General features: G+C 41.0%; 1 protein-coding gene across 4 annotated transcripts; it reads right to left on the bottom strand.

Moving 5' to 3' along the window:
* Nucleotides 1–39,453: 39,453 nt before the first annotated feature.
* Nucleotides 39,454–68,620, bottom strand: ANXA5 (annexin A5). 4 transcript variants are annotated; one of them, XM_070609203.1, is made up of 16 exons: nt 68,197–68,371; nt 68,004–68,047; nt 62,286–62,372; nt 61,732–61,825; nt 58,148–58,351; nt 56,824–56,908; nt 55,435–55,529; nt 53,920–54,033; nt 52,269–52,359; nt 49,642–49,721; nt 49,154–49,210; nt 44,231–44,324; nt 43,226–43,321; nt 41,529–41,587; nt 41,174–41,296; nt 39,454–39,972 (listed from the first exon to the last, which is right to left on the bottom strand). In XM_070609203.1, the coding sequence occupies exons 6-16, from the start codon at nt 56,834–56,836 to the stop codon at nt 39,910–39,912; spliced, it is 885 nt and encodes a 294-aa protein (XP_070465304.1). In that variant the 5' UTR covers nt 56,837–56,908; nt 58,148–58,351; nt 61,732–61,825; nt 62,286–62,372; nt 68,004–68,047; nt 68,197–68,371; the 3' UTR covers nt 39,454–39,909. The 4 variants fall into 4 exon arrangements, with proteins under 4 accessions (XP_070465304.1, XP_008531433.1, XP_070465305.1 ...); XM_008533211.2 differs by lacking the exons at nt 58,148–58,351; nt 61,732–61,825 and having other exon boundaries at nt 68,197–68,531; XM_070609204.1 differs by lacking the exons at nt 61,732–61,825; nt 62,286–62,372 and having other exon boundaries at nt 68,197–68,373.
* Between the last annotated feature and the right edge of the window lie 3,469 nt (nt 68,621–72,089).

Below are 72,089 nucleotides of genomic sequence, written 5' to 3'. Positions count from 1 at the left end.
AATTCCACAGAGCAGCTGACTCTCTGCCTTCCAGACAGAGTTTCTATGTTGCAATCTTGAGGAGAATTTCTTCTACTTTGGGAAACCTCAGTCTGCTCTATTAAGGCCTTCAGCTGATTGGATACGGTCCATCCACATTATGAGGATAATTTGGTCAAAGTCCACTGACTTAAATGTTAATCACATCTAAAAAATACTTTCACAGTAACATCTAGACCATTGTTTGACCAAACAACTGGACATCGTAGCCTAGCTGAGTTGACACACAAAATTAACCATCACACTAACTCATATAATTGGTTCATATATTTGGTTTTTGGATGCCCTGGCTACATCTCTAAGTCATGGAATAGTTTCACAGTATTTTGTAAGTGCTTCAAATTTATCTCCTTTGCAGAGGAAGGTATTAGATTTTCCTTTAAAGGCAGGTTGGATATTTCCCAGTACTCACTCATCCATCATATCATTCTGTTAACTACTGTTAATCGTTGTTAACTATTTTGAGTACCAAATAAATTGAGTTAAAAAAAGAACTTGAGAGGAATAAAGAAGGCATAGAAGCAGAAAAGTTGAGAAATTGTTCTAAATATAAGAAATTAGATGGTAAGACAGACAATAAGAGAAGTCACAAAATCAATGAAGCAGCTCTGTATTCTCTGGAAATTTTATTATGTTTTGAGACTTCCTAGCCATCATTTTCAAGAGCCACAATGTCCATAGACAGCAATATTGTGGAGACTTCTAAAACTGGGTAACATTTCTAAAGGTGAGAGGATCCCCAAACACATGCTGGAGCCACCGAGGCAGGAAGCAGAATTGACCCGGCGCCATCACCGAAGCACAGGGCCTCCCCAGGTTAGGCCTGGGGCAGCCAGTCATGCCAAGCACAGACTTGATTCTCAAAAGCTCCTGACAGCCTTGTTCCAATAAGACTGGCTGAGATCCCACAGTCTTGCTCCTTCATGAATAAGTCATTCACTTCCAGGGGTGCTCAGAAAAGTAGGAAATTTTAAAAAGCAGCCCTGTAAATCAGAGATTGATTGTGCCCTCTACCTAGGGAGTGGGTCCACTGAAGCAATTCAAGTGATATGACTCCTCCTTCCAGGCCACAGATGTGAGTAATCCAATCACCGGCAACTTGCAACCATCTGAGAAACCCACCACTGAAGAGCAGTAATGGAAAGGTCTGTGAAGCAGAAAGGTGAATGTCTCAGTAAATTAGCCACAGGGAAAGAAGATTGATCCAAGGGCAACCTGGTCAGTCTGCAAAGAATTAATCCATGATTCAACAGGTTCAGCCTTGCTGTGTCCATTAAATTCTGCAGCACAGCATAACGCAAGGGAACATATCTCAAGATATATTTAAAAGGTAGCAAATGAGGTCTTGCACTTTCTGATTACAATATTTAAATTTGACTCAGTGTATTTCCCAAATAGAGAGAAACATCAAGAAAAATGTACTTTTGAAAGAGTTATGACAACCAAAGGGGCAATGGGATTGAGTGAAATCAACTGGGCACTCGGGCAGCACTCTAACCTTCAACAGGATCAAAGATGAGCCCTTGGAAAATCAACAGGTAAGCTATACCTAAGCCTGGGACCAGGTCAGGTGACTATCTTAAGGATCAGAGTAACTGTTGAGAAGGAGGAGAAAAAGCACCAACTACTACAGAAGGAAATAGCCTCAAGTTTAATTCAACATATTCCACGCAAAGGACCCTCAGTGGTATGTGTGTGTATGGATGGCGAGAGGGGTGCATATGACTTAATTAAATATTTGACTCATTTGATTTGAGTCCTCTGTCTTAGAACTGGGGCCACTTCAATCCATCTACAGATATGATCCTATTCTAGCCTCCAGAATCAATGCCATCCACAGGCAAGTAAAACAAATTTTACATATAATCAGCTGTGGTTCCCCTCTGATCTCTAGCAGAAAGAAATTACGAAGATGGACCCAAACACTGCATTTGTATCCCAGTTCTGCCAACACTGACTATGTCACCTTGGGAACAAACATTCCTTAATTTCCCTTAGCTATATTTTTTCCCTCATCTATGAACTAGGAATAATACCCACACAATTTTTATGAGCACAAATAAGTTATTAGGTAAATGAAAATGATACATAAATTTCCAGCAAATTTCCCTCTTTTTCCCCTGGTACAAAAGTCTCCACTCCGTCTGATTTTCCAATGTCTCTAGAATTAGGATTCAAAATCAACACCAACAGGTAAGAGTCTTTCTTCCCTGCCTTTTGTGTCTCTGCGGTTTCATCATCAGAGACTTCCTTCAGTTCCTCTTCTGACTGAGTCTCTCCCCATGGCCTGGTTTTGGCCTCTCCTGAACACCTGCCTAAAATCCTATGGGACTCAAAGATCCCTGATCCTTGGTGTCCCCAGTCCCATTAGCCAAGAATCAGAGTATCTTTGACTCCCACTTTATTTACAGAGCAGCATCTACAGCACTGCTTAAACCCAGTGATTTCTGAAGATTTGCTGGACTCAGGTTACTAACTCCCTCTTATTCTAGTATGTACCTTTTGATGTCATGCTACAAGCCTGTAGGTCTCAATACTGAGGCAATCAACCTCTCAAAACCCCAGATGCCTGCATACCTTCTTCTGCCACTTCCCCCACTGATGAAAGGTATAACAAGAGGCAAATACTATAAACACCATGTCCAGCGAGGCTCCCTGAAGGGTCCGTTGTTGCATGCCTGCAGCAACGAGGAGGGGAATTTCTTGGGAAGAATCATGCAGCAGAGGAGTTCAGGATTATATATAATGTGTCACAAAAATTGGGGGTGAAATTGGATATCCATATGCAACATATATAAAGTCAATTTAAAATGAATCATAAACCTAAATATAGTCTAAAACTATAAAACTTCTAGAAGAAAACATAGAAATTCTTTGTGAACTTGGGTTAGACAAAGAGTTCTTGCCTTCTTAGACAAACGGACATGAACCATAAAAGAGAAAACTGATAAATTAGACTTTATCAAAAGATACTGTCTTTATCATAAAAAGTTAAATACAAACCCCACAAACTGAAAAAAAAATTTGAAAAACACAGACCTGATAAAAGACTGCTATGCGGAATATATATATATATATAACTCCTAAATCTCAGCAATAAGAAAACAAACAACCTGATTTTTTTTAATGGACAAAATAGCTGAAAACACATTTCACTCAAAAAGGCTATACAGTGGCACATAAACACATGAAAAGATGCTCAACATCACTAGTTACTAGGGAAATGCAAAGTAAAATCATAATGAGATACTACTACACACCTGTTAGAATGACATTTCCATGCTTTTCTGATGGAGATGAAAAATGGTACAGCCACACTAGAAACCTGTCTGGCAGCTTCTTATAAAGTTAAACATACACTGACTTTATGACCCAGCTATACCCAAGAGATGTTTAATCAAAAGAAATGAAAACAATGGGTTAGCCCGGTGGTATAGTGGTGATGTTTGCACACTCAGCTTCAGCGGCCCAGGGTTCACAGGTTCAGATCCCGGGTGCAGACCTAGCACCACTTGTCAAGCCATGCTGTGGTGGCATCCCACATGAGAGAGAGGAAGATTGACACAGATGTTAGCTTAGGGCCAATCTTCTTCCCCCCCCCAAAAAATGAAAACATGTTTCTAAAAACACACACATACACATGCACAAACTATATGAAAGTGTTTATATTAGCTTTATTCACAATTGCCCAAAACTGGGGGAAAAAAAGAAAAGAAAAACAAATGTCTTCATCTAGTAAGTGGATAAACAAATCATGGTACCTCTATCCAATGAATTCCTTCAGAGCAATTAAAAGGAATAAACTACTGACTCACAGTAATAGGTAAGAATCTTCAAAGCGTTATGTTAAATAAAAGCAGCCAAGACCAAAAGCCTATATTCTGGAAAAGGCAAAACTATAGGGACAGAAAGGAGATCAGTGGTTGCCTGGGTCTGGGGAGAGGGGAAGGAGGTTGACTATAAATGGGACCTGGGGGAATGTTTTGAAGTGACAGAAACGTTCCATGTCCTCATTGTGGTGGTGGTTACATAACTGCATTCAGTTGTCAAAATTAGTAGAACTTGACACTTAAACAGGGTGAATTTTACTATATGTAAAGTATACTACAATAAATCTGACTTTAAAAACTCACATGTAAAGAACTATAGGATTCTGTTACCGCTTATCCACTGCTCTCCCAATGATCAGCCTCTGCAATGTTTGAACCAAGTGAGTCTGAGCTGTACCACAAGTCAGAAGGTCCAGGACCACCTTCCTCCATCTTCCAAAGATGTGGAGGGCCACAGGGAGATTGGCAGCTGTGAGCATTCTGCCATGGCTAAGAGTAAAATAGGATATTCCCTTAAGAGGAAACTCCTGCCACCTGTGCACGGGGAGCAGAAGCTGAGGGAGTTCCCAATGTACCCCCAAAACATGTCCTATACCAGGGTTGCTCAACCTCATCACTATTGACATTTGGGGCCAGATAATTCTTTGTTGGACGGAGCGAGGCTGGCCTGTATGTTGTAGGATTTTTAGCAGTGTCTTTGGTCTCTACCCACTAGATGCCAGTAGCAACCCCCAACACCCACTCCAGTTATGACAACCGAAAATGTCTCCAGACATTGCCAAGTGTCCTGGGGGGCAGAGGGGCAAAAATCACACCAGGTTGAGAACCACTGTGCTACACGGAAGGCAGGCATAAGGTCTCAGGAAGAATGTGTTTGAGTCCTTCACGCATGTTTTAATTGGGTTATTTGTGGATTTTTCTGCCATTGAGTTGAAGGAAATCCTTATATATTTTGGAGGTCAGCCCTTTATCAGATATAAGGTTTGCAAATAATTTCTCCCATTCCATAGGTTGCTTTTCACTCTGTAGTTTCCTTTGCTGTGCGGAAACCTTTCAGTTTGATGTAGCCTCACTTGTCTATTTTTACTTTTGTTGCCTGTGTTTTTGCTGTCATATCCAAGAAATCACTGTCAGGGCAAAGTCATGAAGATTTTCCTTTAGGTTTTCTTCTAGGAGTTTTACAGTTTCAAGTCTTCCATTTAACTCTTAAACCATTTAGAATTGATTTTTATGTATGGTATAAGATAAAGATCCAGTTTAATTTCTTTTGCATGTGGATATCCAATTTTGCCAACACCATTTGTTGAAGAGACTATCCTATCCATATTGTATATTCTTGTCACCCTTGTCAAAGATCAGTTGACAGTATATGCCTGGATTTTATATCTGGGTTCTCTATTCTGTTCCATCAGTCTGTGTGTTTGTCTTTATATTAGTACTACACTGTTTTAATTAGTGTAGCTTTGTAATATATTTTGAAATCAGGAAATGTGATGCCTCCAGCTTTGTTCTTTCTCAAGATTGTTTTGGCAACTAGGGGTCCTTTGTGATTCTAAATGAATTTTAGAATTGTTTTTTCTATTCCTATAAAAATGCCATTGGGATTTGGTAGAGATTACATTGAATCTGCAGATTGGTTTGGATAGTATGGACATTTTGACAGTTTTAAGTCCAGCAAATCATAAACACGGGATGTTCTTCCATTTATTTGTGTCTTCTTTAATTTCTTCCATCAATATTTTGTAGCTTTCAGCGTACATGTCTTTTGCCTCCTTAGTTAAGTTTATTCCTAAATATCTTGTTATTTTTGGTGCTATTATAAATGAGATTGTTTTCTTAATTTTCTTTTTGGGTGGTTTTTTGTTAGTGTATGGGAACACAATTGATTTTTGTGTGTTTATTTTGTATCTTGCGACTTTACTGAATTTGTCTATTAGCTCTAGCAGTTTTTTTGTGGTCTTTAGGGCTTTCTACATATAATATCATGCCATCTGCAGAGACACTTTTACTTCCTCCTTTCCAATTTGGATACCTTTTTTTCTTGCCTAATCCAGTCCAGACTTCCTGTACTATGTTGAATAGAAGTGGGAAGAGTCGGTACCCCTGCCACTTATATAAGGTATACAAAATAATCAAACACATAGGCGTAGAGAGTAGAATGGTGGTTGCCAGAGACTGAAAGGAGGGCAAAATGGGGAGTTGCTATTCAAGGGACATAGTCTCACTTATGCAAGACAGTTAATTTCTAGATATCTGCCATACAATATTGAACCTATAGTTAATAATACTGTATTGTACACTTAAAAGTATGTTGAGAGAGTAGATCTCTCTTAAGTGTTCTTACCACAATAAAAAGTACATAAAGTTAAACTACAAAAGATTTGAAAAGAAGAATACGAATTATGTACACCTGAAATTTATACGATGTTGTAAACCAATGTTACTTCAATAAAAAATAAATAAATAAATAAAAATTTTTTCAAAAAAGAGTATGTTTGAATCCTTACAGAGCCAGCCTCAATATATGACAACCTTGGCGGAAATCTTTCAGGGATTAAGAAGACAAAGAAACAAAGGTTAGAAAAACAGAAAACTAAGATGAAGGAATTGTTACAAAAGATCTTGCCACGTAGGGCCTGTTTACTGGGATAATTAAAACATACCAGAAAAGGGATGTAAAACCTCCAGAAAGGAAAAAGTCAAAGTCAAGAAAAATCTTTAAAAAGCCAAAAAATTAGGAAGGCTACAAAGATTCAGTATACTTTTGCTTTAATCCATCTTCTCAGTCCCACATGAAGTTAAAATTGAAAACAAAGCAAAACAAAGCAACCAAATGAAAAATAACAACAGCCAACCCATCTTGAAAACAACTGTAAGCAACCATGGAAGTCTCTGTGGCAGGTTCGCGTAGGCATCTAATCTAGAAATGTATTTTGGAAAAAAAACAATGTAAATACAAAATAGTTTAAACATACAACAAAACCAAATGCATATAATTCACACGAAAATCAAGTCAAGGATCATCTCCTCACAAATAAAATCAGCAAACTCAGAGAGTAGAAATTGGGTACAATGAGTTCAAAGAAGCAAAGGCAGAAATCCAGGTCAGACAACAAAAAAACAGTAACTCAGGTCTAAGACAGAGAAATAATTGCCCAAGAACTCTTGCTAGGAGTCCAGTTAACAAAGTATTTCCTCAAGACATAAAGGAACAGTCACAGAGTATCATTTAAAGAACGGAGTGTGACACTATCACCAAGACCTCCTGAGTGGAGTACTTGCGTCATCCTTGCCCAGAACCAGAACTTCTCAAATTAGAACTTACCTGAGTCTATAAGGCAAACAAGTAGGTACAGTGAACTGGAGTGAGTGATGAGGAAGTGAGAAACAGGGCTTTTTAAAACCAGTATTTAGATTTCCACCAAACTTGAAAGAATACAAAAGAAATTACTGCTTTCTGACCTTAATAGATATTTAAAAATGAAGAGGTACTTCTGTTCTTAAAATCAATTATTTTCCTTTTATACTGAGTTGGAGTTCTTAAAGACCTATCTTTTAAGTATATTTCACTAATGCTATGAGAACCCCATCAACCTGCATTTAGTTGATCCCCCTAAAGAGCTTAGGATTGATTCAGGAATGATCAAAGAGAAAGAAAATAATGATTGAGTGGCCTACTTATCATTTCAACTGGGAAAAAGAAGAAAGAAAATTGATTTAAGAACAATCTGTACATTGTGCATTATAGCACAAAATGTAGAAATTGATTAGAAATAGAGGCAATTTTATGATAAGAAGAAAGAAGGGAAGTAATGTTTTTTGCAACGTAGCTAGAAAAAGCTGAATCAACGCCCAGGGTCTTGGGATGACATTACTTTCTGTTCACCAGATATAGAAAAGACTGCTTATTGCCTACTCAATATCTATTCTTCCTTTCTTACAATAAAACCACCATATTGTTGGGATGGTGGAGCAGAAAATACACTACACTATTATTTGCAGACACTATTTGAGGCGTACAAAGAATGGCTGAGAGAAATGACTTTCTTTGGTGAGAGGATTCCAGAAAGCTGTTGAATACATACTTTTTCATTTAAGAAAAATGGCATCAACAACCTGAGTAACAATTGGGAAAGCTAAAATTTTATACAGAGCACCAGAAAATGTCCATAACAGCGTCAATAAGTTGGGTTAAAACTTAATTATTGTCCCATATCTCCCAGCCGCCCTTGCTGATATGGCTTGTGGTATATAAACAGAAGTCATTGGGTGGGCCTTCTGGGACCTGACTCATCTAGAAGGCATATCATTTTTCTCTTCCTCATGCATCTTTCTAGAATTACAGGCATGATAGCTAGAGCCCCTTTGTGATCATGGAATAATCTTGAAGAAGAAGCCACAAGTTAACGGTGGAAAAACAGGAAGGCAGGAGTCTAGGTTGCTGATGAAATCATGGAGTCACTCATCCTGTCCAAGACTGACTGATTCCAGCCTTCATGCCAAGTGAGAGGAAAGCAAGCTCCCTATCTTATTTAAAGTGTTGGTTTTTGCGATTTCTTCTATTAGCAGCTGTTTGCAATTCCCAATTGGCTGAGAGGGCTTGTGGAGTTAATGGAGCTAGGTAAAAGTATTCTATTAGATTCCCATAGACTCTTGCATACACTATGACAGGCAAAGTCAAAAGCAAATACCATTTACGATGAGAAGGCAGTTGAAAGAAGCTACCTGAACACATGGAGCTCTTCCTCTTCATTAAGTTGTCAGGTATATTTATAAATTATACCCAATTTTTTGCTATCAAATTAAATTTATATTCCCAAATTCACTTCTACACTTGAATGTGGGATTTGAGAGATAGTCTGTCTGAGTTCTAGAATAAGCCAATGCAACTTTAAAATTTGGCTCTAGACACCAAAAGTGCAGGAACTAAAGAAAAACTAGATAAATTGGATTTCATCAAAATTAAAACTTTTGTGCATGGAAGGATATTATCAAGAGAGTGAAGAGACAACCCAAAGAATAGGAAAAAATAATTGCAAATCATATCTCCTATAAGGGATTAATATTCAGACTATACAAAGAACTCTTACAAGTCTAAAAAGGCAAGCAACACAATTCAAAAACGTGCAAATGACTTGAATAGACATTTCTCCAAAGAAGATATATAAATGGCCAATAAGTGCATGAAACATGTTCAACATCACTAGTCATTAGGGAAATGTAAATCAAAACCTTAATGAGATACCACTTCACACCTATTAGAACGTCTATTCTCAAAAAAACCAGAAAATAACGAGTTTGGTGAGGATGTGAAGAAATTGTAACTCTCTTCCATTGCTGGTGGGCATGTGAAATGGTGCAGCCATGCGGAAAAGTAAACATGTAACTATCACATGACCTGCCTATGATCCAGTAACTCCACTTCTAGGGATATACCCCAAAGAACTGAAAGCAGGGACTCAGACAGATGCTTGTACAGCAGTGTTCACACCAGCATTATTCATGATAGCCGAAAGGTGGAAACAACCCAACAACTGAAAGGTAAACAAAATGTGGTATGTGTGTGTATATATTTTATTTATATATATTTACTTATAATATATATAATAGAATATTATTCAGCCTTTAAAAAGAATGAAATCATGATATGTGCTACAATACGGATAGACTTTGAAAACATCATGCTGAGTGAAATAAGCCAGACACAAAAGGACAAATGCTGTATGATTCCATTTATATGAAGTACCTAAATGTCACAGTTAATTTTTGTGTCAACATGACTGGGCTAAGGGACGCCCAGATAGCTGGTAAAGTATTACTTCTGGGTGTGTCTTTGAAGAGATTAACATTTGGATCAGTAGACAAGTAAAGAAGCTCACCCTCACCAGCAGGGTGGCATCATCCAATCTGTTGAGGCAGAATAGAATCCTGAATAGAACAAAAAGGCGGAGGAAGGGCAAATTCACTCTCTCTGCTTCAGCTGAGACATCCATCTTCTCCTGTCCTGGGATATCAGTGCTGCTGGTTCTCAGGCTTTCAAACTCAGAGCAGAACTTATACCGTTGGCCCCCCAATCCTCAGGTCATTGGACTCGAACGGAATTATGCTCCCGACTTTCCTGGTTCCTCATCTTGCAGAGAACAGATCATGGGATCTCTCAGCCTTTTTAACCACATGAGCCAATTCTTATAGTAAATCTCATACATATATACGAGATATATGAAGATATATGTGTATATATATCTCCCACTGGTTCTGTTTCTCTGGAGAACTCTGGCTAAGCCACTAGAATAATCAAATTCACAGAGACCGAAAGTGGAATAGAGGTCGCCAGGGGTTGGGTGGAGGGGGAATGAGAAGTTATTATTTAGTAGGTACAGATATTCTGTTTGGGATGATGACGTAGTTCTGGAAACGGATAGAAGTAATAGTTGTGCAACATTGTGAATGTACTAAATGCCACTGAATTATACACTTAAAAATGGTTAAAATGATAACTTTTCTATTATACTATTTTTTAAAAAACTGGGTCTGATTTGTATTAACTGTGAATATATGAAGCAAGTCAAACTTTCCAGACTTAATGTAACTGAAAGTTCGGTCTCTGAACCCGACACCAATCCAAATAACGAGAACAGAGTCTTGAGTGGAAGAGGAAAGGTTTTTACTATGCCCGGCACAGGGAGCAAAGCAAGGGCTCATGCCTCAAAAATTGCTAGCTCCCCGATGAGGAATGGGTAGGGATTTTTCTTTGGGGTTTTGGGTAGGGGAGGGGGCGCGTGTAGCTGTGCAGGCTGGCGTTTTCCCACCAGCCTGCGTTTGACCTTGAGAGACTGCTTGCAGCAAGGCGGGGGCGGGGCGGGGCGGGGGAGGGTGAGATAGGAGGATGGCAGGTGGGCGTCCTTTGCTATTGTCTCTTGTCTCGTCTTCCTGTTTGAGGCGGGTTAGAGCGCGCCGGGAGTGAGGAGCTGAGGTCTGGGAAGCCTCTGCTCCTTGATATTCTTGAGACTTCGGCTTTCCTGGCAAACTCAAGGACACATGATTAGCTAAACTTTAGTGTGCCTCCAACTCCAGGCCACCTGGGCTTTTAACAATTTGTAACTCCCATTTATTTGTAAAGCTCAAGGAGTCCAAGTTTAAAGAAACAGGTATTTACATATGAGTGGAGCTAGAGAAGCAGGAAAGTGGGGGTGGGTTTTAGTTTTAACCCCATATACGCTGCGTTCAGTGTGGGGAACTGATATCAGGGCTGATGTTAAGAGCCTGTAACATTAATACAGTTCAAAATACCTACCCTGCAGGGACAATTAAGGATTAAATGAAATATATAAGGTTGGAGGCAGCGAAGTTACACAGATAGAAACTTAAATGAGATCATGTGTAGGGCACATGGTTTAGTACCTGAAGTACTGTAAGCAACTGTGAAAGTTGGCCAACCGTATTAGATAACAGAAGCAGCAGCAGCAGTAATAACAGCCACAGCAACAAAAGTGCCAGATTATTTAGACCGGGGACAAAGGAGAATCTGGATATTCATAAACACAGGGGATTATTTTAAAGAGGCCATTTCCCAGAAAATAAGAAAATCAATGGGATTATCAGAGATTGGTGAAAGAAGCCTGCTACCATGTGAAGTTCCGGGCCTGGGTCCATGGACTGTCCTGAACAGTGGTTTACAAGCCACTAAATGTTGGTTTGTAGATTTCTAAAAGCCTAAAAATCCCTGCTTACTGTATATACACAACCTTTGTCCTAACTTGACCAAATTTTCTCAGAGAACCTATTTGTATTACAATGAATTGAAGGCAGGAAGAGAAAAAGAAACTAAGCCACAAGAAACAAACCACAACTGAAAGATGTAGCCTGAAGAATAAAAATTGCCTGTGCTGGGCGAATGGTCCCTGATTTAACATGATAATATAGGAGGACAAGTTGAACAAACTGTAACCGCTATGAAACTCAAAAATAAGTCTGTACTCATAATGTCCAGTTCTTGCATGAAGTCACATTCAGAGAAGCACAGTTCAGAAACCAAAAACATGTTAAAAGGCATTCACATCTTTACATGCATCTAAGAACATGAGGAAAGGCTGAATTTATAACCCAATCAAGGAAAGTAATAGAGATTTTTCAAAAGGATGCACAGGTAGAGATTAGAGAACGTGTTGGGGTTTGACTTTGAGAGGTTCTGGAGCATCTGTTGAGGGAAAGAAACGCTTCTCAAGCTCCCATTTCCTCCCCTCCCCACATTGCTCTCCCTCCACATCTAGAAGGCCTGACACATGGGAGCTATAAAGTAAAGACAAACTAGTTAAGTCCATTTGAGCAGTTTGGAGGCTACCAAAGGAATTTTCTCGAAGAACTGCATAGCACAGCTTCAGGAATTCTGACTTTGTTAGTTAATACCCTGTAGAGTGTCAGCTCCTGCCTTTCCTAGACCCTTAGATGAAGGCTCTGAAAGCTCCCACCCACAAACTCCAGATGACTCGGGGACCAGAATAGTCTTATTGCCATAGTCTATGGCACGGGGTGAACTGGGAGCAAGCCCCAGTCACAGGCTCCCTACCCGCCATCCTGTGGGCCTGGTCTGTATACTTATCACCATCTATGCTGTGGTTCTCTTGTTCTCTGTTTTAACAATGCTGATTAAAGTAGAGCAAATATAAGAAAACTCTTTGTTTTTAAGTTTCAGATAACAGAATTCAGTTAGCCTGGCTTCTCAGAAGCCACTTATATATTGTTTTATTCTATCTGTTCTTAAAGATCAAAAACAAAAACAAAGTTTAGCGATATATTAGATTAGTGTGTTTCTTGACTGACATAAGTCAGCATATGCCCAACACTAATTCAATTCATTTTGAATGATTCCATTTGGAAAATCTGAAAGGTTGAACAGAAAGACCTCAGACCAACTGGATCAATTAAAATTCTCTTTTGCATAGAAACCAGATGATAATGAATGGCACGTATCTCCAAGGGACTGACAATGGGGAGATGCGTGTACAAAGAATATCAAATGGTTTATGAATAATATAAATTCACAAGGACTGGTCAATTAAGATTTCTGAATTTTTTAAAAAGTCTACCCTGTTAAAATCAGTGAATATAGTATTGTTTTTTATATACTGATATATGGATGTTTGTTAGGAGACGAAAATCACGTACGTTATCTTAACAGAGAGGGTTTAATATAAAGAATTAAACTAGGTAAAAGAATTTTTTAACTAGAAAACTAAAAATGAAAAAATTAAGGAATAGTAAGGTGTCATGAAACTAGCAATTGCAGGAAGCAGCTCCCCCCTCCAGGGTTAGGAGAACAAAGAGAAGAGGTTGGAACGATTCAAATTAGAACTTCAGACAAGGGGCCTCGAGAGCTGATCCTCAGACCTCTGTAAAGAGGATGTTCCTCAGCTGGAGCAGGCGTCTCTGAGTTTGGAGGAGGGACCCTGTGGGACAGGGATTCAGACTTCTCAGAGGAGGTGCTTCATGGCAGTTGCTGGTGTCTCCGAGGAACACGATGAGACCTAGTTCTTCAAAGGTTGGGAAATCTGCAAACCAGATTCAACTGCTTCCACAACAATGAAGTGCCGCTGTCAGGTTGTTGTGATCTGACAAGAACCCAATGTGACAGCGAATAGGAAGGACCTCCTCTCTTTCTCCTCTAGCTTTGCAGGTCTCTCCAGTGCCCCCTTCCACCAGAGTCTAACAGAGAGCCAGCTGGCAAGGAAATCCTGTTTGCAGAATTCAGCCCTAACATCAGAGAGCAGAGTAGAAAGGGTGGGTTCGGACCCAAAACACAATAGCTGAATAACTAGTGCAATCTAGCCCTTTGGCTACTCAGTCTTCATTCACACTCTCTCTACGTAGATTTGAACTTTCATACAGCAACAGAAAGAACTCCACATTTGCACCTAAATGATGGAACCATCCTTTAGACAAATGAAGGCATTCTCATCCTCTCCCCAAGATATGGAGATGCAAAGCCCCAACTGTCACTATATCCCTCTCTGAGCTATGTTAATTATATCTCAAATTCAGTCACAGACACATGTAAATGTTCAGTTACCCAAAGACTAGTTGTCAAGTTTATCTCCAACAAGTTCCCAGGCAGAAAGAACAAGTCTCGAAGAGACTCTGAGGTGGGATGTGGCTGCAGGGCTGAAGAAATGTGAGCCAGCGGAAGAGCGGTATGAGACAGGGCTGGAGGGACGAGCTGAGGCCAACATGTGAGTCCTTGTAAGTAAGGAATTTCTGCTGTACTACAGCACATGCATTCCTAAAAAACACAGTGCCGGGCAAAATCATACAAGAAAAACCTCAGGGCTTATGGGAACACACAGGGCTAAAGGTAAAATACTCAAAAATTTTGTGAGCGACACTTTAAAAAATGATAGAAGCCTAATAAAAACAGCCCATCTTTGCACTTTTAATGATTAAGTACATAAATACTACAATAACTTGGCGCTTTACCTTAAAAAAGCCCAGAAGTTGGCTCGTGGTAGCAGGTGTCGGAAGGGTTGCCTCTCTGAGTCCCCTGGAGTGGCGGGAAGACAGTGTCAGAATCCAATGGAAAGCTGTAACACTGATGTGGACAGGTGTGGCTCATCACATGGTAACGGAGGTAGCTGCTGGGTGTGTGAGGTACGTGCACGTGTGCTCCATTCCTCCGGCGCAGGTTCTGCATTCACTTGGTGTTTTTCACACATAAGCAAATGTGAAACTCACATTATGCTCAAATTGCTCCTTAACATATCAATCACTTTTTCAAAAGAAGCCTTACAGCAGAACTGACTATTCTATTCTAATTGCAGGGGAAGCCATGGAAGGTTTCTCAACAGCAAAGGGGCATGATGTAATTGTGTTTAAAAAGATCTCTCGGCTGGTCTGTAGAAAATGATTACAGATGGCTATGAATGCAATTTATTGCGTTGGAAAAGACTGAGAGAGGAGCAGGTTTGGAGCGAAGTGGTCCACTGGAAATGACAAGTAGGCAGATGGGTCCATGCTTTTGACCTCAGTAGAAAGGCCAGAGCTAGAGATATAAGCAGCATCTGGAGAATATTTAATGCAATTGGACCGCATGAGGTAAGCTAGGAGGGTCGAAGGCCAAGGGCCTTTCCCATCACCACAATGAATTTGAGATCCTATGCAGATCTACTTTTCTTGTTCTGATAGGGTGCCTGAGGTTCCCACATATGTCACACTACCATGACCAAAAATAAGAAAGAAAGAGAGAGGGAGAGACAGAGAAGGAAGTAGAGGGATGAGGAGAGAGAGAAGGAGAGAGAGAGAGAGAGAGAATACTTTAAGATCCAGGTCTCTCATCTACAACACTTTTATGAAACCAAGCTGCCAGCAAAGGCATAACTGCATTATTTGGCAGGGTCAATGCACCTACTATACCTCTTTTCTATCTGCAGTTCTTTAGCCCATTATCAATCTGGGGTATCTTGTGGGATTTTTGGTAGAAATAGAAGTAAATACTGTTGTAGACTAAATAGATAGATATATATATTTTTAGTGAACACAGGTGAATTTTTTGAGTCTTGAAACCTTTCTCAGACATTTATCTACTCCTAAAGTAATAACTTTAAGTATTAAAAGTTTCCAAAAGAATAAAGAACGAGTCACCTCAAGAAGTTGGTAAAATGAACCACTCTCTCCCAAAGATGAGCTTAATAAAATATAAGTACACCAATTTCATAAATAGTTTCAGAAAATGTACTTTTTCACTGATGCAGTTGCATTCAAACAGCCATCGTTTTTGACAACTATTACAGCCACCAGCCAGATAACCCTCTGAACCGGTTCACACATTTGTACATCTGCTCTAGCTCCAGTCCTCTCTTACTGGTTCCATTTCATCCCAACTTGCTCTTCTTCCTTTCCTGACTACGGTACTTTCTAAATTGTTTTAATCCGTTTATTTGTTTTTAACAACTTTTTATCTTAGAATAGTTCTAGAATTATAGAAAATTGATAAGACAGTATAGACAGTTCCCATGTATTCTGCACCCAGTTTTCTCTTTTATTAATACCTTGTATTGATTTGGTACATATGACACAATTAATGAACCAATATTGATACATAGTTATTAACCTGTGTCAATTCTTTATTCATATTTCCTTAGTATTTACCTATTAACCTTTTTCTCTTCAAGGATTCCACCCAGGATGCCTCATTACATTTAGTTGTCTTGTCTCCCTAGGCTCCTCTTGACTGTGACAGTTTCTCAGACTTTCCGTGTTTTCAATGACTTTGACAAATTTGAGGACTACTGATCAGGTAATTTATAGGCTTCCCCTCCATTGGACTCTGCCTGATGTTTTTCTCACGACTGGAATTATAGGTTTTGAAGAGAAAGCCCACGGAAGTAAAATGCCATTTTCATCACATCATATCAAGAGTACATACTATCAACATGACTTAGTACTGTTGATGTTGACCTTGATCACCTGGCTGAGGCAGTGTTTGTCACATTTCTCCACTGTAAAATTACTTTTCCTCCTCTCCATATTGTACTCTTTGGAAGGAAGTCATTCTGTGCAGCTCACAATTAAAGAATGCGGAGTTAGGCTTCACGTCCATGAAGAGAGCACAAAGTGTACTTTTTGGGCAAGCCCATCACTCTCTTCTAATAGTCTTCCCCTGCTATGCCTAGAAAAGGGTAAAATCATGTCTTTCTCTGAGAGTCAGTCAGTTGAGAACAGCATTGGGTGGAAAAGGCAGCCACATGTCGTGTCTAAGAAGGTACATCTGGCATGCAATGCCAGGTGACAAGATGAGAACCCTTATGCTGTTACTCAGCATCACTAATGGCAAGTGCCTCACATTTTCAGACTGGGTCCCCTGCATCTAATCTGTGACTTCATTTCTCCACAGCCAGAACCATTTGACTTCTACCTACTGGCTCAGCCCTTGCCATTTTCAGATACAGTCTAGACCTTGGCATTCTGGGGCAAGCTGGACTTATGCGTTCAATATCAAGCCAGTCCCTTCCAGGCCTGATTCTAATCACTGGTCACTCTCCTTGTTTGCCTACTTTAGAAACCTCACTAGTGACCTACTCTCTCTAAGACACATGATCCTCCTTGCTACCACAAGTAGGGTCTCCTTTCCAGGTACTGGGGTTCTCTCCTCAATTCAAGATTGTTAACACAAGTCTCTGTTATCTACCACTCATCTTACTTGACTTTTAATAACCACCTGTTTCTAGATTTCTTATCTGTGGCTTGTACACATCTGCTGAGGTACACTGCCTTCCCTTAACATGATACAGTCTCCGTATCTTACACCACTCACAAAGATTAACTCGAAATAGATTAAAGACTTAAACATAAGACTTGAAACCATAAAACTCCTAGAGGAAAACATAGGAAAAAAGCTCCTTGACATGGGTCTTGGCAATAATTTTTTGGATATGACACCTAAAGCACAAGCGACAAAATGAAAAATAAACAAGTGGGGCTATATCAAACTAAAAGACTTCTGCACAGCAAAAGAAACAATCACCAAAATGAAAAGACAACTTATGGAATGGGAAAAAATATTTGCAAACCATATAGCGAATAAGATGTTAACATCCAACATATATAAAGAACTCATACAATTCAATATCAAAAAAAGGCAAAAATTTAATTTTAAAAACAGGCAAAGGATCTGAATAGACATTTTTCCAAAGAAGATATAGCCAAAAGGTACATGAAAAGGTGTTCAACATTATTAGTCATTAGGGAAATGCAAATCAAAACCACAATGAGATATTAGCTCATGCTTGTTAGAATGATCAACATCAAAAAGACAAGAGATAAATGCTGGTGAGGATGTGGAGAAAAGGGAACCCTTGTGCACTGTTGGTGGGAATGTAGACTGGTGCAGCCACTATGGGAAACAGTACAGAGGTTCCTCAAAAATTAAAAATAGAACTATAATGCAATCCAGTAATTCCACTTCTGAGTAAATATCCAGAGAAAATGAAAACAAGATATTGAGGAGGTATCTGCACCTTCATGTTCATAGCAGCATTATTTACAATAGCCAAGACATGGAACAACCTGAAAAAGCTTAAGTGTTCATCAATGCATGAATGGATAAGGAAGATATATACAACAGAATATTATTCGGCCATAAAAAAGGAAATCCTGCCATTTGCAACAACATGAATGGACCTTGAGGGCATTATGCTAATTGAAATAAGTCAGAAAGAGAAAGACAAATACTGTATGATCTCACTTATATGTGGAATCTAAAAAAAAACCAATCTCATAGGAAAAAAGATCCAATTTGTGGTTACTAGAGGTTGGGGGTAGGGGGGAGGCAGAGGGAATCAGATGATGGTGTCCAAAATGTGCAAACTTCTAGTTAGAAGATAAATAACTACTAGGGATGTAATGTATAACATGAAGCTATAGCTAACACCACTGAATGGTATATTTGAAAGTCGTTAAGAGAGTAAATCCTAAGAGTTCTCAAAACATCAGAAATGTTTTTTTCTTTTTCTCTTTTTTGTATCTATACGAGATGATGGATGTTAACTAAACTTGTTGTGGTAGTCATTTCACAATATATGTAAGTCAAATCATTCTGTACACCTTAAACTTATAAAGTGCTGTATGTCAATCATATCTCAATAAAACTTGGGGGAAAAATGAAACAGTCTCTTTACTGTACTACCTCCTTGTGTCTTACCAAACCCTGTGTAGACACGCTTATCCTCCTGGGGTGAACTCAGACCCAGCTCCTGTGTTAGGCTCCATGTGCTGCACAGCTGCACACTGCAGCCCAGCCCTGGAGGTCTGGATCCAGGTTCTGGTTCCTCAAGTTTGCTCATTTCTGCATGATTTACTGGATCTTCTCTGGTAAAATGCTAAGACCTGACACAGTTCACTGGTGCTTCTATATGTTTAACTTACTGCCTCAACCTTACAGGTTCATCAGATATCTATCCCCAAATCTGGCTGTTTCTTCCCACCTTGAATAAGACATGTTTCATATACTTAGTTCAGTCATACTTCCCTCATTCAAATTCTCTGCTTCCTTTTCTTTCCTTCTTATGTGAACCATATGCTGAAATCTGGTAGCTGGTCAAAACATCGTGAGCCCTAAATAAACTTTGACCAAACTGATAACTAAAGAGTAATCAGGTTCAAACTCAAGGTCAGAGATTCAGTTGACTGATCTTGTGCAGAGACTGATTAAATAGCTGTCTGGGAAAAGTCCTCCCCCATTGCCTCACATCCCAAGTTATGTATCTTGGCCTTGGGCTTAGATGATTATTCTGTCACTTTTCCTACACAGCTTGATGAATGACTTTTGATCTTGAATACATAGCGAGTGATAACACTTTGACATAAAACCATCAGAGAAACATTCTTTCTGTATTCCAGCAAGTCTGTGCCGTCACTTTAAAATACTATTGTATTATCAAAGGAATAAAGATACGAGGCAAATGTATGTAGAGAATATCTTCTTCAGCATTCTTAACTGAATATTGGAAACAATTTAAACATCCTATATAGTTAAATTACGATATAGCCCTATGACGGAATGCTAGGCAGTTGTTGAAACAGATATAATCAAAGTATATGCAGTGACATGGAAGGAAGTGGAAAAGTGAAAAAAAATAGTAATGAAACATTTTGTAAACTATGAGTCTAATTTTGGTGAAAAACATATGAGCATTCATATAAAAAAATTAAGAAGGACATGCCCTTTGGACATAACACAAAAATATTAATTGCCGTTATCACTGGGATTACTAATGACTTTTATCTCTTCTGTCACATCCATATTTTCTAATTTTTCTGCTATGAACACGTATTAATTATGTAACAATATTTTTACCTCTTCCTTGAGTTTGTGAACCATCAAAGGATAGTGTTTTCATGCCATCTGTGAACAGTGATAGTTTGTATTTTTAATTCTAGTCTCATCTTAGTTAGAATTTAGTTGCATTGACTTCAAAATTAAGGGCTCACATATTTAGGAAAACAGAGATAGGTTAAATATGTAACATATTTTGTAAAACTATTCACATTGGAAAATATGGTAAATGGTTAATTCAAAAGGAGAGTGTTTGCCCACAAATATCAGGGAATCATATAAAAAAGAGTGAGGAGTCCTTGCTGGAATTAAATTGCAAATTCAGGAATTTAGTTGGATTTTCTGTGCTCAAGGGGATTGTGCCCTCTGGGGGTAAAGCTTGGTGCTTCTCTCTCTGAGTCCCTCTTCCTTCATTTATGAAACAAATACTTTGTAAGCACCTCCTTTGTGCCAGGCTCTGTGTCGGGCCCTAGGGATAGAGCAGTAAGTTCAGATAGTTGTAATCACTCCCCTAAAAAATCCTGCAGTCTAATTTTTCACTCTTCTCCTTTCTCCACACGAAAGACAATTCTTGGGTCATATTCTTCACTCCACATTCAGCAAGAATCTCTTCTCACATATGCTCTCCACTTAAAATAATAACAGGTGTTATTATGTTCCAGCAATTTTAGAATAATTAAGTTAATTTCTAGGCGGAACACTGTGCCAGAAGAATTATTCTACAAAAGATCTTTTGTTTTTCCCCCACAAAAGCAGAATTGCACAGAACAAAATAATAGCTGTTTCATTGCTAAGAAACTCAAATAATGACTTTTCTCCCTCTTTAAAGATCATATTTAATCAATAATCATTTGGACTTTTTAATTGGAAGAAATGCAGATATTGTTTGCCACTGAGTGTGTTTTCATGTTGCTTTACATCCAAGACTTGGGGCTGTTTCTGTGTTGACTATACCTTAAAATTAACTTAATTTTTTAATTAATTAATTAATTATGGCAAGTCAATACATGAAAACATTCATGGAGTTGATAGAGGGCCTGAACTGAACTTGGCTTCATTGTCCTCTCTTTTCAGTCTTTCCCCTATCAACCAGAACTTGGTCCCAAGGCCTGGAAGATTTTAACTCAATTTTTTCTCTCTCTCTCAAGCTCGCATTGCAGGTAGTCTAGATCTAAGCAAATGAAACAGAAATACCAGAATAGTACACAACAGAGTGTTCCAATACTTATGTAAATTTAATACACAGAAAGATAAGTGTCATTTTCAAAGTTCAACGCAACTTCATAAATCCCTTTTATTTTTAGAATAATTAGACTAACTGCCCAAATAGCTTTTGTGCCAAAAATTCAGGTCTATAAATTATGTCTAATATATCCGATGCAAAGTATTCTGCTGCCATTAAAGATGATATTTGTACAGAACTTGCAAGAATATGGAAACTTCAGGAGACTGCTTAACCTGGTTGTGAGGGGAACAGTAATAATCAGGGTTTGATCAGAGAAGCAGATCCACTAGGAAATATATGTAAAAGGCATTTATTTGGGGGATTTATCCCTACACAATTGCGGGGTCTGGCTAAACAATCTATGTGAGTTTGTTATTTCTGTGTCTGGTGCCTGAAGTTCACAAGACAGACAGTCAGGAAGGGAAGATGGACACAAAGTGGAGGAAGTAAGGACAAACTAGAATCTGCTGTCAGAGCCTAGGATTTTAGCCTACTTACAAATTAAGAAGTTAGCCTTCTACTGTTCCATGGATTCTGGCAGAAGACGCACGTCTCCTGGGTCAGAGACAAAGAACTGTGTTACTCGCAATACAGCAAGCAGCATGAACATCACGTTTGTCTTGGCTCCCCTCGCCTCCCATGGGGCAATGCCGAGGGACCCAGCTAGATGCTGCATATACAGTGAATTTGCATCACAGCTAAGAAACACTGAGTTTGGAGAATTCACCAAAGTAAGTAAGCATAGTAAACATTAAGCAAGTCCATTCTTTGTCCCAGAAGGAGACATTGTCTCATCCTCAGAGGTGCCTGCTGTAAACACAATCCTGAGAAATGCCCAAGTAAGTGGAGACGTATATTCTCGGCATACCCAGCAAGAACAGGGACACGGAGAGTCCATGATGGATTGCCTCTCCCAAAACCAGCAACACTGATATGGAACCCACAGAGATGGACTGGAACCTGCTTTGGTTTTCACCACCTCCAAGTCTCCAATTTTGATGATGGGTGTGCCCTGCAGGAGACACTGGTGCCCTCCATCATAAAGCCAAACACACATCTGGCCCAGGAGTTGGAGAGGCTAAAGGAGGATGAGGCAGGAGTTGCAGTTGATGCAAGCCCAGCTGCTGTCCTATGCCAACCAGAAAAGCCAGTGGATAAGTGACAACATACATGATTACAACAGAGCTTCACTAAACTTCAGAGCATAAAAAGCCAGATAACTGCTATTCCACTTCTGCCTTCCAAACCTTGTGCAAAATATCTCTCATGACCAGTGCTAACTCAGAACAATGCAGGAAATTAAATTCAAGAAAACACAATTTCAGCTTAGCTAAATTATCCTAATACAATCCACCGCAGACCATGGACATATAGCCTCCATGTTATCTTCCTTCCAAGTCTGTTAAGCCTCACTGTCCTTCTTCAGACAATCACTCTTGTTTCAAGAAATGGCTGAGAACCAAAGGGACAATAGAAACCACTTGCCACATTATATCAGTGGTCCCCCAGACCACCCTTAGTTTTGATGATTCTCTAATAGGACTCATAGGTCTCAGCGTATAGCCATACTCACAGCTTAGATTTATTACAGTGAAAGACTACAAAGCAAAATCAGCAGAGGAAAAGTCATATGGAGAAAAGTCTAGAAGAAACCAGGCACAAACTTCCAAGAGTCCTCTTCTAGATGAGTCCCAGAGGATGCACTTAATTATCCCAGCAACAAGTTGTAACAACATACGTGAAGTGTTGTGTATGATGGTCGCTCGTTAGAGACTCATTGCCTATTCTTATTGGGGGCCGGTCATGTAGGCACCCTCTGCCTAGCACATACCAAAATTCCAGACGCCCAGAAGGAAGGCAGGTGTTCAGCACAAACCACATTGTTTGTACCATTCAGGCACAGTGACTACTCCACCAGTTGCAGCCATGATGGGAACCTTCTCAAAACCCAAGTTCCCAGACACCAGTCAAAGGCCAATCTCGCAAGCCGGCCTCTCTACAGAGAACAGTCTCAGCGCTGCTATGTGAACTCTCTTCTGCATACGTCTGGATATGACAACAAAGTTGCGTTGTACAACTCTTGCATTGTTCTCTTTTTCTGAGTTTTGAAATTTTATACTCCTATTTTTTTAAAAAACTTGAAAAAAGAAAATACCTTTTCTCATTCCCATTTTCCATAAAAAAGGATTTTTCTCTGAGCTCCTGTCTTAACCTCCTCTTTTCCCTTTACTCTCACTGATCCTGAAGAGGTAGAGAGAGTGAACTGACTGCTAAATTTGGGAAGAAGAACTGGGTGTGCTTGGCTCAGACCACCCCTGGGACTGTCCTGGCTTCAGGGCATGAATGATCCTCTCACGGCCTCCTCCGTGCGTTGCTGCTGATTTACCTGCCTAATTCTAATTCAGTATTAGCAGACCCACGTGGCAGACCTAGAGCCCCTATCCCAGCAATACATGTAACTTTGGACCTCTTCTGCCTCATTTTTTGTTCTAACTTATTAACTTGATCAGAACCAAGGGGGAAGGAGGGTTTCCGTACATTGGAGTCCCCCCAGAGACCCCAACAAAGAGAAGGAAGGCCTATTTCAAAAATGGTACACATTAGTTGTTAGAGTGGTATTTTTTTCCCTTTCTTTATATCCTCAATCTTCTAAAATATGATCCTATTATTTTTATAATAATTAAAATATTATTTTTATAATAGCTAAATGAAAATGTTTGTGCTCAGAAGAAGTTCCAGATGCCTTTTAAGTCAGAGAGGAGCTATAGCTAACCCTCAGTAAACCAGGCAAAAATCACAAGAATAACACTGCAAACTTCTTAAGTCACAATTCCATGAGATTAGGATACATGCGCTCTAGATGGATAACCGAATTTTAAAATGCTGTGTAAATTGAGGTTGAAGCAGATTTTCAAACCTTTATGCCAGCCTCAGCTGCCTTTGAATCCCTGTTAACTCTCTTCAGCAAGAGATCTGAAAGCAAGAGGCTTTTGTAGAAATGCGTTGTTATCAATAGATTCACCTTTGTGATTCAATTTTGCAAGCGAAAGTCCTCATTAACATCTTATCCTACACTTGTTTATTCAGCTTAGTGTTTATTACAGCACTGTACGTCAAGCGTCGATAAACTGGTCTTTCAAGCAGCCAATTTTTCTGAGCTTTGGAGCAAACTGCTATTTCTTCAAGTAGAACCACGTTTTATGAAAAGTATGTGTGATTAAACATTAGAGCCAGACTCGTTGTGGTGAGGTGGCTCTGAGAGGCGCAAGAGAACACATCTCCCATTACAGGTGAAGAAGTCTTAAGTGCAATGTTATGTGGAACTGCCAAACGTCTTGCCCTCAATATTTTCTCTCTCTCTCTATCTCTCTCTCTCTCTCCTGGTTAAATTTGCATTACCTAAATGCCATTCTCTTGGTCTAATCATTCTCTTAATAGAGCTGGCAATAGGGATGACGTAACTGTTTTCTTATTGGGACTTCCATGCATATATTCAGCATCACACCCACTTCATAGTTTCTCCATTTGCTTTTGCAGTCACACAGAATGAAAGACAAGATGTATATTGATCAGAACTCATGGTTACTGTGAAGGAAACTAGCTTAAGCAGGATTGATATTGCTTTAGCCAAGGACGGATCAAATTGCTGAGAGAACTTCCTCAGGACTTTATCTTTCTCCATCTCCCTGCTCTTTTCTTGGCTTCATTTATTGGCTTTATTCTCAGCAGACTTTCCCCCATGCAATGTAATGACAGCCACCAGCAGATCCAGGTTTATATGGGCCTCCCAGAACATAAACTCAGAGAAAAGATAAGTCACCTGTTTTCCCCCAGGATCAATATTAAAACCTGAAAAGGGTTTAAACTAACACTGCTTGGGTCTCCTGTCCATCTCTGAGCCAAGATTACCACCTGGAGGAAGGGCTAAGTGTGGTCACAAGATGAAAGTCTCTCAATGTCACAAGGTGTCAGAGAAGAACTTACCAAAGTACATGAATACAGACAGATCAAAATACAAGTAAGATGATTGCTAAAACATGGGATAGATATCCCTTCCCGCTTTCCTCTTCACCAGATGATAAGAAATGTTAATATACTAGACAGCTCTTGGCTGGCTTCCTGCAGAGGTGGGCACCCCACAGTCCTGACTGCTCTCTCTAGTTCTGCTACGCAGCTATAGCTTATGGATATGGGGGCGGTCAGCTGACACAAGCTGGGCCACTCACATACTGTCACTCTCAATATTTGAAAACTTGAACTGAAAGACAGGGAGTTGTTGGAATGGAATCATAGTAATGGCAAAACTTCAGGGAAGAAAAATCCATGTATTCTGGCTGCTGAGGTCCCTAGATCTGCCCTGCTTCCACCATGCCCAGGATTTAGTTGTTCAGTTATTTTCTCTTGATTCTTTGAGATGAATCAGTGTTGGTTGTCTGTCCAACAGCCATTTCCTCCCCCACCTCTTCCTTGATAACAGAAGCCCTAATTGGTCATATGCCTAGGAGCCAGTGGACCCCTTCCCACCCCCAAGGCAGTGAATCATGGTCTAAGCCGGTTATGGGGGATCTCATTCTCCTTACCACTGATTGGTTTATGCATGGCACATGCATGCCATAGGATCTGGGGAAAGTAGGGACATTTTTCTCACTTCCTCCTCCTCTTCTCTGGATGTCATCAGGTCTGCATATGATTCCTGAACATCTAGCACCATATTAAAACTATAAGGAAAGGGACCGGCGGGTGATGCAGCAGTTAAGTTCGCACGTTCTGCTTCTCGGCGGCCCGGGGTTCACCAGTTCGGATCCCGGGTGCGGATATGGCACGACTTGGCACGCCATGCTGTGGTAGGCGTCCCACATATAAAGTAGAAGAAGATGGGCACGATGTTAGCTCAGGGCCAGGCTTCCTCAGCAAAAAATGGAGGACTGGCAGTAGTTAGCTCAGGGCTAATCTTCCTCAAAAGAAAAAAAAAAAAGAAATGAATGAGAATGCCTGTTTCACCTCACCCTTTCCAGCATTAAATATTCTCTTTCTTTCTCATCTCTCTCTCTCCCACCTTTAATCTCCTTCAAGGGTTTTGATGCAAATTCTAGACTAGAGCCTAGTCAAGTACAAAAAAAGGTTTATTACGTATCATCATTTTCCAACTACACAAGAAAGGTCTAATTCATTCCTCCTACAGGTAGAGCCATACTCATTGTTCAGAAAATATTTATCACATGCCTTCTATATGCCAGTCATCGTACTAGAGGCTGGGAATATAAAGAAACCTCGTGCTTGAGCATTACTCTGTCCAGGTATATTTTTACAAGTATTAACTGGAGTAATTCTCAATAAAGTACACATTTTACACATGAGGAAACTGTATCAGAGAAATCAAATGACCTTCTCAGCATCATACAGCTAATATTTGGTGAAGAGATTCTAACTCAGATAGTCTGGCTCAAGAGCCACACTCATAATTAGTACACTAATGAGATATATTATGTATCCCCTACATACAGCATTCATATTAGCAAAATGATTGCCAGAACCGCCCCCGCTTCGCATCTCCACTGCTGTCCCCTGGGATTTTCCTTTCCAGCATCCCTTCCCCTAAGGCACATCTAATTGAGATGCATCCCATCCTCCAGGCTCCTCCAAACCAAGAGCCCTGGTCTTTACTTCCCCCAGGCAAGATAAAGACCTTTAACACTCTAGGCATGTTTTGTGGGCATCTCCATCCAATATGCATTGAAAAATACAACTTTATGTTTTTGAAATGATAGAAAACTTAGCTGTACTATGACAAAATCATATTGTTCTAAATTGTCAGGTGTAAAAATTTTACAAAAATTTATTGCAGCTGAATCAATATCTCCTCTGCTTCTCTCTTTCCCTCTTCCTTTCCCTGTCTCTCTATCTCTTCTCTTCTCTTCTCACTCCATTCCTCGCTCTCTCTCTGTGACCCTTAACCAAGCTTAGTCTTCATGGGGTAATCCAGTTCAGCCTAGCCCAACACCAGTGATGGACGTGCCCACCAGTCAGGACTCCCCATTAGGCTGTAAATTCTTCTTAAGCAGAGATTGCCCCTCTCCACAAAGAGAGATGATTCTCAGTATCAACTATTCTCTAAGACTTCTTGAAGTTCTTGTGATCTCCAAAACTCTATTTGACTCTAACCAACATCTCCAGTTTAGCGGTTATCATCATTTTTTTAAACAAAGAGAAACGAGAATACCATGACCTATGGCTTCCATGGAGCTTTTGGCTTATGTCTGCCACACACTTGTTCTGCTTGTTAATAAATGTACACGTTATCTTAATTAGAAAGATAAAGAATTATATTTGAAAAACAGCACATAAATCTATTTCTTCACACCATCAACAAAATTTCTCTTATAATGTCTTTCCCCAATACACATACTTGGGCTTTTTGTTAATCAAAATTAGAAATAATTAAATCTATTACCAAAAATGTATCAGTGCCAACTACACAAGGACTATTCTAGGTAAAGCAGAGTAGAAAAAGAAATGCTCTTGAAAGACTTACATTCTATTGGAGGAAAGATCTAAATAGGATGATTAAAAGCACAAAGTCATAAATTTCCATCTACTACATGGGACATATAAGACCTACTAGAAAAACATAGAAGGATGAGAGATCCCTTTTGGCTGAAGTGGCTAGGAAAGTTTTAAATACGGAGTTGGGTCTTGAAAACTGAATGGATTTTCCTGGGGAAGAGACGGGGGAAGGCATTCAGGTAAGAGACAAGCGAGAGCAAAGCAGGAAAGCAGAGGCTGTGGTTAGGAGGCTCTGAACAGCAAATGCATTGGAGAGGATGGTCTGTGTAGAGACATCAGTGGGAGCTAGGACTGGAAGGACAGTTGGGGGCAACATACAAAGAACTTTAAATGACAGAACAAGGAATGCAGGCTTTATAGAGTTGACCATGAGGAGCTACTGAAGGCCTCTGGGCAAGTGGAGACACAACAAAAATGGCACCTGAAAAGTAAACTGGCAAAGATTACAGCAATATTTCTTAATCTTTTTTTTTTTCCATCACTACCCCCCCCCACCCCCACCCCACACACACAAGGAACTTTCATTGGCATTTTTTTCCCTAATCAACACTCCCTGTGAAATTTTAATACCACAGATATACTGTTTATCTGCTTATGTACTGTATGTATTTATCTGTGCTTTATATACAAAAAGAATAAATTTCATTCAGCCCCCAAGAACCAATTTTCACCCTCTTAGCAGCGAAATTGACCCCCTGAGAACATATATATTATAGGATATGTAGAACTGGAGGGTGATATATCAACAGATGGGAGTACAAAGTATTTCTATATTCCTTGTAGCAGCCCAAGCAAGCGAGGAAGGGGAGAAGCTGGGGCCTCACGGAAGAAATCATGTTAGGTCAGAGCAGAGTGGAGGCAGACTCAGCCTACAGCAAGGAGGGCAACCGGGGGGACGTGGAAGAGTTCAAAGAGGTGGCCTCCTCAGGGGGACGTGGCAGCTGTTTGCACCTGTATTTCCAGGAGAAGACAGTGAGGAGGCAGATGGCACACAGAACAGGGAATCTGAGATGGTGACCAGGGCATGCCAGTTGTGGTCATCTTGGAGATGCGCTACGCTGTGGCTGACTCACACGACTGCCAACAGGCAAGGGGCTGACCCAAGAAAAGCTTGCTAGAAATGAGAGGGATGCAGAAGTGAAGTCCTGGGAGCCTGGGCCATAAGGGGTGGGAGAAGTCGTGTGTTCAGGACAAACTTGGGACCCAGAGATGAGCAGTAGGACTTCTGCCCACAGCCCAGTAGGACAATTGTGACCACCTTCGGTGAGCAAGGTGCAGAGGGGGTTTCTTCTTTATGTCAACCTTCTTTATGGTCAACCTGATTGGCTTGGTAATAGAAGTAGAGCTGAGACTTCTGGAAAGGAGATGCACTGGTTGTGCCAGGGGAAATAGGGCTTTCGAGGACATGGGAAGTTAGGTAGGACTGGCAGAAGAGGCTGCAAACAGCACGGGCACTTAAGTCACGGCAGGACATCCAGTTCAAGACAGCAGTCTGAATAATTATGAGCTCAGGACTCTACTAAAATGTGAATGAAGGCGTTAAAAATCTTACAATAAACAGAATGAGAGGGAAGCCATCAGCACAAGAGAAATATCAAATTTCTGGGAAATGGAAAGCTGAGGAGAAGTGGTGTCTGATGAAGCTCTAACCAAAAATGCACAGAAAGGAGGCTGCAAATGAAGAGAGACAGTCAGCCCTGTGGCACCGCACAAAAGCTTGTGACTCACAGATGTCAGGAAGCATGGCGGTGAGAAGACAGGCAGGACCTAAAACAGAAGAATTAATTGAAAATCTGCACGTGAAACAAGGCACATATGCACACAATACCCTGGAGCTCAGAATTCATCTCACCAACTCCCTACCCTACCTCCAGCCACAAAATGAGGAAGGAAGGGAGGGAGGGACAAAGGAACAAACAAAAGAGAGTCCTTTTTTAGAAAAGATTGAGTGACTGTCTAAGGAGAACTGGGTCAGTCAGTGTGACTACGGTGACCCTGGAGCTAAGCCACCCGCATGCTGGCATTTAGTGGTCCCCGGTGTGCAGCAGACCTAGAGAGAAGTCAGTCTAGTCAGAGGATGGAGACTCCAGGAAGGAAATCCCCAGAGGAAGACCGTAGGCAAGGTGCCATAGACTTCACTCAGTGCTTGGATACCAACACGGAAGAAACAAGGATGGCGGGTATCATGAGGCGGGGACTACAAGGACACGAGAAGGAAAATGAAGTCATAGGTTAGACATCAATCGAGAATCTAAACTTTTCTATTTCCAAATTCTAGAACCGATATGCTTTGACAAAAGACTTGATTGGGATCACAGAACAGAATGTGAATAGAATCAACGCTGACCACTTAAAAAGCAAAATTACAGTTGACAAGAGGTGGAGGATGGAAAGGGGAGGGAGAGATGAAGGGTAGAGTCTCTGGTGCCCTAACCTTCCAAAACGAGGGCTCTAGAGAGTCTTTCTGTAGTTGTTGGAACAGGAGATAAAAACGTAAATATATTGTTTAAAGTTACCTAGGTAACCAAGAGAGGAACTAAGAAGAACAACATAAGCATCTGACAGGAGGGAGAAGAGACGATGACAGGTGAATAGGGCAAATGAGCTTAATCTCCATCTATCACAGCAGAGAACCAACAGGAGACTTGAAGGAATGAACGTGGGAATAGTACACTATTTATACACAGTAGTATAGTGTGTGTGTATATATATAGTAGTAGTCTATATATGTGTATACATATATATATATATATATATGTGTGTGTATCTCAGAAATATGGATGGATCTGACTGGAAAAATTTAAATGGAAAATGATTAAAAAAATTTGAAGCTTTTGACACCCCGTGCCCCCACCAGGGGGAATGGAATGGGGGTGGGGAGTGAGAGGATAAGGACTTCTCCTTTTCTTCATCCTTCCATGCTACTTGACTTTTTAAACTGGTTTATTTATTGCTTTGATAAAAATAAAGAACTTTTTTCTTTAATAAAAGAAGTCATATATATAGTCCAAATAAGGTCATTTGTTCCAGAAATAGGGTAGCAGCAGGAATGGCAGGGAACGGGCAGATGCGATAGGCATAATGAAGGAAGAATTGTCTGGATTTGATCATTAATTTAACATGAAGGACAAAGAAAGGGAGGATATACAAAATTCTCAGAAGTTTTGAGACTGCATAAAGTAGAAGGATTTTAGAGCCAATACAAAAAATAGAGAATTGGGGAAGGTAAACCTGTCTGTGGGAGATATGATGAGTATAGTCTTAGACATTTGGGTGAGAAGATAACCATAAAAAAAAAAAGTGAATTCAAATCTTTAAAACATTCCTTCATTTCAAATATCAAAACCCAGCAGGCAAATTCTGCAGAAGGGGATTTTTTCCCTTTGTGCACTTCAGCTGTATATCTAATTGTTGTCAGGTAAAAAAACATGGAGATAAAAATATATCATCCATGGAAAATATCCAAAGACTTTACAAGGGAAGGAGACGTGCTCTGAGCTCCCTGATCCCTTGAAGGGTTGGGAGCAGGAGAGAAGGTGGGAATTAATGAGGCTACCAAATCGCCCGAGGGAAAGGACAAACCAGCAATTTTGGAAACAAAATTGAATGTCCTAAAAACTTTTGGGAAAGCAGGATGATTCTAAACCACCAAGTGACAGATGAGTAACCAAGTAGGGGATTAAAATTTAGATCCACTTTTTTGTCTGAGTGTTGGTGTGAGGAAGATTGTGTAGGATTATCCTCTGATGCTGAAAAATTTAAAAGTTCCGTGTAAAGAGAAGTGCAGTCTGAATGCGATAGAAGTAAGTTTATGCCAACAGCACCACCCACTGGGCGGTGATGCAAGATAGATGCTGCAGACTTGGCAGGAGATTCTTCAGAGCCCACACAGGTACACACACCACACACACACACACACAAACATTCAAGGAAGGAAAAACAGAAAAACATCCCCAGAGGTGTTTGATCACTAAAATTAGGTAAGAGTACAAGATCAAGTAATGAGTGCTTTTCCCCATTTATGTCAGCTAAATTAACTAAGGGTATATTATTTGAAAGTTCCCTTTATACCTAGGATGTGGAGCATCATCCCTATACCGACAAAGAGAAAATGCTGTGTGTGCTACAAGAGCATTTCTCGAAACCCTCTGTGGTAGGCAGAACAATGCTCCCCAGCCCCACCCAAAAAAAAAGATTGTGTCTTAATCCCCAGAATCTGTGAATACATGACCTCACATGGCAAAAGGGAATTTGTGGATGTAACCTTGAGATGGGGAGAGTATCCTGGATTATCCAGGTGAGCCCAGTGTAATCAACGGGGTCCTTAAAAGAGAAAGAGAGTCAGAGAAGGAGATGCAAGGACGAAAATCCGTGTTACCGAACCAGGTCGGTTTTTGCCCGCCGCCCAGAAAGCCAAACACCGAGACGACGAGACTGCAGCAGAGAGAGGGTTTACTCACAAGGCAGCCATGCAAGGAAGCAAGAGCATGAGCCTCAAATTCGCTTCCCCGAAAGTAGGGACTCAGGGATATTTATGGGATAGAGGGCAAGGTGGTCTGAAATGCAGAGAGAGGTGATTGGAGGGGAGGAGAGGTGAGGTAATGATGATCTGCGCAAGCGTAGTCAGACTTCATGCCTCTTCATAGGACCCATGTTCACAAAATGGCGGTGTGAGCATGGTCTGAGAGTGGAGTTTTTAGCCTCTTGACGTCAAAAGGTCGCCTATTGGACATCTCCGTGGGCCCAGTTGATGAGTTGGTGGTCTCAACCAACCTGAAGTGGACAAGGAGTTCTAATTCCTGAAAAACAGCTCACACACCCATTACCATGGGACCCAGGCTCCAGGGAGATGTTATCTATAGGAGCCTAGTGGAGCCGGATAGCATACCGTCTAAGCAGCACAGTTACCAATGGGCGGGTTAAACAGCTAAAAGCTATAATCAGTAATTGCAAAAAGGAAAAAAAAACTTTAGTTCCTAGATACTTAATCATCAATGGCTAACTGTCTGCCGGTTTCAGCAGAAATTAGAGTGACTTGATCCCTGGTTTTGAAGATGAAGGAAGGGCCCAAGAGCTAAGGAATGCAGGTTATCTTCTAGAAGCTGGAATAGACAAGGAAAAGGATTCTTCCTGGGGCCTCCAGAGGGAACACAGCCCTACCAACACATTTATTCTAGCCCAGTGATACTGATTTTCGACTTCTGACCTCTAGAACCATAAGATACTAATTTGTGTTATTTTAAGACACTAAGTTTATGATAGATTTGACCCCTATATAGTAAAAGTTATAGGTAAATACATGAATTTGTGGTTTAAAACCTTCCCCCAAAAAGCTCCAGACCCAGATGACTTCACTGTCAAATCTACCAAACATATAAGCAAATTTCTCAGACCAACTCTACATAAACTCTTGCATAAAATGGAATAGGAAGAAATACTTCCCAACTCATTTTACCAGTCCAGCATTACTCTGATAACAAAACTAGACAAAAATATTTCAAGAAAAGAAAGCTACAGGCCAATATCCCTCATGAAGATAGAAACAAAAATCCTCAAAAATATATTAGCAAAACAAATCCAACAATATATAAAAATAATAGTACATCACAACAAAGTGGAGTTTATCCTGAAAATACAAGATTGTTCAACATTTGGAGGTCAACTGATGTAATTCAGGTTATCAATAGAAAAAGAAGAAAACCAAAAGTCCAGTTCAAGATGATGATGTAGGAGGATCTTGAACTCACCTCCTCCACAGACATACCAAATCTATAACTACGTACAGAACAATTTCCTCTGAAAAAAAACAAAAGCTAGCTGAGTGACTCCTACACGTTGGGCAAAGGAGAAAAAACCCACATAGAGGCTGAGACACAATCTCGCCATAAACCCCACCCCCAGCATGGAGACCCACAATCAACAGGGAACTCAAAACCCAGAGCTTCTCCGTGGGGAGGAAAGGGTTTGAGCCCCACATCAGGCACCCCAACTTTTAAGACCTGCACCTGAGAGACATGCCCCCAAAATATCTAGCTTTGAAAACCAGCAGGGCTCATGTCTGCAACACACGCAAGGCTATAGCAAACTGAGCAATAGTTCTTAAAGGGCTGGCAGAGACTCACCCACCCCAGAGCCCAGCACAGACAGCTGACTGAGAAGTGCCCAGATTTTCTGTGAAACAGCCTCATATGTTTATCTTAAAGTGTCAGCCTGGGGAACAGGCATCTAATTTAACACACATCTCAGGGCCTACTGAAATACTCTCCAAAGATGGAGACCACCAGGTGCCATCACTGCGCTCTCCCTCTGCCTCACTCCAGGTCACTGGTATCTCACAAAAAGGAGCTTGTATGCCTGTATGGTGCCCCAATTTTTGCAGCTGCCACCCAGGGAATGCCTCTAAATTGTTTGGTTCTGATAGGCAGTGGGGCTTGCATTCATGGGTCCCATGGGACTGTAACAAATGGAGAGACAGTTCTTGGCAGGCCACCACCCCCAGGGCACCACACAGACAGCAGACTGAACACACCCCCAGCCATTCTGTGAAAGACGCCATTCGTCTTGGAGCTTCAGCATGGGGGGCAGGCACACATCTAGGGGACTACTGAGGTGCTTTCCAGGGACAGAGGCCATTGGGCACCATCTTTGCATTCTCCTTCTGCCTCGCTACAGGTCACCAGCATCTCCTGGCCGGAAGCTTGTGCACTCCTCTGACAGCCTGATTTTTGCAGCTGCTGCCCAGCGGACACCTCTTGTTCACCTGGCTCTGGTGGCCAGCAGGGCTTGCGCTCATGGGTCCCAGAGGACTGTTACAAATGGAAAGATGGTTCCTAACTGGCTACCCCCCAGGGCACAGCACAGAGACAGCAGACTGAAATGCACTCCCAGTCTTTCTGTGAAAGAGGCCTATTAACACACATCTAGGGGTTGACTGCAATCCTCTCTAGAGACTGGGGAGACCAGTGGGTGCCATCTTCACACTCTCCCTGATACCGGCTCAACACAAGGTTGACATAAGGGAAGCCATATTGTAGAAAAGAAACTATATTGTAACTTTAAATGACCTCTGACTAACTAGCCCAGACATGCTCTGTAGATTTTGTGGCCCCTCCCAGCTCCTTTAAGATGATAACTTTTGTTCTTTTGAGTTCCTTAGGAAAGTGATGACCCCTGGGCAGAGAGCCTATGCTGACAGCCATCATCAATGACAACTAAAAGATCAGGGTATAGGGCAGCTGCTCCATTCTCTGACGCATATCCAGTAAAACAAAGGATTATCAGGAACTGGGACCAGATGTCTGCCCCACCCAGAGACTAGCCACCTCCCCCACCTGGAGACTGGCCCCATATATAAACTGGCCTGTAGTCTTTGTTCTGTGAGATGGTTCTTTCGGACATGAGTAGGCCATCTTCCTTCCCTCTTGCTAGCAAGCTGTAATAAAGTCCTTTCTCTCCTACCATCTGGCCTCCTCACAATTGGCATGTCTTGCGGCAGGCAGACAAGCCCACTTGGGCAGTAACATCCCTCTCCCCTACTCCAGGGTCATCACTGATTCTGAGGAAGGAGTTTGTGTACACATCTGTGTCCCGGTTTTTGTGTCAGGCACAGAGGACACATCCCTTGATACCCTTTCTCTCCTGGCCAGCAAGGCTGGGGGTGTTCACAGGATCAACAGGACAGTAGCAAACAGAAAGACAGTTCTTAACTGGCCGTTACCTCAGGACTCAGCAGAGAGAGAGTAAACAGAAACGCCCATCTCCCAACCTTCCCCTGAAGGAGGTACAGACATATGCCACATAACAATGTTTCAGTCAATGACAGACCACATGTACAACGATGGTCCATAAGATTAGAACCACATAGCCTAGGTGTGTAGCAGGCAATACCATCCAGATTTGTGTAAGTACATTCTATGATGTTCGCACAATGACAAAATTGCCTAACAATGCATTTCTTAGAACACATGCCAGATGTTAAGTGATAGATGACTATATTGTTGCATACTTTAAAAGCTGCTGTCTAGGGGCCAGCCCAGTGTCATAGTGGTCAAGTTCACACACTCCGCTTCAGTGGCCCGGGGTTCACAGTTTTGGATCCTGGGTGTGGACCTACAAACCACTCATCAAGCCATGCTGTGGCGGTGTCCCACATACAAAATAGAGGAAGACTGGCACAGATGTTAGCTCAGGGACAATCTTCCTCACAAAAAAATATAAGAAAGTTTTAAAAAAAAGGAGAAAGAATATCAATGTTTCTCAAAGTCTTCCAAAAAATGAAGAAGAATAGGGTCCTACCCGTGGCCAAGTGGTTAAGTTCACGCACTCCACTTTGGCAGCCCAAGGTTTTGCCAGTTTGGATCCTGGTCATGGATACGGCACCGCTCATCAAGCCATGCTGAGGTGGCATCCCACGTGCCACAACTAGAAGGACCTACAACTAGAATATACCACTATGTACCGGGAGGCTTTGGGGAGAAAAAAGGAAAATGAAATCTTTAAAAAAAAAAAAAAAAATGAAGGAGAACAGAATACTTCCAAACTCATTTTATGAGGCTGTCATTCCCCCCATACCAAAACCAGACAAAGACACCACAAGAAAATTACAGGCCAATGTCCCTGATGAACATAGATATAAAAATCCTCAACAAAATACTAGCAAATGGAATTCAACAATACATTAAAAGGATCACACACCGTGATCAAGTAGGATTTATTCCAGGGATGCAAGGATGGTTCAACATCCACAAATCAATCAATGTGATACACCACATTAACAAAATGAAGGATAAAAATCATGTGATCATCTTAACAGATGCAGAAAAAGCATCTGACAAAACTCAACATCCATTTATGATAAAAACCCTCAACAAAGTGGGCACAGAGGGAATGTACCTCAACATAATAAAGGCCATACATGACAAGTCCACAGCTAACACCACACTCAACAGGGAAAAGCTGAAAACTTTTGCTCTAAGATCAAAAACAAGAATGCTCACTCTTGCCACTTTTATTCAGCATAGTATTGGAAGTCCTAACCACAGCAATTAAGCAAGAAAAAGAAAGAAAAGCCAACTAAATCGGAAAGGAAGAGTCAAACTGTCACTATTTGCAGATGACATGATATTATTTAGAGAAAACCCTAAGACTCCACCAAAAAAACTGTTAGAATTAATAAAGGAATTCAGTAAAGTTCCAGGATACAAAATCGATATACAAAAATCTGTTGCATTTCTATACACTAGTAACAAATTATCAGAAAGAGAAATTAAGAAAACAACACATTTACAATTGCCTCAAAAAAAGAAAATACCTACGAACAAATTTAACCAAGGAGGCAAAAAACCTGCACACTAAAAACTGTACGACATTGATGAAAGAAATTGAAGACGATAAAAATAAATGAGCAGATATTCTGTGCTCATCAATTGGAAGAATTAATATTGTTAAAATGTCCATGCTACCCAAAGCTGTCTACAAATTCAATGCCAGTTCTATTAAAATTTCAACGGCATTTTTCATAGAAATAGGACAAACAATTCTAAAATTTGTATGGAACAACAAAAGACCTCAAATAGGCAAAGCAATCTTGAGAAAGAAGAACAAAGCTGGAGGTATCACACTTACTGATTTCAACTATATTACAATGCTATAGTAATCAAAACAGTATGGCATTAGCATAAAAGTAGACACATAGATTGATGCAACAGAATAGAGAGCCCAGATAAACCCACCGATACATGGTCAATTAATTTACATCAAATGAGCCAAGAATATACAGTGGGGAAAGGATAGTCTCTCCAATAAATAGTGCCTGGAAAACTAGGCAGCCACATGCAAAAGAATGAAACTGGACCACTAACCTACACCATACATAAAAATTAACTCAAAACAAATTAAAGATTTGAATATAAGACCTGAAACCATAAAACTCCAAGAAGAAAACATCGGTAGTAAGCTCCTTGACACTAGTCTTAGTGATGATCTTTTGGATTTGACACTAAAAGCAAAAATAAACAAATGGGACTACATCAATCCAAAAAGCTCTGCACAGCAAAGGAAACCACCAACAAAATTAAAAGGCAACCTACTGAATGGGAAAAAATATTTCAAATCATGTATCTGATAAGGGGTTAATATCCAAAATCTATAAAGAACTCATACAACTCAATAACAACAAAAAACAAACAAAATGGGCAGAGGATCTGAATAGACATCTTTCCAATGACCTACAGATGGCCCAACAGGTAAATGAAAAGGTGCTCATCATCACTAATCATCAGGGAAATGCAAATCAAAACCATATGGTGGTATTATCTCACACCTATGAGAATAGCTATTATCAAAGAGACAGGAAATAAGTGTTGATGAGGATGTGGCGAAAGGGCAAGACTTGTGAATTGTTGGTAGGAATGTAAATTGGTGCCGCCATTATGGAAAACAGTATGGACATCCCTAAAACTTAAAAATAGAACTACCATATGATCCAGCAATTCCACTTCTGAGTATTATACAAAGAAAACAAAAACACTAATTCAAAAAGACATCTGCACCCCATGTTCACTGCAGCATTACTAACAAGAGCCAAGACAGGGAAGCAATGTAGGTGTCCAGTGATGGATGAATGAATAAAGAAGATATGGTGTATATATATATATGTATATAAATATATATATAGTGGTATGTATACGTATTTATGTTGTGTGTATATATATATGTGTAATTGGACATTTTTCAGCCATAAAAAAGAAGGAAATCTTGCCATTTGCAACAACATGGATGGACCTTGAGGGCATTATGCTAAGTGAAGTCAGTCAGACAGAGAAAGACAAATATCATATGATCTCTCTTACATGTGGAATCTAACAAACAAAGAAACAAAAGCTTACAGAAAAAGAGATCAAATTTGTGGTTACCAGAGGCAGGGTGGGGAGAACGTGGAATTGGATGAAGGTGGTCAAAAGGTATGAACTTCCAGTTACAAGATAAATAAGTACTGGGGATGTAATGTACAACATGATGACCATAGTTAACACTGCTGTATGGTACACCTGAGAGTTAAGAGAATAATTCCTGAGTTCTCATCACAAGGAAAAAACTTTTTTTTGTATCTATATAAGATGATGGATGCTAACTAAACTTATTGTGGTGGTCATTTCACAATATGAGTAAGTCAAGTCATCACGCTGTACATCTTAAACTTACAGTGTGTAGGTCAATTATTATCTCAATAAAACTACGGGGAAAAAAGTATAGGCAATTGAGTCTCATCTTGGCTCAGCATTAGAACTGCCTATGGAGCTTTTGAAAACAAAATCCAATGTCATATGTGCACACACGAAATTTGTAAGGCTCCCAAGGTTATTCTGACGAGCAGCCAAGAATATCACTATTTAAAAGTTTTCAAAGGGAGAGTAGTTCATTTATTAAAATGTCTCATTAACAGTAATCACCTGCTTTTAAAAACATCCATCTATGAGGCTGTAAATGAAAAAGGAAATTGACACCAACTCAAAGAGCAGTTTGGAAGCAGAAAATTAAAGGTAAATGTTAAAAGAGAGAAAGAAACTGCTTTTTTTCTAACAGATATTGCCTGCTTTTTTATCTCAAAGAAAGGAGCTGATGAAAATAGAAAAAAACAAGTTAATAATAGGAAGGAGAAAAGTAGCATTCTGAATTTTTGGGTTCGGTTTTACAATTAGCTTTTCCACTAAGCAACTACCATCATAAGCACTGCCTTAATGGATGCCCACTGAAACACTCTACAAATAAATCAGAGAATCCTCCAGCCCTTCCCTCATTCCACACTGCAGTGAGAATGCAGCCTGTGGTGTTGCCTTTCAAGCTTATCACCAAAAACCCATTTGTAGACTCAGTTGTCAGCTGACACCATTGTCAATTGACTTGCATGAAAAAAGGTATCATTGTTAAATAGATAAACTAAATAAATTTTCTAAACACACACCCACACATAATTTAGGGGGAAGGAAATGTTTATTTTTCATTAATCTTTCGAATGCCACCACCATAATTTTTTAGGTTTAATATAGTAGCAAACTTGATTAATAACACTTCCAGGAGTTCACAATTTCAAGGCTAAGGTTCCTAATAAGGTAATACAGTTATTGATTTAATATAAATGAAGTTTTTAAAAAGGCTAAAAGCAGTCTGACCTCTTAAAAGAAAATATAAATGACCAGACTTTAGTCTTAGTAACGTTAAGTACATTTCCGTACTACAAGAGTCGAAGAGAAAGACCTTAATTGAAGATCAGAGAGAAGCACCTACAACGCATCTGTTTTGGTCATTAGCATGCTAGTATGAATAAGGCAATGTGTCAAGCACTGGCATACAAAAAGTGTAGCGAGATGCGCTGAAGGCAGGCAGTGGCAGCGGGCAGGCACAGCGCAGGGGTCTCTCCGGGCGGTACATCAGTCATCTTCTCCTCCACAGAGAAGCAGGAGGGCTTTCTTATAGTCCCCAGATGTGTCACTCTGAAACCCAAATGTACTCCGTTAACCTCCGTGACTCACAGAAGCCACAGAAAATAAGAAACTAAGAAATATCTGGCAACCAATTTTATTCACATGACTTTTCTCCCAAGTGGGTAATCTCTCTGTGTGTGACTTTCACATCAGGAATGTTACACAGGGAGTTTCTTCCCAATGGAACTTACATTTAACTTTCTAATTTTACCCCTTAAAGGCACCATTCTAGCTAAGACAGTGAGGTATGTTCTTCCCTCTAGTAACACAGAGAACAGGGAAGCTTTTACGACTATATTCAAATCAAGCTTTCTAATCAAACTCTAAGTTTCTATCACATAGTATATGTCTGCCTGAGGGGGCAATGCTGGGACTGCCTGGATGTCATGGCTTTCCTTGAAGACTGAAGAGCACAATATGCTTTGCCTCTGCTTGTCTCATACACAGATGTGTGTAATGAATTCATGTTTCAACCTGTGAGCGTATGGAGAACTCTCTAGTGCTCTTCAGCCATGCCACACACACTAAGCTAAAAGCTTGCTCAATTGAAAGAAAGAGAGACCAAGAGGGACGGGGAGAGAAGGGGGAGGGAGGGAGGGATAGGGAGAGGAAGGGAGAGAGAGAGAAAGAGAGAGAGAGAGAGGAAGGGAGGAAAGGAAGAAGGGAGGAAGGAAGTTAAAAGGCCTCAAGCCAAATTTAATTATAGGCCACAGCGTCCCTTGCTTTGAAAGAACAAAAATGGTGGTAATACCTAAGTTCTTTCCTTATTCCTGATATGACCTGGTTGGTTCTTTCCTGAACTATGAACCAGTATCAGAGACAAGGTGCTAACAGACAATGAAGAAAGGAAAGACCAACATGAAAGAAAGGAGGAACTAATAAAGACAGCTGGAACTCATGAAAGAGAGAAAGGACAAACACACTACTATCGTGGGCAAGGGGTTGGCTTTGTTGAGTCATCTGTCACCACTCCTGAATAACACTGCTGAGCTCCCCAGAGCCTCGGCCTCACCCACAGCCAGTCTGTCACTCAGGAGCCATCGGCCGCACTTCAGGAAACATTGTGCCGAGCTCATAACTCACAGCTCCAATCAAATCACAAAAACTTTAAACGTAACACAAGAACTGGGTTCCCCCCATGCATGTCTTGCACGCTATACATTGGTCTGCTGTGGATTCCTAGACACAACTTAAAGAAAGGTTCTACTACCTTAATCATGGAATAAAGAGACGTGGCAAAATTCTTCCTAAACTCCTTCCTAATGTTAAACAGGTCAATCTCACTCCTGGAAACCACGACTCTGATGAGGGTATGATCATCTGTCCCAGCTCCCTTTAAAAAAGAAAGAGAGAGAAGTGCATTGTTTAAAAACATCCAATACAGCATCAAACTCCCCTGAGTTGGGGTGAATCACTAAGTAAAACAATTTAGTACAATTAAGCTAGATGTTTTAAGGAGAAAAAACAATCTCCAAGTCTATCATCTAAAACACAATCACACTTGGAGAAAGACAATAACCAGAAAGATAAATTAATTTGATTGAAGATTCAAGGTATGCACTCACCTTCATAGCATAGTAGAGGGTTTCTGCAAGGTAGGCAGGTATACTTCGAATAGATTTCACTGGGAAAATAAATAATAGTCAGATGCTATTCTGATATGAAAAGGATAAGTAACTAAAAATCCAAAGCTGCCCCATGCTTATAGTTCTACTTACTTACAAGTATCAAAGTAAGGGAGGCTAAAGAGATGCTCATTTGCAAGCTGAGCTGACCTCCTTGCTCACCAGGTATTTTCTTAGATACTGGCTTGAGTTCTCCTTAGAGTTCTGAGTGCCGCATAGAGAGGCGTGCAGGACAAGGGGAGCACGTGTTTTCAAGACCCCTTTGCTCTAGGAGTACCCTTTTGCTATAGCACTTTTGGCAGCCCGGGTTGTTATGCCACAACCTTCATCCTCCATAAATTATACAAACATCCGGGAAGTCTGCATTCCAAACATTCAAGAAATAATACAAGATTACTACTCTATCTAATCTTCAACAAACCTTGGACCAGCTTCCTGCAATCTTAATCTAGGCATTCTCTCCGTATTCTTTACTATCCATGATTCATGTAGAGCAGCACGAGACGTACCCATTTCAGGAGGAATACTCAGATAAACTGATAACAGAAAAGAATATCTCCCCTGAACAGGTACACATCTATTGCATGTTAGGGCTGCTCAGACTTCAGTCTGCTTAGCTTCAGACATGATGTGAAAATTCCATAATATACAAAAATAATAATCCTTGAATTGTGCAGATTCTTTTTATTCTCTTTTTTTCCAAAGCTTAAGAAAAACAGCTACCATTAATTAAAAATGCCATAATTTTTATGTGTATTCTAATTCTGAAGGGGCTAAAAGTTTTCTATTAAAATTTACTAACTACACGGGCCAGCCCCAGTGGCCTGGTGGTGAAGTTTGGAGTACTCCGCTTCAGCAGCCTGGGTTCGGTTCCCATGCATAGACCTACACCACTCATCAGTGGCCAGGCTGTGGCAGTGGCTCACATACAAAAACTAGAGGAAGACTGGCAACAGATGTTAGCTCAGAGTGAATCTTCCTCAGCAAAAAAAAAAACAATAATAATTCACTGACTGCAGACTCAAACGAAAGGCTACTGTTAGTGTTGGTTCATGCACAGCTTCAGTTTATTCTCCTGAAGACAGAGAGTACAAAAACTTGAGCTCCACACCAAACACTCAGAACAAACAGCAGACAAAGTTCACTTCAAACCCATGTGAACACTAGGACCACGGGGAACTCACAAACTAGAGCCTCGCTGGATTTGGAGACTAAAGATATTTTTTCTAAATCAGATGCCAATTTCTCAGTCTGCCTCAAAGCTGTGAGGATGGTATTAAAAAAGGATTCTAAAATTTCACAGGTATCAGAAATAACACTTGAAAGCCTCTCCAGTAATACCCACGACATTTCAGGTTCATAATGAAATAGTAATTATTTTTAATGCAACCTAAAACAATTTTTAAACAATTCTCTTAGTATCTCCATAGGATTAGATGAACTAACCAGATAATCATGTATTTTCAACATCAAAACAGACTTTGAAAATTGCAAATTAAGGAGTTTACTTCACCCAAATATCATGTCAAGCTCTTTTCATGGAGAAACAGGTGGTTATTTTCAAACACAGCTTCCACTGCATAAAATACTTCAGCTCTTAACATCATAAATATTATACACATTGTAAGATTACCTACCGACAGCAAGGAGAAGCTGCTCCAAATTACCAGAAGTCTCTCGGTCAATGGTTTCCTCAATTTGAAATCCTGATATAGTCATGTATTTGTCAAACACTAGAAAAATGAAAATGATTTTTTCATCATGTAAGGTCTGCTCATTTCAGGAACAAAACATTTACTCTGACCAGGTATTATCCTACTGAACTCAAATCTCTCCTTTTTTCTTGCTGACAGAACCATAGTTTTGTTCAGTCTCAATGCCCCAAGCCCTATACAATGGATTATAAATGTTATCTGTTCACTGATTTCCCAACCCCCCCTTACTAGCTATAACCAATGAGACCTAAAGGTAAATCTGCTGGAAAGGATTCTTGGAAAGCTTTCTCTTTCCTTATAAAAAGTGACATAGATATGACTAGTTTACCCCTTTCTTTTCTTCTTGCTGTGAAACAGTTGATACGTTTGGAGCTACAGCAGCCATCTTGTAACAAAGAGGTACCAAGCATGAGAACGAAAACCCAAAACACTAAGGACAGCACAGCAGAAAAACAGAAAGAGCCCAGGTCCTGCCAAATCAGCCAAGGAATCCTACCTACAGAAGGCTCAATTTTTAAAGCTGCTATTTGTATGGTTTTCTGTCACTTGTCATCGAACTCAATCCCAACTAATAGTGCCACAAGGATTGATGAATATCCAGAGATGAGGTCCTGCATATCACTATTTAGGGGGAAATACTCGTAGTGAGCCACCACTTAGTGATTTGTGACTCTAAGATTAACAATCTAGAGGCCCACCTCCCTCATTACCCTCTGATAATGAAGGGCAGACGAAAGATCTCTAGTTTCCTAAAAGCTACAATAGCAGCAGAGAGTTACGAGATACCTCAAGGTCACCAAAAGGAAGAAATACAAAAATTGATTCATTCATGAAGTGCCTGTTAAGTAGCAGGTATTCTGGCGTGCTGGCTCACGCACTTTCAAAATTAACCCAAGTATCTGTATCATATGCGTTTTTTTCACTCACCCCTTCTCAAATGAGACACACTTCGTGTTCCAAAGATGGTGATAAACTTTTCTTCATCTGTCCCCCATTTAAGCTCTCCAGCTTGAAACAAAGTCTGCGAAAATTTCAACTGCAGTTAATAAACTGTTGCTCCCTCTCATTCCTAAGGTTCTTAATTGTGCTTGTGTTTTACTCCGTGAATGTTAATTCACCTGACTCATCGTCTCACACTTTTCATTCCTACTGTTTCCTACTCTGAAACTCAGCTCAGTGAGTCTGGAGCTACTCCGGAGCCTGCCTCTGAGCTGGGCCACAGAAGACGAATGGGTCAAAGCAAGAAAGCAGAGCAATGGTGCAGGTTAAATGCTCCTAAAATGTCAACCGGGACTTCCAATGCTCCAGGAGCAGTGGTGTGGCTGGCGGACAATTCTGATGACCTCTCTGTTGACAGAGCCATTTACAGACTGGGGAAGAACGGAACTAAGAGGTAAGTTGTCCGCATTGTGTTTTGCTTGCTCTGTAGCTGTTCAATAACACATGATAAAAATTAAACTCCATAATGTTCCTTTACAACTGAACTTTAACCAAAGCCAGCTACAAAGTTTTCACATTTCTGAGAGATCACAAGGAACTGTTAAAAGGTTGTGGGTACAGCACAGTGCCCGGCATATGGCAGGCACTTAACATACACTTATTGAATAGTTTGAGAGTCCATATTTACTTTTTGACATGGAAAAGGACATATGCTTTCCAGAGTTCATATAACTGCTGAAAAAATAAAATTACGTATAAACATGATCATTAAATATGAGTCCACTTACTGAGATGTGGATAATTTATTAAAACTCAAAGAATCAACCTTTAAAATGTCTATACTATCCTTTTAGTTATTCACTTCAAGGTAAGTACATCCATTAAAGCAGGACGAATGCAACTTGCTGAGGCTGCTACTTGGAGCTGGCCTTACACCCACAGTAGCAGACTGGGGAAGGACAGGAGGCAATCACAGCACATTCGGGTGTAGAAATTTTAATCCCAGTAGTATGTTTAAGGAAGTAGATTATGGTGGTATGATCTACTTTTTACTATATTGACAGAGAATTTAAAAAATAAGACATCTTTATACTCAATTTTGAAATTAATTTATTTTAATGATAAACAATATCAATCCTGGTCATGTGAGCATGGTCTTCAAAACTGAAAAGAGAGTTACTGTGGAAGTCAAGCAAGTATCTAAATGTTAGAACTGTGTTATAGACCTGCCTTAAAACAACGTTTTTTAATCTAATGACAAAAATGACACAGGTTCATTGAGAAATTTTGTAAAACAGAGAAAAAACATAAAGAAGAAGATAAAAATGACCATGAATAACAACATTCTGGACACTGGGTACTACATCTAGTGTGTTTTCTACATACAGATAAGATATACACACACACTAACACCCAAAGGGGGAGGGCTCACCCTGTACAATATTGCAGACATCGCTGCAGCACTCCTTTCTTATCAACTGTTCTGTATTTTTAGGAATTCTCTCTAGTAGGAACAGCAGCTAAGCCTGTTGTATGGGAATAATTGGTGAAGTGGCTATTTTTAACTATAATCTCTTACTTTTCTTGGAAGAATTACATTTGGGATTTATTTTAAAACAATGATTAAGTAAATCATATGCAACAATAACAATGGCATTTGCATGTAGAACAGTATTTAAAAGTTTTGTCTTGTTTTAACATAAGGGTCCTTTCTGCTAAACGAGGATGCCCACAATCCACAGAGCTGTTCCGGATGAGGGACCCTCACACCTCCTCACCCTCCCCGCTTCCCTCAGAGGGGGCTTTACAGTTTAGCCCAAGCACAGTCTGATAACCTCTGGCTCAGTGCACAGTACAGAGGTTTTGGAGTTAAAAAAGATCTGGTCCTTGTCCTTATCTGCGAGTCTTAGATGAGTTACTCAATCTCTCCTTGAGCCTCAGTGTCCTCACCTACAGAGGTGTGTCCAGTGCATCACTAATGGAGATGATAAACTCACGTGATGGATGCATTGAACAGTGTCAGGTAACCCATAGCGGTGCTCAACAGACACTGATTCCCTTCTCTTTCCCCTCCTTTCCCCTCCTTCCCGCAAGAGCTCAACGTTTCTCCAGGGAAAACGAAAACAAGGACTTGACAGGGGAGGAGGGAAAATCAGCTCAATATATTAAAATTGTTAAAAAGCAAAGTGCGTTATCTATAAACTGTTCAATTCCCAGGTGAAAGACTCATTGTGGCTCATCAAATCCCCGAAATAAGAGGAAACCTCCGGGTGCCAGGTATCAGTAGAAAAAATTCCAAAGCTTATGAGAGGGCCCTTCGGTTATCTCGGCTTACTCTCAATTAAGAAATCTTAAATTCCCATTAGTGATAACAGTCCAGCTGCCCTTGCTGCACAGAATAAATGGGTGTGTTCCTTTTTACAATACTGAAAGGATCATTGTTTTCAACAGGCTGAATTAATTAATACTAATACATTTCAAAAAGCAAACACTAATAGCCAGTGTTGCATGTTCTGTGTCGCTCTGGTCACTGAATAGGTAAGGGAAGCCCAGACTGTATTCAGGGGATATTTCAAAGGAACTTCCGCAGGAGGTCTTCAGAGGTACCAAGTTCCCCATCAGGGTCCCGATCGATGGTCCTATCCCTGCATGACAAGGAAGTGACACCCACACAGCCTCAGGACTCAAAGTGCTCTCCCAGGACCAGCGTGGGCATCACTGAGAGCTCGTCTGAGATGCAGAAGCCCAGGCCCCACCCGGACCTTCTGAGTCAGAATCCACAGTTTAGGAGACCCCCAGGTGTTTCACAGGCACACGAGCCTGAGAACACTGCTCCACACTGGGGGCTCCGAGGAGAGAAACCCGTGAAAAGGAGGGAGAATGTCCTGTCCTGCTCAGTGGCCTCACGCTGCAGCAGTGCTCTGGTTCCATCACCACTGTGCTGGGAATCTGCCCGCTAACGAAGGCCTCCCCGAGGTCCTCTGAGACTGCTGGAGCTGGCTTCCTTCACTGTGACCCTTGAAAAGCATCCAGAGCTCCTACTCTTGAGAGCAGGTGTGTGAGAATCAACACCGTCTCCCACAAAGCTCACAAATAATTAATCCCGGAAAGGAGTAAGGTGGTCTCGGGAGTGAACCACGCCCCTGAGAGCTGGGGGTACGGGTCTATAGGGCTGCTCCAGCCCTTGCCCCTCAAGAAAGTGGAGTTAAGCCAGAACTGTGCTTCTAATCATAACCCCTTCACACTGTAGAGGAATGAGAGGGGCTGACAGGTGAGGATACTGAGATCACTGTCATCTAGTGAAAAAGAAAGGGCTGTGGGGTCAGACAGGCCCAGGCGGGACACCAGCTCCACCTCTACTCAGTGGGGGCCATGGGCTTGTTTCTCGAAATCCTCCCTGAGCCTCAGTTCCCTTATCTATAAAAGGGAAATTATCCCCTCTACCGTAGAGTTACGCACTAACTCACTCATCGGTTATTTACTGGTTGCCTACTGTATGCTAGGAGCTGAGGATACAAACCGAACCGACAGCTCAGAGGGCCCTGGGTAGGCAGTCAGGTCAACAGGCAGCCTCAATGGAAGGCAGCACCGATTGTGACAGGAAGCTTGAGATGCCACAGTCTTCCCTGTAAGGGGCACCTGACATCCCCTGGTTGTGGGGTTGGGGAACGGGGGGGGGTCAGGCAGGGCAACCTGAAAAGTAGCTACCTGGGGACTGATGCTAGAAGAGGAATTAATCAGGTGAACAGGGAAGGAGGGGCAGGAGAAGCAAGAGAGAGCAAGGAAGAGCAAGGAAGGAGGCATAAGAAAGCAAGGGGCAGATAACGAATAAAAGAGCTCATAAACCACATTTAGGGGCTTGGACTTCATCCTGAGGACAGTGGGACCCAGGGAAGGGTTTTAAGGTTTTAAACAGTGAGAACACACAACAGCTTTGCATTTTAGAAGGGGTAGTCAGGCGAGCATCAAATGCTGCACAGCCAGCCCTCAGTAGATGTTCGTTTCCTTTCCTTTTCTCTCTCCAGCTAGACAGAGATAACAGCATTTCAAATCCATTATGAAATCAACCCTAAAGAACAATGCCCTCCTCCTTCTATCAGCAAAGCCAGATCACACACCCAGTGGCTATTCCATAGAGAGCAGTCGATTGGAGGGGTGAATCTGCTCTTCCTTCTCAATGGTGCAAGACTAACAATCAGAACTGTCTATTTTACTAACTGAAACGTGACCACAGAGACAGGGCTGTGCTATGTGATTCCAGGAACCCAAGTAATTCCTTTATTACCAATTTCCAGTTTTCAAGTCTCATGTTTCAAATTCTCTGATGCTTATTTCCTGCATTTGATTACGTTATAAACCACACTGTGACTCTACTGGGATTTAAAAGCCACTAAGTGCAAAATTTCACTTGGGAGTCACTAGAAAGCAGTTATAAAAGAATTTAGAACTCTATCAAAGGAAAGGTGGAGGAATTTCTAAATACCAAAATAACTTGTCGTCTATTATGTAATAAAACACCATTTATCACTACAATACTTTATTTTTTCTTCTTTATCCTCTCCCGCCAAGAGACTACTGCCTCATGAGCAGTGGAAGTAATAACACTTGCGGGTTTTTTGGTAGAATTCTCTATTTTGTGAATTTTCCATAATCACAAAACAATAATGTATCTAGGTAGAACTCATTATTTATACATAATTTATTTCATTTCATTTCAGCTTTGGGATAAAATATTTTGTTGACCAGATCAAAATGAGAGGAAACTACTTACTTGAGTCTTATGATTTGTAAAGGACCCATAAATAAGATTATTTTTAGATGCTATTACAACATACATTATGATTTTTCATTAGCATGGAATTTTTCATTTATATAGCATAATAAAGTCATCATATACTAGGTCTCACTCACCTGGGCATCTTGTTCAACCTGCGCTTCATCAATTCCAGCATCAGGGTCTCTGTTAGCCTATAAGAGGTAACATGTCATGTTACTGAATTACACAAGCATTTTCATTCAAAAGGAAAAATGGTTCCACCTGATGGTTATGCACATAAAGCTGTTCCTCTTAGGAATAATGTGCTTTTATTAAGATCATTATCAATCCTCCTATACTTCACATTATCACACGGCACCATCCAAAATCAATCTGACCCTCTTGATTTTAAATTCTACGAATAAAAGAGCATAGTGATATTCCAAAAAGTACGAGTTAGCTATTAAGAGTTTAGGTCAGATATTCTGAAACACAAACACATACCACACACCAGACACTAGACACTAGAATCAAACAAGAACCAGAAACGATTAAAAGAATTTTAAGTGACCTTACTTAACTAGATTCAGACCTGTCCAGATTCAGACTTTTAATCAAACTATAAACAGCCTCCACCCGATACCTGAAGGAGAACCACCAGCATCCTCTGGTAGAAGCCTGAAGTATCCGCCACCACGTCGTCTTCCAAGTTTGAGCCATATTCTGCAAGAGAATAATTTCATACTTACGTACAGCTTCTTTCAACTGGAAAAAGACACCTTACCTCATTAATCAAACGGGAGAGACATGAAGGAAGAAATATCACATTAGCATAAATGTTCTCTCCTCCGTGTCTGAGTTCTGAGTGCTCTGAAGACTAAAGGCAAATGCTTTAAGTGAGTGGCTGGACAAAAACAAACTAAAGTCTCCCAAAAGCACTCGATTCAACCCTAAATCCTGACTCAGCCTTTCAGAAATGCTCTCAACCAATGTACTTGTTAATCTGTAGACAGAGGATGGTACTGGAAAGCCTTTAAAGTGCAATCAATCCTAATTCCAAACTTTGTTTGGCTTTCTTTCAAATGTTGTACGTGATTAGTTTCCAGAGGTGTTCCGTCCTCTAAGATTCTGAGTTTTCTTTCTTCAGGCACGGCTATTCCTTCCCCTAGCAAGATATTTTTTCTCTGCAGCAAATAAAGTTAACTCTGAGAGACAGCAATGATATTTTAAAAATTGCCCCTCCCCACCTCTACTTCCAGTTATTCAACATAATTCCATAGGAAAGAGGGGAAGTGGGACCTACAAGCCCTTTCACTAACTCTCAAACAGCTGCTACCGAAGGAAAGCAGGTATTCCTCTAAGACATTTAAATATTTAATCATTATTGAAAGCAAATAAACTTTAAAAGCTCAAAACTTATATTTTAAAAGGTCTAAAAGAGTTACATGTTTATTTTAACCAGTTACCGAAATATAAAACCTTGAAGGAATCCTTTATTCCTTCCTCCACTCCAACTCCTACACATAATCAACCATCAAATCCTCTCGAATATTTCTCCCCTCTCTGATTTATCCCCTCACACCTCCCACCACCCACGCTGGGCCCTAACTTCCTAGCTTACCTCCCCACACACAGCCACCTCATCAGTCTCTTGATTCAAATCTCCTTCCTTCCTCCATTGTGTCTTCAATACTCCACTGCCTGTTCAGGCACTTACCATACCTTTGAATCAAGTCCAAACTTCTAATCCAGTCACGCAAAACCATCTCTAACATAGCCTAAATGTTTATTCAATTTCCCTCCGGAAATGGACATGCCCATATTCTCCACTACAGTCAGGTTCTCTCTGTTCTCTCAATATACTTTTCTCACTCCAGTCTCCAGGCCATTGCACATAGCGACCAAAATGCCAAAAATGCCTTCTTCACTTACCCAAAACCCACCTAATCTTGAAACCCTGTCTGATTGCACCATGAAGCCTCTCCTAACTTCCAAAGCCACGATGACCTCTCTCCTCCAAATGAATTCTCACATTAAACATTTTTGGTATTTGACTTTAGTTTAGATTTTACTATCCTTTAACTACTGCACTTATTTCTAAGTCATGTCACACACCTAAAAGGATTGCAAACTCCTTGAAGGACAGGAAGAATGTTATGCCATCTTTTGTTTCTTTCATGACAGCCAGTACACTGCCAGACACACAGCTAGAGCACAATCACACAACTGAGAAGGATGGGCCATCTGTGGTTATTATACCCTGGCAGGGGGCACTCCATCTGTCATCCAGCAGCACAAACGCTCGCTCACCAATGTCAACATCCCTACAGAGAGATCTCTGAATATCACATCAAATAAAACTCAAAGGTCGAGATACATGTGTCACCTCTGCCTTAGCGGTTGGGACCAGTCCAACTACAAAAAGAGAAGCAGAACGGGAGATCCAGCACTTCGGAAAGCTAATTATGTAGTTGCTGTCAATTCCACGCTGTTCTGACTTACATCATTTCTAAGATTAATAAACAAATGCCAAGAAAGGAACCCATTTTCCTGGCTAAAGGCTTGGAGGTCTGCTGATTGAGCTGACAACGTGGATGGTCTGGCCCTCCTCGGTCAGGTGGGGAAAGAGTCTGTTACAGAAAATCTAACAACAAAGGAACTACACTCTGACTTGACTTTTTATGTCATTTTCTTGGTTCCATTCACAGGATATGCTTCAGATTGAAATATAGATTTTTTCACAAAAAAAAGTCACACCAAAAAGAAAAATCAAACTGCAGAGTACTCAAGCACTGCCATTAGCTAAAACAACACACATTTACTGCAACAATTTTATCAACTCTGATTTGGACAAGGTTTCTTCTCCCAGATTCCAAAAGCCCCTTTTAGATAATTCTCAACTTCTACTAACATAGAACTGTAACTTCTATTAAAATAAAACCAAATTTTTCTAAGGAAGAAAACACACTTCCGTCTTAAAGTAAAAGAAAGACAACCTCTATAGCCCTACCCTGCTAGCAAATCCTATGTCAAGTACCTTCCATCTTCATCGGAAGCCTCTTATAAATACTAAAACAGTTACAGGTCTAGTAAAAGGAAGTCTTTTCCTCCCTGAAGGAGAAACCTAGCCTGAATCATTGCCTATTCATTCATTCATTCATTCAGCAGTCAGGAATGGGCTGCCCCTGCAACTATGAAGATCTGTGCTCACTCAGAGAAACGAAAAAGCGGCCCTGGAGACGAAGGGGAAATAGAATCCAAAACACTTACCTTCTTCATAAACTTGTTTGATGGCTCTCAGTTCTGCAGGTGTCCTTGAAGCAATAATTTCCGTCAGTACTTTTTCATTAGTCCCAGCTCCCTGTTTAGAGATTTTTAATAGAGAAAACGTCAATAAAATTTAAAAAGAGCCATTTTCCGAAAATAGATGTTACCCAAATAGCATAATTATACAAATATTATCCAACAATATAGTCACTCGTTTGTATACCAGTTCTATTAGTTACAGAAATAAAAAATTTCAAGTTAATTTTCTCTCCAAAGACAATTTTATCCTTTTTTGTCTAATGAAAAACAATGTTTATTGTATGTCTATGTGTGTAATATGACATAAAACACTATATAAATTTGTAATTTTATCATTTTAATTCTAAAGAGTTTAAAAGTAAAACAATTTAATGAAATAATAAAAAAGGCTGAAATGGTAAAAATGAAAACTTTACACAAGTTCATATGGAAAAGCACTGATACTTAAACAATCTGTACCTCAAAACATAAACCCTGCCCCCAAGTTAAGTTCTCTATGGATCCACAGGGAAATTCCGCACCAAGGGTAACAATAAATACAGCATCATTTGATTACTGGGAATTGGATCAGTATAAAGGAATTGAGGCTTGCTTTCTGGATTTCTCAAAAATTATTTTAGTTGGTTTTCCTTTTTCCGATTAGTGAAGTCCTATCTACATCGTCAAGTTAGAACAGACAAGCAATGATATAGCTGAACTTCATTTTAAAAGACAGCATATTTAAGCCTTATTCTTTTTATATTTCTGTTTCTTTCCCAAAAACCAAATACTGAAAAACCTAGGTTTCTGCTCTGGCAAAATTTCAGCTACTGCTGACATTTCAGAAGCACTCCACAAAAACACCCTTTTTTCAATAAACTAAGATTTTGTTTATTCCAAAAGAAACACTGTAGGAAAATGAAGAGAATAGCATAGAAATGCTCCTAACTTAGTAAACTCTCTTCTCCTTCACTGCGTAAGTAAGAACACCTGCGCCACAGCATCTCCTTGTTGTTAAATCTCAGTCCACCCATTGAAAATCTATCCTCCACCAATTTCCCGTCCCATAAGTCTAAACAAATGTTTCAGTGTAGTCACATTTATACAATATTCCAAACACCAGTAGAGGAAATTTACATTTAGTTATTTGCTAACGAAATCATAACAAGTTTTCCAGTTACTTCATTTTAGTGTTTAGAAGTATAGGAAAGAAGGAAAGGGTATTCAAAAATCTTATCGAAAATTCTCTCTGAAGCTTTATTTTTTAACCTAAAATGATCAACATTATTGTTCCCTAATCAGGCAACTTTCTATTTTAAAAGATAAAATACCTAACCTGTGACTTTTTTAAAATACATCTCAAAATTAGGAAACAGACATGAAAACAAAATATAAAAAGCTGTAAAAACTATTAAAATTTTAAATAGCCACTATTATTGAGTTAACAAAACAAAAAGATTAAATGACACACTTGCAGTTTTCTCTCTCCTTTTCTTACTTCCTCCTACACAGTTTTGTCATCCAAGAAACCCTCACTGAAATAATTCAAATAATTTTTAATATAAAAAATAAGGTGAATTATCAACACAAAATAATAATATTCATGACAGGAGTGTTGCTGTACGCATCCTTTTACCTTAAGAGCATGCTTCAGTTCATAGGCATCATAAAGCCGAGAGGGTTTCATCAGAGCCACAATTAATTTTTCAAATTTTCCAGTCAGTTCTGATTTCAGGTCATCCAGAAGGTCCTAAACTCACAGAAAACACAAATTTGTTAACCAGGCAGAAATTTTTTTTTTTTTTTAAAGATTTTATTTTTTCCTTTTTCTCCCCAAAGCCCCCAGTATATAGTTGTATATTCTTCGTTGTGGGTTCTTCTAGTTGTGGTATGTGGGACGCTGCCTCAGCGTGGTTTGATGAGCAGTGCCATGTCCGCGCCCAGGATTCGAACCAACGAAACACTGGGCCGCCTGCAGTGGAGCGCGCAAACTTAACCACTCGGCCACGGGGCCAGCCCCCAACCAGGCAGAAATTTTAAGGAGATTCTTCTTAAGTATGAATGGCAGCCCTTTGTCCTGATGAATTCTGTATGTTGCCATCTCCACGTAGAAACAAGGCACCTGAGCTACACAGACCCCATAGCTTTGAATAATGCACTTCTGACATCTGACCTAAGGCTTAAACTAAAGCAGAGCCACTTACGTGTCAAGGAATTTGTTTTTAAGAGATGTTTTTCTTAACTTCAACAGTTTAAAAAAACGAATACTTTAAAAGTGGGCTAAAAATATTTTATTTTTAAAATATTGTTGTGAGAAACATGTATCTTGAAAAAATTTCCCCCCCGAAAAAAATCACAAATGCATTCTTACAAAGGAAAAAATCTGGCCCATCATACCTAGACAGAACAATTTTTTCTTTTCTCTCAATATCTAGTAACATTCTAATACATAATGGATAATGTTCATGACTGTGCTCCCGGCTCCTGAGGGACGGCTGCTACTCCGGGGAGACTGTGTACATAATTATGGAAAGAAAAGCAGTAATTGCTCTCCATTTCAGTTTCAGCACACCAGGCAAACAGAAATTATCCTTAAAATACTTTTTTCTTTTTCCTTTGCATTTGTTTCTCAATAAAATGATAAACAGAAATTTTCAGAACAAAACGACACTGGAGTTTTTCATGGATTCATTTAGTAACAAACAATTTTTACTTTGAATTGTTAATCAAATAAAAGCATTTAAATCAATCAATGAAAAACTCATTGATTAAAACACCATTCCAAAAGGAACCAAGACTGTGACTGCGTCATAACAAAACATATTGTGATACAGGTTTGCACCTAGACAAGGGGACAACAAAACAATCCTGAGTGGGAAGCACAGAGGAAAAGAAGAGGGGCAGTCACCACCAAGCGGCCTTTTGGCACCTCTGCAGCACAGCAAAACAACCAATAATGTGAGGACAAGTTGGGCAGTATTGTATACCAACAGCTGTTAATTAAGAAACTGGGGGGGAGAAAAAAAAGAAGAGGAAGAAAGTCAGAATCATAAAATAAATGATGTTTACGAAAGAACATTAGTAGATTTCAAACTAGTCTAAAACCTACAGCTGCTCTCACGTTCCACCTGGGGATGAAGTGCGGTCTTACCCTGCCAAACAGAGTTTTAAAAGCCACAGCGATTTCCTGGCGCTGAGCATTACTTCGGGATGTCAGCAGCGTCAGGATGCTCTCCTCATCCGTGCCTGCAATTTACGTTCAAACGATTACATCTCAGCATCCACATGCCCATTCTCCCAATAACCTTTGTAGCCAGCTCCCCAGTCACTTTAATTCCATACTTCACAAAATATATTTTATATATTTCATTAAGTAATTTATTGAACTATAAAATTTACAATATGTAAAATGTCATATTATTTCCAATACATACTACCCCCTATTCCTGACACATTGTGAAGTCGGCACAAAAATACTCCTGACTTTTTAAAAACTGAGTGCACCTAGCTTTTCTTGCAACAGATACTTACTCAAATAACAGCTATTCATAAGGCGCAACGTGCTGGGTGTTGCAAGGGATTGAGAGAGGAGAAAGATACAGACCATGGTTTCAGGTTACACACAATTTAGAGGAAAAAATATAAGGACACACAAATAATGTGAGCTAGGGGAGAACGTGAGGAGTGCTCAGGAGAGGCCCAGGGGTTAAACGGGGTTCACAGGAGGTTGTCTTAGCTGTCAAGAGGTGGAAGGGAGTTTTGGGAAAAGCTCCACAGAGAAGGTGACACCAAAACAGTCTTGAAGGATTTTGATAGGCACTGATGTAAGGAAGAAGGACAGGCTTTAGAATGCAGGAAAAGCTCAGCATTAGGAAAATACAGGGCTTTCATGAAGATCAGATGGTCCAGCATGGCTGGATCAGAGACCAAGGCAAGCCATAATGTGAGCCCAGGCCCACAAGGTGGGCAGGGAAACCAGAGAAGGCCTTGCAAGGCCAGAGGGCCTGCACCTACTCCTGCTCCAAGAGGAAATCTCACAGGACATTTGGAATTGAGAGTGACTCGACAGAGCCAAGTCTGAGGAAGGTGGATCCCTACCCACAGACACTAGCGCAGAAGGAGGCTGAGGACAGGGGCATCGGCTATCTGTGGAAATCCTCGAGATGAGACTTTTTCAATGGCTAGAAAGAGAAGACAGTGGAATGAAAGAGACTTGCAGAACTGAACATCTGACTGGGCACAGGGAGCAAAGAGCTGCAGAGCTGAGCACTTGGCAACGTCCGCCCATCTACTCAGTCAGCCACCATACAGGAAAAGCTGAGCAGCACAGAGGCCGAATGTAACTTCCTGTTCAGTCTGTGTGCCTGAGCACTGGACGGCCAGTCATATTATTCTGTTATCTTAATCAACATCTATCTTTTCTCTTTCTGTGCATTTCAGATCAAAATGTTCTAAAATTACTCTTACTGTAAATCAATGATTTGTTTGTTCCGAAAAACAAATGTCACATTTTTTTAGAACAAAAAAGGCTTGTATTCACCCAGGCCTTTCATGGCCTTCCGAAGAACTTCCGCATCAGCCCGCTCATCAAATCCAGGGAAGTCAGTCACGGTGCCTTTGAGAACCTGAGACAGGAAACACAGTGACATTACTCACAGCATGACTAATACGATGAAGCAAATAACATAAACAGCAAGCCACTCGCTCTGTATCATGTTCCGTCTTTAAATAAATTTACCATTTGATAAGATCTATAACCCCATTTGAAGTGTGAAGCATGGATGAGAAGGACCAATTCAGCTCCTGAGCCACCCTGGCCCACCTGTAGTATCACTAGTGGGAAGGTTGGCTCCCGAGGCCCTGTTCCCTTGGGCATCGCCCCCAGGGGTCCAGCTCCACCAACACCTCTTGATTCATGGAGCGCATTTCCTTGCAGGCTTCTTTCCCATTAGGAATCACTTTGATCTAGGAGCATGCTGAGCCTGCATGAGAACTTGATGGCCCACCCTAGGCATTGAACCCTGAGCAACACTCTTCTTACACAACTGCCATCTAGTCCTGTCTCTTTATATTTACTTAGGGATTTTAAGATAACCTGGCAAAGCATGAAAAGATATTTGGTAGTTCACGTGCCAGAAGAATACAAATCTTTGAATTTAGAACTTTATAAGGGTATATTGGAAGATATTTTTATAAAGTTTCCTGTTACCCATTATTTTATCATATACAGTGCTTTTTTTTAAATTTTTTTAAATTTTTTTTTTGAGGAAGATTTGCCCTGAGCTAATGGCTGCCAATCCTCCTCTTTTTGCCAAGGACGGCGGGCCCTGAGCTAACATCCGTGCCCATCTTCCTCTACTTTATATGTGGGACGCCTACCACAGCATGGCTTGTCAAGCAGTGCCGCGTCCACACCCAGGATCCAAACCAGCGAACCCCAGGCCACCAAAGTGGAACATGTGTGCTTAACCGATGTGCCACCGGGCCAGCCCCTCATATACAGTGCTTTTAATCATCAAAATACATTAATGCTTCTCAAAAAAACTGTAATATCATTATCTCTTCAGAATCAGAAGGCTTTACCAGTACTGAGTCATGAATTTTTATATTATAATAAAGAGAGGCTCCAAGGATTTACTTTTACCAATAAATGTTTTTGACGTCCTTCAAAACTCCTGCTAAGGTTCCATCTAAAACCAAGGAACAACAGCTCTAAGGGGGAGGGGTTGACAATACCTGTCTGCTTTACAATCATGTGTGTTTTATTATGAATGCGTGGAAGCACAACCACCTACAAGGAAAAGAACTTCCCTTTCATCTCAGCCTCCAATTACTGCATTTGCCAATAATATCATAATACCAACCCAATAAAAAAAGGTGACAACAGGGGCTGGCCCCGTGGCCGAGTGGTTAAGTTCGTGCGCTCCGCTGCAGGCGGCCCAGTGTTTCGTTGGTTCGAATCCTGGGCGCGGACATGGCACTGCTCATCGAGCCACGCTGAGGCAGCGTCCCACATGCCACAACTAGAAGGATCCACAACGAAGAATATACAACTATGCACCGGGGGACTTTGGGGAAAAAAAGGAAAAAATTAAAAAATCTTTAAAAAAAAAAAAAAGGTGACAACAGAGAGAGAGAGCCATGCGGAAGAATTTCCATGGTCACAGAGCCAAAGGCCAGCTCTCTTCAGTGGCACTAAATTATGCCTCCTGAGAAAGCAGCACTCATGGATCCAGGAGACAGTGACAAAGACTGTCTCCTTGACCAAACTTTAGACAGGTTCTTCTGAGCCAACTTTTCAACTAGGTCTCGTCCTCAGCCTGCCTAGCTCAGTTGTAGCAAGAATCCTAAGTCAGTTTAGGGAGGAATCCCCTAACCCTTGATAACTGACTGAGTTCCTCATCTCCCATCTCTAATGTATGAGTCCACGGGCTACCTTCAGCAAGAAACATATTAGGCCAGCTTAGCAAGAATCTCCCTACCCTTGATGTCTCCTCTTAGTAACTTTCCACCCACTGACCTCCTCCCCCTGTTTGTTGGCTGTAAATCCCCAGCTGTGTTTGCTATATTCAGACTTGAACCCAACCTCTCTTCCCTATTGTAATGGTCATGACCCCTATTGCAACAGTCTTGAAGAAAATCTTCCCTACCATTTGAACAAGCATCAGAATAATTTTTTCTTTAACAGTTGTCTCTCCTCTTATTCAGGAAAGACGGAAGAATCTTCTTTCCTCCGAACACAGAGTCAGCCATGAGAGAACCTACAGGAAAACCTCAGTGTTGTGATTACGAGGCCAAAAGAACATAATCCAAGAGGAGGGGTGCTTCTCAGTTTGGTCTCCCAGATTGACTTGTAGCAGCTTTCATTCCCTCTGTCCCTGAGCTAAACAAAGGAGTGTGGCCAACTCAGAAAACGAGAGGGAGGGTAGGGTTTCGCTCCCACTGATTTCATGGGAAAGGTCATGAAACTAAGCCAGAGCTCTTCATTCTACCAAGTAGAAAATCCACCCACAGCCAGGCTAGTCTCCATTTCCACCCTATTTACAAAAAATACAGATGCATAAAGACCAACAAATTCCTTTCTATTAGTCCTATAGCTTGAGCCATATGAAACTGATGGTTGAATACTGGCAATTTCATATGGTTCAACATAATTAAAAGGATCAATAGGTTGGGAAATAAATAAGACCTGAGAAGACAAACCTTCAAAATCAGCACGGCTTGGGAAAGCTATTTCTCTCAGGTCTAACTGCAGTTTCTATGTTTAGTGGGACTTCAAATGGCTTATAAAGATACTATCAATATCACTGTAAAAATGAATAAATACCCCAGGTTCTTGCAATGTGAGAACTTGGTACTGACAGATTACTTAGTTTACCTGGCTGTTTATTCATTCACTCAACAACCATTTTTTGAATGCCTTCCGCGTGCCAAGTATTGTACTAATCACTAGGAAAACATCATGACCGAAAAGTCAAGAGGGATGGCAGGCATGTAAAGAATCAGTGGCGTAGGGCATACATACACAGAGGTCTGCTCAGGGTGGCGTGAGCACATACAGGAGGGACTCGGTGAGAAGGGTGTAAAGAAAAGAAATCAGAAATACCTCCCAAAAATGTCTTAAATGATGCCTGTGATTTTGCCAGGCAGGTTCATGAAAGTAAAGAAGTGCAGGAAGTTATTTCAGCATGCACACACACATGGAATAAAACAATCTAGCGCTTTGGACAAAGGGTTAAGTATTTCAACAGACTGGAACAAGCAGTAGGTTGGAGAGAAAAACAAATAAGGGGAAGGTCAAGGAGATGGGTGAGGCGGGGCTCGAAAGCCACGCGAGGAAGAAGAGACTTCACACCGCAGGCAACGGCAAGCCCTCAGAGGACACTCACACAGGGAAGAACAAAGTCAACTCTGCACAGTGGCATTACCGGGGCAGCAGTGGAGGCAATGGCATGCACTGCACAAGAGTGAAGACAGGAAGACTGTTGAAAAACTAAGAAGAAGAAGATGAAGACCTCATCTAAGTCAGGCGCAGTGGAAATGGAAAGGAGAAGACACACGGAACGCGGTCAGGGCAGAAGGGAACCATGCAGGACGATTCCTTTTATGGATGAGGGACAGGCTGGCTGGTCTTGCATTTCTTCACTGCAGCCATACTGGGAGAGAAGCAGGCTTGTCAGTAACCGGGGCACAGAGGTGGTAACTGGTGCCGTGTGAGGAGGCTATCAAGCAAGCCACTATTAATGGGGTGGAAAGAAGAGCCAGAGGAGCAGGGCAGGTCACCTACAATCAGAATGGTAGCTAACATCTGCTGAGGGCGGCAATGAGCCAGGCATCGTGCTCAGAGCTCCATAGGGATCATCACAGAGAAACCCCATTTTACAGATGAAGAAACACACTGGCTTGGAGAGGTCTGGCCAATTTCCCAAGCGACCAGAAAGCAAGCAGCAAAGCTGGGACTTGAACACAGGCCATTGGGACAGAGGGCTCTTAACTACAATGCTCATAGCCTCCCAAAAGTAAAAAGAAAATCCAAAGAGGATGATGGCGTGGAAGCCAAAGTTCTGAGAAAGACGTTCCAAGAGGAAAGGAAGAAAAGGTGGTGTGCAGTACCACAGGGAAGTCAAGTAAGAGGGAAGACCAAAAACGGTCCACTGGATTTGGCAACTCGGAGGTCTTCAGTGGCAGAAAAAGCCTAATTGTAGGGCACTAAAGGATGAATGGAGCGCATGGCCGTGTACTCGCATTTTACAAATGACAGTTTTTTTAAAACATGATTTTAAAAACACACTTTATCCAGTTTACAGGCTGTGAAGATGTTGCCAGTAGATGGAGAAGTTAAAAACAAAGGAGAGGTTAAGAACAGAAAAGACAAGAGATTTGCCTTCAAAAGAAGAGCCATCTGACCCCTGAGACTGAACGAAATGATGTGAAAGATGGAAGGAAGAGAAGGATCCTAAGAATCTCAGCTACTAACTAAGAAGAAATAACCACTGGTTGTATTTTTGAGAGCTTTCCAGAAACTGGGACGCACTTTTGCTACACTGCATGTGATCAGAGTCATGGTCAGAGCTAGCAAAGCCACATAACGGTCTTAGGGGACCAGACGTGACTCACAGACATGAATCATCAGGGCAGAACCCTTGTTTGGACATCCTGTCCAAACTTCATCCTTCACCACACAAAGCCGTGTACTCTGGGCAATTGTGACTGGAGATGACTCATACAGGAGGGCTTCCCCTGCTTCCTGTGGCTGCCAGTGGCCTCAAGTTAAACTCTCACACCTCATCCAGGTTAATTCCACCTACAAGGAGGTACTGTTCCCTTCCCCCAGCCTCAGTCCATCCTTGTTCCCTTATCCCCTGCCACCAATGCCTTACCAGGGGAATTATCATCTATTCTCAGACAATAGGGGGCCCAACATATAATTCACTCTTCTAACTCTCACCTTCAAAGTTATCCATTCTTCTGGCTCTATAATTTTGTAGGCTTTTTCTGTTTGTTTGTTTGCTCTAAATGAAAACGTTCTTTTCCTTCAAGGACTAGGTATGCCAAAATAAAATGAAACCAAAAATAAGTGAAGGGTTGCTTGTCTACACACAGAATTAAAAACATAGGAAAATAATACAGAGATAACTTCAAATTTAAAGATGAGAAAGCATTTGACCGTCTGCAACACTTTAAACTGAAGCTTTCCTAAAGACACAGAGGAGAACTAATTTTTTTAATTTGTCTGCCAGTTCAATGAAATCAATATTAATCAAACATCTACCCAATGTCCCACACAATACTAATCAGGAGCTAGAGATCATGAAGCAAACTACTATAGCTGAGCAACTGCTAAGCAGCTGTACGGTGATTTTTAAGTATGGTTTTTCTAAGGCTCAAGTTTTGCAAAAAGCCCTCTGGGGCCACCAGGAAAGGTGGACAGGGGGGAGGCCAACTCTGTCCATTTGACAGAGTTCTGCCCACCCCCTCCAGTCAGAGCAGTTCAGGTCTTACCTGATGGACACAGTACAGGCCATTAACATTTCCTATGATAATGGGCCCTGCTGATGAGCAAAGAAGAAAAAACCTGAAAATCACGTACTAAGAAAGAAGTGAGAGAAAAGAGAGAAAATCATGTCAGTGTGATATGATTGTGATTTGCGCTGCAAAGTAAAATAACAATCAGAAAGGGGTCGGCCCCATGGCTGAGTGGTTGAGTTCGCGTGTTCCGCTTCAGCAGCCTAGGGTTCACCGGTTCAGATTCTGGGCGCAGACCTACACACCACTCATCCAGCCATGCTGTGGCAGCATCCCACACAGAAGAACTAGAATGACCTACAACTAGGATATACAACTATGTACTAGGTCTTTAGGGAGGAAAAAAAAAAAAAAGGAAGATTAGCAACAGACGTTAGCTCAGGGCCAATCCAAAAGAAAAAGAAAAATCAGAAAAAAGCTAGAAGCTCCGACAGGACTGATAAATACATAGAATCAGATCTCAAGCCCTAGTCCTCACCCTTGCTCCAATCCCATCAAAAAAGTGGAAGTTAGAGTTCAAAGCCTTAAAATTGAATTGCCTAGAACTATTGCTTAGTTTTGCATAACTTCCTGTCCCTTTCATGTTCCTTCTTATTTTTGCTTCTTTCCATTGTGTCTGATTATCCTACCTTTCAGCTCTTTCTTAAAATCAAGTGTAAGGGAAAAAAGCATTACTATAAAATAGCTTAAGTCACTGCAGAGTGGCAGAAAAGAAGTTTTTGATAACTTAACAAAATAAAGATTTTGACAATATGATTTAGCTTTTTCTTGTTTCTTTAATTCTCCTATGGTGACCTCCCTGTCACTATAAGAATGTCTCCCCTTGGCCAATACCAATAAAACGCAAAGTTAAACTGCCCATGAATAACAGCGATACCTTGAGTCAGTTACAGTGCGCAATCGCCTGACCCTCCACTGACTACACATAGGGGCCGAGGGCTATTCTACCTAACCGTTCAACCAGGCATTCGGGGAACTGCACTTGAAACCTATCTCGCTGATCAATTCATTCACACCAATGCTTCAGAAAACAACCAAGTTTATAGATTTCTCATATTAGAGAAGCGTGCGCATGAATTCACAACCTTATTTCGTTTTGTATCCAGACAAGGTGCAGAAATCTGATGAACACGGCTGGTCCTACACAAAGGTAGGAAAAAAGTTAACTTCAACTAAATCTTATTTAGTTGTAGGAAGAGATGGATAATACATAAACAAATGGATGACCTCTAGAGATGAAAGAGGATTTAAAGATCATATATACCCTGCTGTTTACTAGATAGCACCACCTAAACATTTTGGAAGGAACTCAAATTCAACAAATCCACCACTAACTCTGTCTTTACCCCTGCCTCAAACCTGCATTCCCTTCTCAAAGAAAAACACCATCAACCATGAGGTCAAGCAAGCCAGTCATCTTGACCCTGACATGACCCTTCACCTCCAACTACCCACTCATCAATCGAATTTGCCCATTCTCTTCTACAGTCCCTTCCTGTCTAAAGTCCCAGCCACTGTCTAGTTTAAGACCCTGAGATTTCACTGATATTACAGCAACAGATTCTGATGTGGTCTTTCAATATACAGCTTTCCTCTTCTCCTCTCCCTCAACCCCTGCACCGCCACCCCACCTTCCTACCCACAAATGCAATATCACATTGGCACCAGAGTGATCTCTGTTAAATACAAATATGACCATGGCACACCCCAACTTACAACTTCTTAACAGCACTCCATTACCTACGAAATGGTTCATATTCTTGAGCTCTGGCTCCTTGTGTGCCTTTCTAGAATTGCTTTCCAAGACAGGGCTCCATCTCCCCACTTGACTGCAGCTTCACTCCAGCAACACCAGACTGCCTGCAGCTCCTGGTCCTGCCAGACTCCTCTACAGCTCTGAGCATTTAACTCTGCTGCTGTCGCCTCTACACAGAACGCCTTCCCTCCTTTGTCCCATATGATCAATGTCAGCTAAGCAACCTCAATTTCCTCTTCTGTGAAACAGAAATAGTAATACTTAGTTCCAAAACTATATTGCGAGCACTAAACAATTGCATACAAAGGACTTGGCAATGCATCTGTGATATCGATAAATCTTAGGCACAACTCAAAAGCATCAGACATTCATGAATGGAAAGTAAAGAGAAGTTAGGAACTGGTGTCCAAAGAAATGACACCAACTGGAATACGCATTCCTTCCAATTAATGAATTGCTTATAGGTTTACACATTATATAAATTACTAAACTGAAAGGCTGGTTCCAAAAAACACTTAAAGCAAAGGACTTAGGAGCACTAATTAAAAAAAAAAAATCAACTGATGTGTCTGTGAAGTTTTAGAATAGTATACAGATTATACAAATAAAATTTATTTCAGAAATGGATCTATGATGTAAAAATATTGTTATTTTTCTACTACTTTGAAGAAAACCACAGACTGTCACCTCTAACTAGCTTGCCACCTGTGCAGGTCTTCCAAGGGGCACTAGATGCCAGACAAGGAAATTAATGTTGCTGAACGCCAATGAACTGCACAGTGGCTTGCAAAGCAGCCAAGCAGTTTTGGATCTGGGTCTTTCTCAGCATCCAAAATGAAGACAAGAGTCAAAGGAATCAGAAACTGCGAGAGACTAACCCGAAGCAGCACAGGCCATGGGTAACAGCTAACCCTGATCTAAGATCCCAAGAAAGAATCATCTCTACGGAGAGATTTGACCTTAAAGGGAACGGCATGAAAAGATGCAATCAATACCCAGCCAACTCCTCAGGAATGGACCTCATCTCAGATTTACTCATTTACATTGATTCTGCTTGTTCCGCACAGGGCCTTTGTAAGTTACAAAGCACAATGATTCCCAGCCAACCAAAAAAACTTCTAACCTAACCTTGTACAGTTTAAATACATATCAGGGAAATAACTCTAATGTTCACGAAGTTTCTATGAAAAGTTATGAAGACTGATTTTGCCTTCATGACATTCCTATTGCCCTGAATATATTAATTCCTTATAAACTACATTATAAATAAAGTTCAGACTGCCCCAAATCTAATTTTTTAAAGTTTCATTATCTTAAAGAAAATTAAAGATACAAAAGCCTTAAATTGAAATAAAATAAATGGATCATTCATCCATGAAATACAGCCAACTCTTGATTTTTCCAAACCAAAGAATACAGAAGTACAGAATGTACTTTTAAGTAGTTAAATAAAATAAATTAAAATATCTATGAGCCAATTTGGCTCTAGCTAAACAGTGAGATAAAAAAACCTACATGAGCCAGTTAAGCAATAAGAAAGAAATAGGCTGGGACCCAATTTAAGAAATCTAACCCAAAATATTGTAAGTCAGATTAAGGATCAGCATATACAATAACTGACTCCTGGACTCTTGCAGCTGTTATAGGTAGAGTGGTCCCAACATTAACTAAAAAGAAAACAACGCTGGTATGGAAGATAGAATTCATAAACATGAAGAATTACTGCTGTGGGAGGCTACAATTTCACTTTTTAATATCTAAGTCATTAATATTTAACAGTACATTTTAAATTGCCAAAACGTGCACCTCTATGACTCAGGCATCTGATTCCATTACGGTGCAGATGGCTATGGAGTGGAGGTCTCTGGTCCCCAAACAACAGGCCAGCAACAGGCACTACCATAGAAACCGTTTGAAAACAAACACTGACGCTGCTTCAGCTTTCCTACAATTACACTGGAGTCCAGGGGAAATTTTAGACAATAAAAGGGCAATTCCATAATGTGGGCATTGTGTACACCATCAAAAGGTAAGCATAAAGACAATAAAACTATCTTAACATTAAATATTTTAACAAAGTATTTTACTTCTATGGTTTCCAAAGATAACTAATCACAAACCTAGTGCAAAGTTCAGCACTGTGCCTTTCCTAACACTCCTGCTAACTTTTATGATGACTGCAGTTTTGATTAAAAAAAAACAATCCTGGTGTAATACTGTGATAGAGATTATGTACATAATTTTAAAATACAAGTCACCATTTTCCCAGGTTTTGTACATCTAAGGGCCGTTGAACTACATATTTTCATTCTTTGAAATCGTCACAAGTGAAAAGACATGTTCATTTATGCTCCCTTGGATTGAGAGTTTCCATAATTAAAAGGAATTGACTGAAAAACTTCAGACATCGGGTAAACTTACAAAAAGATTTGAGAAACAGTCGAACGAGCAAGGATAAAGGGAATTATTCTTTGATGCTTGCTAAATCATCATTTATATCACCACACTAGTATATCAAGATAGGAAAAATAATTCTCAGGGAAGGAAAGTTAATTCCACATAAAAGTATCTTTTATACGGAGAAGAACCTAAACCAAAATTCCCACTGAAATGAGAATGGTTTATTGTAATATTTCTTAAGTGCAAAAGAGGAAGAATGAAAGCACTGTATAAATTTAATAAAGTTACCAACTCATCTTAATCTTCCCATTTTCTCTTGGAAAAGGCCATGAAACCTTATTCAATTTTGATAAGTCAATCTGATTAAAAAAAAAGTGAACTCTAAATGAGAGAGGGCATTGTTTAAACAGTTAAAATACTTGTTTAAAAAAAATTATCTGTACTCTGACAAACCAGGTAGATGGATGAGATTTGGAAAAATTAGTTTTGGGGTGGAGTTGTTAAGCACTGATATTTCATTCACAAAAGACTATCACACGGTCAATTTTTTTTTTTTTAAAGACTGGCTCTGAGCTAACATCTGTTGCCAATCTTCCTCTTTTTTTTCTTCTTCTCCCCAAAGCCCCCCGGTACATAGTTGTATATTCTAGTTGTGAGTGCCTCTGGTCGTGCTATGTGGGACGCCGCCTCAGCAGGACCTGATGAGCGGTGCCGTGTCCGCGCCCAGGACCCGAACTGGCGAAACCCTGGGCCGCCAAGCAGAGCGCGTGAACTTAACCACTCGGCCTCGGGCCGGCCTACACGGTCAATTTTTAAAGACTGCTATATAAATTAGACGATTTTCTCTTTCCCATGTGGTGAATAAATGTTAAGAACAGCAAAGAGAGCCAATAATTAGGTAATCAACTTCTTAAACAATCCCAAGGCAAATTCAATTCAGAACTCGTTCCACGAGTTCATTACTTAAGAGAAGCAGCTCTTCTGTTTAATCTTTCGCATGAAAAGAAAAAAAAAATCAGTGCCGACGAAGAATAGTTCCTTTTAGTAAAATCAGGGCTGAGCAACCTGAAAAAGTTCCACTCGAGCTCCACCGCAAACAGCCAGTGCCCATCCAATGTATTAAAATACAGGAAACTTGGAGTAAAAACTAAAGGAAGCCAAAAAAAAACAGCGTTCGCCTCACGTGACCAAGACGAGCTGTTCCTGCTCTGGTTCTAATTTTAGCGGCCTCTGGATTTGGGGAAGGGCCCCTCTTACACATTCACTCAAGAGAGGGAGCGCGCCACCCCCGGCCACGTCACCGGCTGCAGCGGCCGAAGGGCGGCTCCACCGGGTCCGCGCGGGTCCCGGGGAAGAAGCAGGGACAGAGGAAAGGGGTTGGGGCGAGCAAAGGGGAAACTGGAAAAGTGTAAGATCTCCCGAAGGCAGATTCAGTTGACTCCTCAACTTTTTTGGCTTTTAGACAAGTTCTAGGACTCCCTTGGTGCAGCTAACAAAGTTGGGAAATCCGAGCGCGCCGCGGGGCCGCCCGGCCTTACCTGTGCCATCGCGAATGCTCGGGTCGGGAGAAGGTGATGCACGACTGCAAGGGAACAGAGACAGCGCGGGGTTAGCGAGCCAGCCCCGCGCGCCCCACAGACCGGGGACAGCTCCCCGCCCGCGTCCGCGCGCCCGGCGACCCCGCTCCCCTCTCCGGAGGGAGCCCCCTCCCCAGGCTAGCGGGGCACTCACCCAGACAGGAGGATCCAAGCGCCCGGAACCTCCCGGAGAGCGGCGGAGCGCGGGACGGCGGCGCGCTGGGCAGGGCAGGGATGCGGGCACGGGACGCTCCGGGCAGCGGCACTCAGTCTGCTCCGAGCAGCGGAAACCCCGCCGGCCCCGCCCCGGCTCCCCGCCCGGGCTCAGTGCGCCTGCGCGGGGCGTGGCTCGTCCTCGTCCTTCCCGCAGCCTGGGTGGGGCCAGGCCGCTGCTGCGTTGGATCTGGAGGGGGCGCTGCTGCCGGAACCCCAGGGGACCGCGTGGTCCACGCGCAGCTGGGGGGGCGTGGGGTGCTGTCCCGGAGTCCCGGTTTGGGGTAACAGGGACCTCCCTTTTCTCTGTGGCCGCAGGAACGGTGGCCTCGCCCGGTGCGCGGACTCAGCGGGGCGTGGGCGTCTTTTTGGAAGACGAGACAAAGTCGCTGGGGCCGAGAACAGCGCGTCTTTGCCATGGTCTAGGAAAAGCTTGAGGCTTGGAGGACCATTTCCCAAGTTTGTTTTTAAGTGTGTGTGTGTGTGTTTTAAGTGTGAATGGTTGCTTCCTAGATGGCCCTTTCTTAACTGCATAGTCCTTTGGTAGCTTGCGTGGGGTATTTCAAACCCTCTGCCTGGGATCGATTTCTAGTTTCAAAACCGGTCTAGAACTTTACTATAACAGGTTTGAGCCATGTCCTATATTAGTTCGATATAAAATATATGAGCACCTGAGGCGGGGGCGGGGAGGGGGTTGCAGGGTATGGTACTAGGCTGGTGCAGAAGAAACCACGACAGCGCCCTCCTCAGACTTACTGGTGTGGGGGAGGGGAGGCACTAGGGCGGAGTGCCCGGGACAGGACAGAAGCTTGCAGTAGTAAGTTCCAAGAGTAAGACACAGTAAGATAAACTAGCAGAGGAGCAAAGTGCTGGGAGATGCAGGATAAGAGAGAAGAATCTAGTGTGCTTTGGAGAATAAAGAAGAGGTTTTGTCGTAAATTAAATGGAGAACTAATGTGGCTCTTTGTACAGAACTTTTCATTTGCTTTCCCATGTGAGCCACAAGCTTAATCAGGCCCTGACAAAGTCACAGCAGAGCGGTTGTTTACTGGGAAGGGGGCAAAACTGCAAAGTATGTGGAGCTCACACACCCGCCCCTCTCAGCTTGCCTTCCTTCTTCCTTGGGAGCCCCTTTTCAACCAGCCCAACACCTCATAGGGCCTCAGGTTCCCCACTGCAGCACCTCTTCCAGAGCATTCCTGACAGGCCTGTGTATCTGAAGGCAGCCCTTTCCTCTGCGTCTCTCTTCACTCATACTTTTCATGTTCTCTCTGCCCTACACCAAGAGTAGCTCCTTTTATCTGGCCTAGAGGATTCTTCTTCCAACACACATTCACTTGAACTCGTTTCTTCATTGCCTCTCTCACTTTCTACTCTCAGAGTACTGGAATTACACCAGACTTCAGAGATCCTATATTTAACAATCTTAATTTTATGATGCCCATCATGGGTTAATGACTTGCTCTGTGTCCTGCAGCTAGATAGTGATAGAACCAACGAATTATTAGACCCAGTGTCTTGGGTCTAATACCCTAGTTGGTATTGCTTTCACTTCCAGTTACAGTAGTCCCCCCCATCTGCGGGGGATACATCCCAAGACCCCCAGTGGATCCCTGAAACCATGGATAGTTCCAAACCCTATATATACTGCGATTTTCCTATACATACATACTTGAAGTGTGACAGCAAAACTAGCACAAATTTCTTTTTCCTTCTTCACAATTTCATAGATAGAAGATTCGTTCTTACCATACATTTCAGCAACCTCAGCATACAATTTTTTTCCTTTCCTATTAAGTCAAGAACTTTCACCTTTTCACTTGAAGCACTTTACGGCATCTCTTTGGCATATCCAAATTGCCAGCATCACTAGTCTTGCTTTTGGGGGCCATTATTAAGTAAATTAAGGGTTACTTGAACACAGGCAGTGTGATAAGTGACAGTCAATCTGATAACCTAGGGGGCTACTAAGTGACTAACAGGCAGGTAGCAGATACAGCTCTCATGGATCCGCTGGACAAAGGAATGATTCATGTCCCAGGTGGGATGGAGAGACATTTCATCACACTACTCAGAATGGTGCACAATTTAAAACTTATGAATTGTTTATTTCTGGAATTTTCCATTTGATATTTTTGGACCACAGTTGACCACAGGTAACTGAAACCACAGAAAGCAAAACCAAGGATAAGGGGGGAGTACAGTACATGATTTATTCAGTTCCTAGTCTGGGCCGGGCACAGTTCTAAGTGCTGAAGATAGGATAACACAGTAAACAAAACAAAGTCCCTGCTCTCATAGGTCATACCTTCTGGTGGAGGAGAAAGACAATAAATATGTCCAGTATGACGTGTGCTATAAGGAAAATAAAGCAGGGCTAGCGGATGGGGGTGAGGCTACTATTTTGCAAAGGTGGTTGGAAGGTATTCTGAGAAGATGGTGAACAGAAACCTGAATTGGTACAATGTAATTGTATCTGACAACTATTTCCTGAGCACCTGTGGAGAAGGCAAACACAAGCGTTTACACTTTAATGTTATAAAGCATGAGTGCAAATACTAAAACAGAAGACAGACTGTAAGCCATGAAAGAAATGCAGGAAATGCAATCAAAATGCAACTGGTTTCAGAGGAGACAGCTAAATTTTGTCAAGGGATTTAAAAAATTGATTGTTGTGACATTTGAATTAGTCTTTGAGGGAGGACATTTTATCAGACAATAAAGAAGAGAATGGGTGACCTGGTTAAGTGAACAAGGAAACCAAAAGAAGGCATGTGCCTTTGTGTGTGTGTGAACTGAATTTTCTAAAATGGCTGGAGTGGTAAGTGCATGAAGAGAAACTGCCACCTAAAGATTCTGCTTTGAGTGGTATGTTTAATTGATGGATTTTGAAAGACGGATGTTTCTTAACTAGTGAGTGTTATAAATAATGGGCACTCAAGAAATCGCCTTTGCCAGCTCTTAAAAACAAGTGTCTGTCATCCATCCCCAAACGTCCCTGATCAGTGTCCAAAGGTCATCTTCAGAATCTACACCAGATTCCCCAGTTAACCCTTCCATCCTCTGAATTAAAATTCTCTTTCTGTGCATTTAAAAGTAAAGTCCTTCCTAGCGTGTCATCCTTATGTTGTGTTAATTTTAAATATTGCGTTATAATTTTGGTTGGTTTGCTGTACTGTTGTTAGACACAAATGATGGATTTCAGCTCTTTTCTGATGAGACAATTAGGTCACATCCCTACCTAAAATTTTCTTTTCATTGGGGAAATAAACCAAATGTCAGATAACTGATTTACGAACACACTTTTGAAACTCAATTGATTTGTAAACATGGGATTTTCCCTATTTCACTCCTTCCCTCAATTATTTGGATCATTGAGGAACCAGCCAATTTATTCTAAACAAGTCTCTGAGCTTCTTCAGGTTGCAGTTTCTACATCTCTCAACTCCCATATTTTGATCATGTGTTCATTGACCTACTGTTTCCCTTAATTATACTGATCCATAAAGAGAGAAAAAATGAGTAGTAGGCTTTATGTCAGTAAGTACAAGACAATTTTTCCCTAATTTTAGAAGAATTGGAGCCTTGTTTTTTAGAAGAATATAGAATTTTCAACTAGTCTACTTTTTAAATTAATTTTGTTTAATAATTTGTTGTAAATTATGATTACTCAAAGAAGAAGGAAAGTAAATTACAAGAGGCAGAGGAAAGAGGGGAGAACCCTGAGGAGTGAGGTAGGGGTCATGGATGCCAGGGGAGGGAGGAGCATCCTGCCTGTCACATCAGAGCTGGAAAGAGCACCCCCTCTGAAGTCAGAGGGAACTGGGTTCAGAT

The sequence above is a fragment of the Equus przewalskii genome, chromosome 2 (assembly GCF_037783145.1).
Source record: "Equus przewalskii isolate Varuska chromosome 2, EquPr2, whole genome shotgun sequence".
Lineage (NCBI taxonomy): Eukaryota > Metazoa > Chordata > Mammalia > Perissodactyla > Equidae > Equus > Equus przewalskii.
This window is presented reverse-complemented; position numbering and strand designations above follow the sequence as displayed.

Bases quoted from the DNA above. Each gene is read 5' to 3' on its own strand.
- ANXA5 (XM_008533211.2), bottom strand. The intron at 49,722-52,268 runs GTAAGTGTTTTG...ATTCTCTTGCAG, and splicing joins CAAACAAGTTTATGAAGAAG to AATATGGCTCAAACTTGGAA. The intron at 44,325-49,153 runs GTGAGTGAGACC...AAATTTTCGCAG, and splicing joins AGGTTGAACAAGATGCCCAG to ACTTTGTTTCAAGCTGGAGA.